The sequence below is a fragment of the Petaurus breviceps genome, unplaced genomic scaffold (genome assembly GCF_028583685.1).
Source record: "Petaurus breviceps papuanus isolate PSGF00001 unplaced genomic scaffold, PetGlider_PUasm1.0 90865, whole genome shotgun sequence".
NCBI classification, from domain to species: Eukaryota; Metazoa; Chordata; class Mammalia; order Diprotodontia; family Petauridae; genus Petaurus; species Petaurus breviceps.
The window spans coordinates 9,044,625-9,105,572 of NW_027187367.1; the positions used below are offsets into that span (position 1 = coordinate 9,044,625).

At 39.0% G+C, this 60,948-nt stretch overlaps 1 protein-coding gene and 2 long non-coding RNA genes across 3 annotated transcripts; 1 reads left to right on the plus strand and 2 right to left on the minus strand.

Annotated features, from left to right (window-relative positions):
* Positions 1-14,860: 14,860 nt before the first annotated feature.
* Positions 14,861-15,412, minus strand: LOC138150103 (uncharacterized). The gene is made up of 2 exons (XR_011165511.1): positions 15,306-15,412; positions 14,861-15,198 (listed from the first exon to the last, which is right to left on the minus strand). It is a non-coding gene; the product is annotated as an uncharacterized lncRNA (long non-coding RNA).
* An 84-nt stretch (positions 15,413-15,496) lies between these two features.
* Positions 15,497-47,589, plus strand: SNRPC (small nuclear ribonucleoprotein polypeptide C). Its single transcript, XM_069073490.1, has 6 exons — positions 15,497-15,572; positions 20,635-20,677; positions 22,606-22,714; positions 32,598-32,687; positions 44,348-44,452; positions 46,959-47,589. Exons 1-6 carry the CDS (start codon positions 15,565-15,567, stop codon positions 47,081-47,083), a joined length of 480 nt encoding a protein of 159 aa, XP_068929591.1. The 5' UTR covers positions 15,497-15,564; the 3' UTR covers positions 47,084-47,589.
* LOC138150104 (uncharacterized) lies at positions 44,994-60,304 on the minus strand. Its single transcript, XR_011165512.1, has 2 exons — positions 59,888-60,304; positions 44,994-45,302 (listed from the first exon to the last, which is right to left on the minus strand). It is a non-coding gene; the product is annotated as an uncharacterized lncRNA (long non-coding RNA).
* Between the last annotated feature and the right edge of the window lie 644 nt (positions 60,305-60,948).

Below are 60,948 nucleotides of genomic sequence, written 5' to 3' on the forward strand. Positions count from 1 at the left end.
CTACAGACAAAAAGTAATTTATCACTTAGCAGGCAACTGTGACTTTGGGTTGTTGTTCAGTCGTTTTTCAGTTGTGTCTGACTCTTTGTGACCCCATATGGGGTTCTCTTGGCAAAGATACTGAGTGGTTTGCCATTTCCTTCTCCAGTTCATTTTACAAATGAGGAAACTAAGGCAAATGGGGTTAAGTGACTTGCCCAGAGTCATACAGCTAGGAAGTGTCTGTGGTCAAATTTGAACTCAGGTACTCCTGACTCCAGGTTTAGCACTCTATCCACTGTGACACCTACCTGGGTTGGGGCAAGCCTTTATAAGTACCAAGATAGGGTGTGGGAACTCCATAGAACTTTGTGTGGGATATTTATGATTATATGTTTGGGAGTGATCAAAGCTCTAGGCATTCCCTGCTATTGGAAGTCTTCTCCTTCACAAAAAACTTAAATCTGGGAGTGTCTGAGAACTGTGCATCAAAGGCATTGTTGAGACTCTGTGTATGACCATGGGAGAGGCAATTAAGAACTCTTGTCTAATGGACTACTGTGTCCTTTCCCAGCCACAAGAAAGTTGTCCAGAATTAAGAACATGGACCAATGTGATCCAAAGCACCTTTGTTTGATTTGTTAAGAATATCAGAGGAATGGATCAGGAAAGTTCCTAGGCAAAGTGACAGGATAGAGGGAATTTCTCCTGACTGGTGGATTGAAGAACAGCTGCCTCCTTATGGCCTATAAAGACAAGCTGGTTGGACTTTGGTTGTCAAAGCTGGTTGTCAGTTCTTTCACATTTCTCTTGTGTGTTGCAACAAATAGATTGGTGAAGGAGATTTATCTCCCTTATTCCCAACCAAGTAGCAATAACAGGTTGCCTCAGGAGCACATGATCCTTCAGTGGAGCTCAGTATTATCTGCATCATCATCTGCAAAGAGCCCCCTTAATGCTAATGACTTTCCTCGAAAATCACCTGCATTTTATCATCTCTATATATTGTGTTTGTACTTAGTTGTTTGCATGTTCTATCTCCCATTAGACTGTGAGCTACTTGAGAGGAGCAGCTTGGTTTTTGGGGGGGTATTTTTTGCCTTCCTTTGTATCTCCAGCACCTGGCACATCATATGCCCTTAATAAATGTTTGTTGACTAGATTTGACCTTTAGGTGATGGAGTCTCTCCAAATTTAGCTAGCCTTGGAAGGCAATCCTTTATCAGGCACTTCAAGCTTAGTAGGATCAGACAGAGCTTGCACTCCATTGGCAGTACCCTTGGGATGATTTATATACTACAATAAAATATTATATTTTTGAGATATAAAATATCATAAGCTGAATCTATTTTCCCAGAGAATTGATTTTTATTCTTTGAGTTCCATTTTCAGTTTTTCTCATATTTAAAATGAAAGGATGGGATTGGATGATTCTAAGGTCCTTTTTAGCCCTAGAATTCTACAATTCTATAGATGACTGTTGTATGCTTTCTTTTCTTCTTTTATTTTCCCTTTTTTGGGACAGTTTAACTTTATTTTTACTCATTTAAAACAAAAACTTACCAAAAACTTCAACTTTTTAACTTTGCCATTTTTAATAGATATACAAATACAAAGTATTTGTAAATAGAAAGTATTCATTTTGTAATCAAAGTAATATAAATTAACACAAATAATACAGGTTTAAAGATTAGGATCATATAGGCATAAGTCCATTTGTATAAAGCCAAGTTTAACCTTATGTTGTGAATGTTAGCAAGGAACTGGCAATGGGAAAATCATGAAAGAAATCCTTTTGTAGGTTTTGGAGGGAAGAATGGGGAAGAAAGAATGAATATTTTTTCCATCCCTATAGTTTAGTGGTTCTGTGTACAGGCTTCTGACCACAAAGAAACATGGGCCTCATAAAAAAAAAATTGAGTGTTTGGCCTAGGGTACACAAAGAGAGTGGAGTGGATTAGCACCAGGGACATAGAACAATTTTGTCATGGCTTTCTTTGGCTCATCTTTTGTACTCGAGAGCAGGCCTTTTTAAAGTACTAATTTTCAGTGCAAATAAAAGAGTTTTTTTGGCTACTGGGAGTATGGCTGTGACTAAATGATTATCTGGGGGCAACCAAACATAAATCCAGCCACCTTGAAAAATTTGGGGAGTAGAGAAACACTTCTCTCTATGGCTAGAAGTACATTTTTATGTATATAGGGGAAACATGAGGGGATAGGAATCCCTCTGAGATTTAAACTCTTATCATTTAAAAAATGCTTATGTCAACATCAGAAAAAAAAATGCCAACATACTTTTTGTTAAAATAGAGATTTTTGGTATAGCTTTGCATTGTGTTACCATAGGATTTAAGCCAGGGCTGCACAATCCATGACCAGCTTACAGCCCTCAACTACTTGTAGCTGGTCAAAGAATTTCCTCTACATTCAAAGGATATTTTCCTCTATGTTTTTCAAGAGGGCCTCCTGAAATCCTTTGGCATGCCTCAAGCAGCCTCAGGCTACAGGTTGTAAAGGCCTGATTTAAGCTGGAAAAAAAAATTGCACTCAGTAGAAATCCACAGCACAAAACAAAGCACAGTAAGTTTAGTTGGTGTGGGCTATTTCTAAATCACCAAAATATTTTCCTCCCATTTTATATTCAAATTCACAAAAAAAAAGATATATCTTTCTGCATCAAAGTTTGGTTGTAAGAAGAACAATGGTATCAATTCTTCACATCCAGTTATTTATCATAGATAACAAATTCAAAGTATTTTGAAAATATTCTATATTGTTTACCTAAGGAAAAATAAATGTTAGAGATGTTAATGAATCTCTTGATAAACTATAGCTTTTGAAGGCTAGGGAGAAGTTTTATAAATAGACGTAATTTTCATCCAAGAGATTTCTGTTTTTAACTTCTTGAACATTTTAACAGAATTTGACACCTCAAATCTAAAAAAACAGGACTAAAAGGGTTTTGGTTTTGGTCCTAACTTTGAAAAATGACCACAACTGCAATACAACAGATATTTTTGCACTAGTTTGGACAGTCTCTGAAAAACTTCAAATCTAATTCTATTGTTTTAAGGTGTTATTTTCTTCAGTATTTTGGGGGGTCTCCTTTAGCAGACTATTGACTTGCTTTTCATGATTTTCTTGCATCATTCTCATTTCTCTTCCCAATTTTTCCTCCACTTCTTTTACTTGATTTTCAAAATCCTTCTTGAAGGGGAGGCCAGGTGGCTCAGTGAGTAAGAGCAATGGCCCCAGAGTCAGGATGACCTGGGATCAAATCCAGGCTCTGATACTTAGCACCACACCCAGAAATAACTGGCCATGTAACTTTGAGCAAGTTACTTAACCCCAATTGCTTTTTAAAAAAAAAGATATATTCTTGGGGTGGCCAGGTAGCACAGCGAGTAAGAGCACCAGCTCCAGTGTCGGGATGACCTGGGGATCAAATCCGGGCTCAGACACTTAGCACCCACCCAGAAAATAACTGGCCGTGTAACCTTGAGCAAGTTACTTAACCCCAATTGCTTTAAAAAAAAATCCTTCTTGAGCTCCTCCATGGCCCCAATTCATATTTTTCTTGGAAGCTTTTGATGCAGGAGTTTTGACTTTGTTGTCTTCCTCTGGTTCCATGTTTTGATTCTTTTTGTCCCCCCAAAAAGATTCTATGGTCTGATTGTGCTTCCTCTGCTTTCTCATCTTGCCAGCCAATTGCTTGACTTTTGAGCTCTTTACCATGGTAGAACTCTGCTTCCAGAGTGAAGAGAGCTGTGTCCCAAATTGCTGGGGCTTTCACAGTTGCCAGAGGTATGAGGAGGGTGCCCTCTCTTTAGCCACCATAAGCTCTGGCACACTGGCCACACACCCTAGGACCACCACCCAAGACTGTAACCCAGATGCAAGCAGGTCAAAGCAAGAGGGATTACCCTCTGAATGGTAGCTTGATCCCCCTACCATCTGCAGGCCAGGAACTCTGAAGGCAGGCACATGGCAGCAGGGGCCGGACCACATTTTTCTATCACTTGTTTCCAACAAAGTTCCCCACTGACCTTTTACTTTGTCTTTGGCATTTACAGGTTGAGAAGTCTGGGAACTGCCACAACTGCTGGTGATTCACTCTCCTGAAGTCTGCTCTGGATGGTCTGGGCTGCTGTTTGGGACTGCCCCGGGTCTGGGCCTGGATGGCTCATGCAGGACTGTGCTTGACTCCCAGTCTGGTGCGACAGACCCTTTCTGTGGGCCTGCCAAGCTGCCTTCAGCAGGAGATTTGTTTCTCTCTGTCACTTTGTAGGTTCTGTAGCTCTAAAATTTGTTCAGAGTCATTTTTTTTTTACCAGTATTAGAGGTGGTTGGAGCAGGAGCTGAAGCAAGTTCCTGGTTTTACTCCACCATTTTGGTTCTGCCCCCCTCAAATCTAATTCTAAATTTGCTTATTTTCAAACTAATTTCCAAAGAGGGTGCAATGATAAAAGTATTCACCAGTTGAAATATGACAAACTTATCAAGAGTTCTACCCTTGGGATTAATTTTGGGGAGAAAGGTCTTTTTTTGCTTATGACCAACAAACATTTTTAAAACCACCACAAAATATCTATTATAAAAATTAACTTAGCTGTATAACATTCTAGCTTCCTGACAGGGGGTAATGGACCAAAGATGCAGAATGAGAAACATATTTTTGGACAGGACATATATATGTATGTATTTATTTTGCTTGACTATGTTTATTTGTTAGTCAACAAACATTTATCAAGTACTTACTATATGCCAGGGGCAGCTAGGTGGCACGGTGGAGAGAGTACTAACCTGGCATCAGGGAGACATCATCCTGCATTCAAAATCTGACCTCAGAAACTTACTAGCTATGTGACCCTGAGCAAACCACTTAACCCTGTTTGCCTGAGTTTCCTCATTTATAAAATGAGCTGGAGAAGGAAATGGCAAACCATTCTTTTATCTTTGCCAAGAAAACCCCAAATCGGATTACAAAGAATTGGACACAACTGAAAAAGACTGAACAACAACAAATTGAAACATATAAGAGCAAAACCCATTCCCCAATAGAGAAATGGTCAATGGATATGAGCAATTCTCAAGAGAATTACAAATTTAAAAAAAAAAAGAGAGAATTACAAATTATTATAGCCATATGAAATAATGCATATGAAAGAGTGAAAAGCATCATCAAAAATAAGAAAAACAAGCCTGAGGTGTCATTTCGCATGAGGTAAACTGGCAAAGATGAGAAGAGTGAATGCTGGAGTGTTTGTGGAAAAAATAGGCATACTTGTGTATTTTTGGTAAAGCTGTGAGTCAGTACAATAATTTTTAAAAGCAATTCAGAATTATGCAAATAAAGTGGCTAAAATATTTATATCTTGTGGCCCAGAAATTCCACAGCTAGTCATCTACCCCAAGGAGGTCATTTATAAGAAGAAAGTCCATATATGCGCAGAAATACTTATAACAGCACTTTCTGTGGCACCATGGAACTAAAAAATCAAAGTAGATACCTATCAATTAAAGAAAGGCTAAACAAATTGAAGTAAATGAATGTAATGGAATATTACTGTGCCATAAGGAACAATGAATATGGTGATAGAGAGAAGCATGAAACCATATGAACTAATAAAGAGTAAAGCCAAGAAACCAACAATGTAAATGTAAGGAACCACTATACCACAATTGAAAGTTAATGTTGCAGAATTACAAGCATGACCCTAAAGAAGACATATGAAAAGACACTTTTTCCCATTCTGCAGAAGTAAGAGAGCCATTGCATATACTTCCAGACTTTTTCAATGTATTTACTTTGCTGCTTTTTTTCTCTTTTTCCTCTTTTTCTTTAATGTGTATTGTTTATTATATAGGATGGTTAGGGGAAGACATATTAGGAGAAACTTGGGCAATATAAAAACAAAATATGTCAATATATTTTTTAAAAAAGAAAGATGTAAGAAAGTTGAGAAGAGGGAAGTGTTTTGGAAGAAAGATAATGAGTTCAGCTTTGGATGTACTGAATTTAAAATTTCTATGGGATGGAGATGGAGGTGAATGGTGGAATGATACATAGTAGTATGGTAAGCTTCCTTCCACAAACTCCTCCAAACAGACCTAGAAAACTGATCAGACCAAAGCCTTAGAGGGAAATTCAGAAAAAAATCAGTTAGTAGGCAACTAGGTGGCGCAGTGAATAGAGCACCGGCCCTGGAGTCAGGAGGCCCTGAGTTCAAATCCGGCCTCAGACACTTGGCACACTTACTAGCCATGTGACCTTGGGCAAGTCACTTAACCTCAATTGCCCCCCCAAAAGCAAAAACCAAAACCAAAAAAAAAAGTCACAGTTAGCCATTTGTCTAGCCCAAACAAACAAACAGGGAGGTCTATAGACATGAGGAACTGGTCTATAGACACAAGAAAGCAGTAACAGGACTAGCCCAGACCTTTCCTCCAGAAGTGCCATAGATCCCAGTCCTAATATCAAGTCCAAAGTCAGGAAGTAGACTAGAAGAATGTGAAAACGAAAAAGAATCCTAACATAATGAGCTATTATGGTGGCAGAGATGCTTAAGATATAAACACATAAAAAGAAAACTGAAAAAAGGCCTTTAGATTTGGCAATTGAAACATCATTCATGGAAAGACATTAGTCCAGGGATAAGAGGTCTCCACTCTGACCTGCCAAGACCTTAAGAGTCTGGAAGCATGGGCTGATCACAGACATTCCTGCATGGAATCCCTCCAGAGTTCTAAGAACTTATGTAGACACCTGGTACAGCTCTCCTGGTGCAGCAAACCCATGGAACTCTGATCAGGGAGAAGTGTCACCCAGAGCATGGACCAGCTCCTTTTCCATTCATTCTCTGAACCCAGTCCTTTGATCAGTTGTGTCCAACTCTTTGTAATCCCATTTGGAGGTTTCTTGGCAAAGATACTGGGGTGGTCTCCATTTCCTTCTCCTGCTCATTTAAAGATGAAGAAACTGGGGCAGACCAAATGAAGTGGTTGACCAAGAGTCACACAGCTAGTAAATGTCTGAAGCCAGATTTGAATTTAGGAAAATGAATCTTCCTGACTCCAGGTGCAACATTTTATCTACTACACCACCTAGCTGTCTTCCCCACTCCTACACACAATCTATTGGTATACTAAAATGTGTGTGTACTTATGCATAGGCATATGTATGTATGTTTGTATACATACACAGGAGAATCAATAAATAAAGTCAATTCATATTTATCACAAAGATAACAGGTACTCATTACTATATATCTTGATTACCGTATGCTAAATACCTACTACTTTTTGACTTGGATCTAGAAAGAACAACAAGCCCTCAACAAATTATATGGAAGGACTAAGGGGGTGTCTCTTTGTTCTTAATAGGCTAGACTTCCTTAATTTCCATTTTGATTTATCTGTTTTAAAATGGTATCTACTGATCTTCAGGTCTGGTCCATATAGCTTGAACTAGGTTAGACTGAATGTACAATGTTTCTACTTCTCAAGACAGTAGAAGAGCTGGCATCAGAATGTGACGTATGATGTCATTTGATTGTAATAGTATGTGGGTTGGAAAGGCACATGTCTTTAGAAGATTAGTGAACTTGGGGAAGCATTGATATAGATGAGCCAAGGAGTGCTTCTTTGCTCACCAGGTCAGGAGGGTCAGAGCCAAAAGACTTCAAATTTCTCTTATCTCATTAAGTCGCGTAATCTGTAGTTTTGTTCTACTCTAGTCACACAAGGATGGTCACTCTATAAATGTCACCATTATCTATATGTTCTAATTTCTTACTCAAATACTCTGACATTCCTATTAGTTGCATGGAAGGCCCCATGATAGCTAGACTGGATAGGAATTTATATTCCGTTTTCCATAGTCTATGTATGTCATATATTTAGGGCTATTGTTAATTATATCATCAAATTATAGAACTTATTTTGATGGATCTATACTGAACTAGAAATTTCCTTGATTTATTAATATTTGATCATTCTCATAAAATACATCTTAGAGAGAAAGATAGGTAGACAAAAAGAGATCGTTGGTAACTTTAGAGATGGCAGTTTCAATAGAATAATGAGGTCAGAAGCCATACTAAAGATAGTTCAGAAAAAGAGCTTAGCTATGAAAGATAGAACTATAGAATAAGATAGTGAAGATGTTTGGACCACGTGAGGGTTGTTATTTTTTTAAAGGACGTGGAAAGATATGGGCATGTTTGTAGGCAAAGTAGGAAAAGAACCAGTAGATAGGGAGAGATTGAAGAATGTGGACAATAGGATACCGGAGAAGAGAAGCAAGGATGAAATGAGATGAAGGGTGATGTTGAAGGATTTGCCTTAGCAAGGAGAAGGGGCACCTCTTCGTGTGAGACTGGGATGAAAGAAGAGATAGTGGCAGAAAGCATCTGGGTATAAGATGAGGAGAAAAGAACAAATGGTTTCAATGTTGTCAATGAAATAGGAAACAAGGATCCCAGCTGAGAGGATCAAGGTAGAGGGAGTAATAGAAAATCTGAAGGAGAGCTAAAAAGGTTTGGGAATGGTGCTATGATAAGTGGGACAGTTTATCAGTTTGTTTTTCTTTTTTTCAGTCTGAGAAGGGAAGAAAGGGGAGCTAGCAATAGTATTGCCAAAAAAAGAAATAAAAGAAGGTCAATGAAACATCTTTTTAAATGCATAGAAAAGAACATAGATAAGTGGGACAGTTTTGGTACTTATATGCTGAATTTATCATAGAATTTTTAAAATATGCAAACTGTATTTAATAGAGATTCATGATTTAACATACATCCACAATCCTTTGTTCTGTTCTTTGTATATAGAACTATTCTCTTTTGGGGTATTTGGGGGGGGTTGTATTTTGGTATTTTATAATTCAGATTATAAAAAATTAAAATAAAAATCCCCTGCCATTTAAGAAAAATCACCTTGCTTTCCCATTTTTAGACCTATGGAGCTCAAGTTCAGATTCAGTGGGATTCAGGTGGAATTATTGAAGCCTCCCCTGCCCAATTCTATCTACTTTGCTTCTTGCCTAAACTGATTTTTTTCCTACCCTAACTCTCAGCTTCATGATTCCCTCCTCATCCCTACCTCTTAATATCTTCACAATGTGTCATCTTATACTCTAGGGAGGAGAGGGGGGTTGGGCTTACAGTTTAACTCAGTTCCTATATAGCACAGGCACAAGTTCCCAGACCAATCTCCTTAGGGCTTAAGTTCCAGGTCTCCTAGTTTCTCTGTACTTCACTCATGGGGTGGTTGGCTGGCTATAACATCTATTCTGGAATCCTGGTTCTGAGGCTGTTATAGCTCTATGATTCTCATAGAGAGAATTCTACAACCTATGCCTGAGATAGAGAAGATCAAAATTAATCAGAACAAACAAAAACCCCAGGCTCATTTCTTGAGGCCATGGGGGTCTAAAAGGTGAGAAGCAGAAGAAGTAGCCCTTCCCCCACCTCTCATTGGTTCAGTTCATGATGCCTGCATTGTGGATGAACTTTCACTCTCTCTGTGCCCCAAGCAAAGGGAAAAGAGAACAAGTATCCCTGTCTCAAAGTGTTGAAAGAGCCAGCCTGTTCCAGCTATTGCAGCCAATTGAAAGAGGGTACTCCCACCCATGTGTTAAGGAAATATAGAATGTCTTCTCACAAAAGCAGGGTGCCTCCAAGTTGGGCAATCTGGTTGTGCTTGGATAAACCAATCAGCCCAAATTCATTCATTCTGTATGACCCTATTAAATAGAAATAGTATTACATTTGAAGAACGAAAGGGTCTCTTGGATGTACTTCTTTAATTTCTAGAGCGGTTGTGTGTCAATCCCATTGCCATAGTCTCTAGACTCTAAGAATCTAAGGCCCTAAGAGTTCTAAAGAGGGAACTTAGTGGTACAGCCGATAGAGTATTGGGCCTGGACAGGAAGACCTCAGTTCAAATCCAGCCTTAGACACTTACTTTGTGACCCTGGGCAAATCACTTAACCTGTTTGCCTTAATCCACTTGTTGGAAACGCAAAACACAATTGATACCAAAAATTTGATACCAAAAAGTTTATTAAGAAGAAATCCAGAGGAATTGTACACCTCTGGCCAGAAGTGGACTCTACCCTTCTTTTGGAAGGAAGAGTGCCAGAGACAAAAGCAGAGCAAGTTTTATGCATTAGTTCTGTGCAGAAACTCCCTTCAGAGGATGGATTGGTTGGTTCTCTTTTGGGTACATCTCTCCCATTATCACATATTATCATAGTTATTGCTAAGGAGGTTCTAATTCTATACTGAGTATGTTGAATAATATACATAATATATAAGGTTCATTAAGCAAGTGTAGTTATAACCCTGGAATACTGACCCCTTACTGGTTTAACCTAGAGTAGTCCTTATCTGGGCCTGAGAGTCCCAAGGCTGTTTTATCTTTCTAAGTGGTTAAACCCACCTGCTGTTGCCAGCTTCTTTTTATTTTACTTTAGCCATTGTCTAGCAATTCTATGGAAATTGGGAGCCCAACATCTCCCAAGGCTATTGTCTAGTCTGCTAACCTTACTCTTATCAGTAGCCTTATTTCAGCAATTTTGCAGTCCTGTGGAAACTTAACCCTTTGCTACTTTTCACACACTGAAGAAGGAAATAGCAAACTAACCCAGTATCTTTACCAAGAAAACCCCATTGACTGTCTAGTCCTATGAGTTGGACATGACTGAACAACAATAACATCTCTAAATCTCTTATGATGAAAGGTCCCAGGGGCATTTAGAGTCTAAAGGACTACATCAAGTCAATATGCTCACTTTGGATGAGAGAGAATGGGGGATAGGTCATTGATGGAAGGCAAAACCTGAAACAAGCTGAAGATCATAAGAAGAAAAGCATTTTCTACCTACTACTTTCCTTCATCTTATCATCTAGAACTTTGCTTTCAAATAAAGAGCTGGGTAGTTTTACAATATACAGAAAATGGAAATGGGGGGCGGCCAGGTAGCACAGCGAGTAAGAGCACTGGCTCCAGTGTCGGGATGACCTGGGGATCGAATCCAGGCTCAGACACTTAGCACCCACCCAGAAACACCTGGCCGTGTAACCTTGAGCAAGTTACTTAACCCCAATTGCTTAGGGGCAGCCAGGTGGCTCAGTGAGTAAGAGCACCGGCCCCAGTGTTGGAATGACCTAGGGATCAAATCCGGGCTCAGATACTTAGCACCACACCCATAAATAACTGGCCATGTAACCTTGAGCAAGTTACTTAACCCCAATTGCTTAAAAAAAAAATGGAAATGGAATCATTTGAGACTCTGGAACTATCTTGAGCATCCTTTGCAGTTGGAATGGAGAAGACCAAGGAAGTGCAGAATGTGAAGTGAGGCTGATACCTACAAATGATATCTTTAGGTATTTGGCATAGGGCTGTAAGGACTAAATTTTAAACTACAATGATACCAGTGGGACAATAAACCTCTAAGCTCTTCATCCTTTAATGCCTCAATGTGAGGTCAACATTCCTTTATGTCCATAATATTCTATCACTTGCTCATACTTTCAAAGGGGCTGCTGCAACAGTAGCAGTAACCTGCTTTCTGAGTAACACTGAGCATCTTTACTCAGCTCTTTGAATCAGTGAGATCTGTTGCTAAGAGAATGCTCTGAATGGAAGGCCATTAGTCTGAATGGATGCTGAATGTTCCTTTCTACTTTAATTTTACCTTCTGCCTTGGGTGGTTTTTACTGCCATATTCATAGAAAGTTGGGGAAGCTAGGTGATGCAGTGAATAGAATACCAGCACCAGAGTTCAAATCTGAACTCAGACACTTAACACAAAACTAGCCTTGTGACCTTGTGCAAGTCACTTAACCCCAATTGTGCTACCTTACACCCTCCAAAAAAAAAAGCATATTCATAGAGAGCTTTCCACTGTTTTATATTAAATGCATGGCAACTTCTATAGTATATATAGCATGTAGCATTCTTTCTTTATTAAACCTCTTAAATTTGCAGACTTTTTTATGTATTTGAAAATGATCCTTGGGGTGGCTAGGTGGCAAAGTGAATAGAGCACCAGCCTTAAAGTTAGGAGGACCTGAGTTCAAATCTGGCCTCAGACACTTAACACTTACTAGCCATGTGACCTTGTGTCACTTAACCCCAATTTCCCTGTCCTCCCCCCTCCAAAAAGAAAAAAAAAGATTAAAAAAGAAAATTATCCTTTAAATAAAATCTCCTAAACCTTGACTGTTGTGTAGGTGTCCTAGCCAAGTGCTGCTATTTAGTACAAAATGCTACCTCCAGAGAGTAACATATGATTGGCACACACTGGAGGCTCTGGTTGTTTTTATCCTTGACATGACTTAGTGGAAAAAGCAATGAATTTAGAGTCATGAGGCTATGTTTGAATACTAGCTCTTTCATTTGCTAAATCATCATCTTGGACAGGTCATTCAACTTTCCTATGCCTCAATTTCCTCCACTGTAATAGTCCAAACTTCCTAGTTTACATATTTGTTTTTCTAAAAGACCTTGTTTAAAAGCATGAAGTGCTACATACAAGAAAAAGAAAAAAATTTGTGCCTAAACTTCCACCTTTTGGCCTTTGTTCTCTCTCCTGGCATCACACACAACATAGCTAATCCTGCTTCCACGTGATAGCCTTTTTCATAGTTGAATATTCTCAGGAAACCCCTAAGTCTTTTACTCCATGTATGACATGGATTTGAGTTCCCTCACCAATCTAATTTTTTCCTGTTTTCAAGCTTAATATTTAATATGACTTTGTAACATTTAATACTTAATATAGCTTTATAAGTATGTCATCATTGTTACAGTATGTGTAGCATGAGCTAGACATATTCCTGCCCTCATGGAGCTTATACTTTAGCAAAGAGGGATTTCAACAGAACAAAAGCATCAATGAAGTACATACAAAATGTTATTTAAGGTATATATGTGGAGGGTAGGAGTGGGGAAGAATGTTACTGATAGGGACAATCAAGGAAAAGAGGCAATGGTAGCTAGAGGGAATCATATAGAAGATGAACCTCAAATTGAGATTTGAAGGAAATTAGATTCTAGGAGGCAAAAGTGAGGAGGGAATGCATGCCATGAAAGGGGGACAATTCAAAGGCACAGAGAAGGAAGATGGAATGCTGATGTGTTGTGAGTAGCAAGAAAGTCAGTTTTCCTAGACTGAAGATTGTGAGGAGAGTAATATATAATAAGGTTGAAAAGGTAGGTTGGGACCAGGTTGTAAAGAGTTTGAATTTAAAACAAAGGATTTTGTATTTGATTCAGGGAGCCACTGGAGTTTATTGAGTGAGGGCAGAGTGGAATGACATAGACAGATCTATGCTTTAGGAAAACCACTTTGGCAGTGTGTGGAGGATGAACTGGAGATGGGAGAGGGTATCATTGTAGGAATAATCTACTGAATGGAGTTGGAAGAAACAATTCAATTGTGTCCACAATTTATTTATGTTATTAATCTCAATTGGGCTCTCAAAGCCCAAGGCAATCTTTTTACTCTTTTCTAACTGATGACATCACACTCCCCACAAAGGCTATTACAATCCTTTTCTTTTCTCCACAAGCTTTCCACAAAACCCCCTCCTTCTACTTTCTTAGTTGAGGACCTCACAGTTTATTGAAACAATAGAGGCTATTTGCCAGGAACTCCCTCTTTTATCTTTCTCTACTTCTCAAAAACCCTTTAACACTGTCCCCCATTCTTTCCTTTTTTACTCCAGTTTCTGATGAAGAGGTGATCCTTCTCATCACCAAAGTGAACCACTCTACATGTACCTATCATCCTGTCCATTCTTATCTTTCCCTGCATACTGCCCCAACAATTATCTCCTCCCCTTTATTCTTCAATCTCTCTCAAACTATTGGTTCTTTCAGTGTTGCTTATAAAGACCTATGTGTCCACCATCCCAGAAAAATCCATTTGAACTTCTCATCCCCTTGAACTTTCATCCTATATCTCTTCTCCTTTTTTCCTGCAAAATTCCCAGAAAAGGCTGGCTACACTCTTTGCTTCCACCTCCTCTCTTCTAACTCACTTCTCAACCCTTTGCAACTTGGCTTCTGATCTCATAATTCAACTGAAACTACTCTCTCCATAATTACCAATGATCCATTAATTATCAAATCTGATAGCCTTGTTTTAATCTTCATTCTTAATGTCTCTGCAGCATTTGACAACATTGACTTGTTCAATATTCTCTTCATTCTGTGTTTTCATGATACTACTCTCTCTCTTGGTTCTCTTCTTACCTGTCTGACTTCTACTTCTCATTCTCTTCTGGGGATCATCATCAATCACAATCTCCCACCAAAAAAAAAACCCTATGGGGCTTCTCTAAGTTGAGGAGTCAGTGCTGTCTAGGTTTAGGAAATTCCTCACTTGCAGTTTCATACAGCAATGAAAAATAGGGCCTATTCAAATGTGTACATGTTGTCTCTTCCAAAATTATATAAGCTCCTTGATAGCAAGGATTCTCTTGCTTTTCTATTTTCATGTCCAGGTTTAGCACTGTGCTTTGTTGCTAGTAAACGTTTAATTTTTTCCCATTCATCCATTCCTTCATTAACTCACTCCTTTTCTCATTAATCCCCCCTTTCCTTCCTTCCTAAGATGTTGCATTTGTTCTAGCCTCTGAAGTTCTCTTCTCATTAAACTTGACTAGAATATGGAATGCGTTCCTTGGAAGTTCCATCTTTTCTCAAAGCTCTGACACCACTGCCCATTCTCTCCTTCTTTACTCCAGTCTTTCAAATACAGGAACTTCTTTCCCAACGCCCACCCTCTCTATTTGCAACTTTGATTGATTCCCATTCCCTCTGATTTCTTCCGTCAATAAATCAACAAACAAGCATTTCTCGAGTGTTCTCCTGTGTGACAAGCACTGTTAAATATCAGGGATAGAGATAAAGATGAAATTCCTTTTCTTCCAGGAACTTACATTCTATCAGAAGAGACAACACGCAGGTATACAAGGATAAACAAAATAGAAACAAAAAGTAATCTTTTTACGCTAATAGTTAAGAGAAATCAAGAAAGGTTTTTCATAGATGATGAAGCTTGAGCTGAGCTTGGAAAGGAACTTAGAAGGGGAGGGAGCGCATTCCAGGCACTTGGGACAGCCGGTGCAAAGGCTCCGAGTTCCAGCTCTAATATTCTGGGGTGATGGTAGTGGGTGTATGATGTTTTTCCAAGAAATTCGCCTAAATATTAAATAAAAATAAATAATCAATTTAAATAAATAATGAAAAAGTTTTAAACAGGGGCGGTCAAAGTTCTAGAACGAAGCCATTTTGAACTCTTCACGTACCCGTAGCCCAAGATTGGGATAGAGAGGAGTCATTGGAGTCTCCATCTCTCTTCTTCTTTCTCTCTCTCCCTCCTCTCGGGACAGAAAAGACAACAACCAATGGAAAGGCAGCTCCAGCCGCGTCGGCCAGCGATTGGATGGCGGCACGGAGAGAGGTGGGGAGAAGACGCAGCCTTAGAGCATCACTTTCGGCGCTATCCCAGACGTCACTTCCGGTGGCTAGGCGCGGATCGGTACGACCAACGGACCGCGGAGCACCATGCCCAAGTGAGGGGGAGGCTGAGAGGAGGGCGCGCCGGGGCTCCGTGCCGGGGCGGGGGTGGGCTTGGGCGGGGGTGGGGCTCCCGGGTCTGTTCGGGAGACGGTGGGGGAAAGGGAGAGGTAAGGCTTGCTCCAAAGAAAGGCCCTCCACCCTCCTTCATTCCCTCTTCCCTCCCCTCCCCTTTTCCTCCTTCCATCTCTCCCGCATCCCTCTCTTCCCCTCCCCCTGCTTGTCACCGGGCGCTCCACCCCCTCCCCCGGCTTGTCTCCGACCAGTCTGAGAATTGGCAGGAAACCTCCGGCCCAATCGTGACCAGAAATCCCAGTTACATCGGACTCACAACCTGCGGACGTTCTTGCTTTGAAGACCAAATGCAAAAGAACTCACTACTCCTGAGGCGGTCCATTCAGTTTCTTTGGCCAGCTCTATAATTGTTAGGAAGATTTTATTTTATTTTATTCCCAATCTAGGGTAAATAAATTTCTTTGAAAATTCTACCCATCCATCCTATTTCTGACCGCTGGGGCCAAGGACAGCAAATCTATCTCTTGACAGTCCTTCATGGACTTGAAGATGGCCGTCACGTACCTTGTTAAGTAATTCCCCGGTTCCTTGAACTGAACCTCATAGGTCTCAAACTATCACCATCCTGGTTGCCCTTTTTCACCCGATGAACTTAGCTTTCCCAAAATGTGGTGCTAGAGACTGAATACATGTGTATTCTAAACAAGTGCTGTGAAAAAGAGCACCACTGTAGACTTGGACACTGCCTCTTAATGTGGGCTCAGATTTCATTTATTGGCTGACCATTAAGTCTCCCCCAAACCCAGGTCTTTTTCAGAGGAACTCCTGATCCAATTATGCCTCTCCCATCTTCTACTTGTGAAGCTGGATTTTTCAGTCCATCAGTGAACATTTTAAGTGCCTGCTACATGCCAGGTACTATGCTAGGCATTTGGGGATCTAAAGACAAAAGTAAAACTTTCCCTGACTTCAAGGAGTTTACATTCTATTGAGCAGACATATGTACATATATGGTATATACAAAGTAGATAGAAGGTGTTTTTTGGGGGGAAGGCACTAGAAACAAAGTTAAGTACTTGAGCTGAGTCTTGAAGGAATGTAGGGGTTCTAAGAGGCAGAGGTGACTAGGGAGTATAAGACTACATTTTTTCACTACTAAATTTAATTTTGTTTGATTTGGTTTCACCTTCTAGACAAAAATATTTGTATCATAACTTGGCCATCCGTTGCTTTAAACTATCCTTCCTCCCTTTGTATCATCTGCAAAATTTATAAGCATGCCGTTTATACTTTTGTCCAAGTCACTGGTTTAAATAGCACAGGACCAAGGATACTGGCATACCCCTCTGGAGACCTCAGTTTGCATGATCTGAATGAAGTACATGGGGAAAGTTATTGATGTCATCATCACTCACAAGTGTTCCACTGCCAACTGTGTATAATGCTGGTATTTATCTCACCATAACCTCATTCTATCTCTCCCCCTACTTACCTCCCATTAAATCTTTTTTTGTCTTCCCTTCAACCACCTGTCACTCCATCCCTCTCTGCAATCCTATACCATCAATCTTAGCTTCCTTCAAAATCTTAACTCTTAAGTTAACCAGTTCAACTTTATATTGTATTCTACCCTTATTTTACTGCTGCTCATCCTTTTCCAAATGCCAACTCTGGATTACGGCCACCATCCATCTTTGCTTCTGTGTATGAGTTCTTGAACTTCAACAGAGGAAATTACATGGCTATTCTGAATGGGTCTGTTATGAATATATATATAGTCTCAGCTGAGCCCTCAAACTCCACTTCTCCTTTAGAAGTTTGCACTTTAATCATTCTGCCCTCTCCATAATTTCTTTATCCATTGACTCCTTTCCTGTTGACTTCAAAGATGGTCAGATCTTCTCCCATCCTTAAAAAAACTTCACTGAGGGATGGCTAGGTAGCACAGTAAATAGAGCACCCGCCCCGGAGTCAGGACGACCTGAGTTCAAATATGACCTCAGACACTTAACACTTACCAGCCGTGTGACCTTGGGCAAATCCCTTAACCCTAATTGCCCTGCCTCCACCCTCCAAAAAAGAAAAAAAAACTTCACTGAATTCTACCATTCCCTCAAATTATAGCCTTATACATCTTTTGTTTTTCACAGCTAAGCTTCTAGTAAAAAGTTGCCTTACATTCATTACCTCTATTTTCTCATCTCAGATTCACTTTTGAACACTAGTGAAAATTTCTATTCCCAATGTTACCAGTGACCTATTAATTTCTATATGCAATGGCATTTTATTAGTACTTATCTTTGTTGACCTTACTTTGTCATTGCTGACCACATCTTCCCTCCCTTTCGTTTTTATAGCACTACTCTCTCCTGGTTCTTATCCTTTGACTGCTCCTTGATCTCCTTTGACAAATCATCATCCTCATCCTACCCACTATGAGTAGATGTATATGAGGGCTCTATCTTGGTTGTTTTTCCTTCTACATTCTTCTTTTGGTGGTCTTTTAGCTCTGCTGGATTAAACCACCTCTATGCAGATGATTCTGAAATTTATATATCCAGCCCCAGTCTTTTTTGAACTCCAGTCCCATACTACCTTCTGCCTACCCGACCTCTCTAATTGGCTATCTTACAAAGGTTTTTCAAAAGCAACATGTCCAGAAAGGGAGTCATGTCCCCCACCCCTACCCCCAAATCCCACATTTCTCTATAACTTCCCTCTTTATATTTAAAATAGCATCATTCTTCATACTAACCAGGTTTGAAACCCTGGTGCCATCCTTAACTGCCCCATGCCATTTACCCTTCATATCCAATCAGTTGCTAAATATTGTTTATTCTATCTCCACAATATATCAGTCCCCTTTTCTCTACTTACAAAGCCATTACCTCTTTCAGATCATATCATGTCCTCTAGATTGGTCCTTCTAATTGATCTCGCCATCCTGTAGTCTCTTTCCTCTCCAATCCATCCTCTATATGGCTGATAAATTGATGTTTTCAGTGCACAGACAAATCTAAACATGTCACTCCCTTGCTCAAAAACCTCCAGTTATTTCTTGCTTCTAGGACAGGGGTTTTTAACACAAATAAGTGTGTGGCTAGATTTGAGGGGGTTTGTAAAGTTGGACTGGAAAAAAATTACACTTTTGTTTTCATTAACCTCTAACCAAAATTTAACATTTCCTTCAATTGTGAATTTAAGCAACAGACATCATTCTGAGAATGGGTCCATATGTTTCACCAAACTGTCAAAGATATCCACAACATAAAAAAAGTTGAGAACACTTGGTTCTAAGACAAAATAAAGACTCCTTTGTTTGGCTTCTGTCCGTCTTTCCAGGCCTGTTGAACATTATTTTACATACCCTATATCAAGGTAAACTGACCCGCTTGCTGTTTCTGGTTCATGGCATTCCGTTTCTCACATATGTGCTTTTAAATGGACCATCACCCTTGCCTGAAAGCACTACCACCCTCCCTCACCTATGCCTCTCAGAGTTCTTCACTTGATTCAAAACTCAGCTCAGATGCCACCTCCTACAGGAAGACTATCCCAATGCTTTCCATTGCTAGTACTTTCCCAGGAAATTACTTTGTATATGTTTTGTATTTAATTTTTTTATATACATGTTATTTTCCCCCAATAGACTGTAAGCTCCTCAAGGGCAAGGGCTATGTTGTTTATGTCGTTGTATCCCAGAACCTTGCATATATTAGGCACTTAATAAATGCTTGTTGAATTTATGAATAAATAAAACCTCTTTCCAGGTTGATATTGAACCCTTCATTAATGACTGTTCTTTGGACATAAACATTCGGTTGTTTGGAATCTATTGTACTATTGTGTAGTCAAGTGGTCTCTAAAGTTTTTGATTGTGCACCCCTATCAGTAAAATTATTTTCTAAGTATGTGGGGGAGGGAGAGGGGGTAGTGAACCTGTGCTGGGAGAGATGGGACTTCCGCAACCTCAGCTGCAGTTGTGGGTGCCCAGGTCTGAGTTAGGTTATAACTACCCTGAAAAGCTGATGATGGATTTGCAATGGAGAAGGTTGGGAGCTTGCGTAGCTGTGGAAGTCAGGGGAGAGAGGGAAGTATATTGGATTGCTATGGGTGACAGGTGTGGCTGTGTTGGACAGATGCCCATGTTGATTATATCTGGGAGGGTGGGATCCAACCTCATTTCCCACCCTCTAATTGATCCCATTCTCCTTGGTGGTCAAGCCATAACTCCCACTTTGGAGCATATTGGTCTAACCCACATCTCCAACTTTCCACAAGAACACTACAGGAGGTTTTGTCAAATGCTTTGCCAAACTTATCTACAATGTTTCCTGATCTGTCAGTTTAATAACCTTGTCAAAAAAAGAAATGAGGTTTCCTTCCCTTCCTGCCTCTCTTCCTCCTTCCTCCTCCTTCCTTCTTTCCTTCCTTCCTTTTCCCTCTTCATCTTCTATATCCTTCTCCCTTCCTCTTCTCATCCCCCTCCTCCTTGTCCTTTTTCTTCTTCCCCTTTGCTTCACAGAAGGCAAGAAGAAGAGTGCTACTTCTCAGGTAGGGAATTAAAGTCCTCTTCAGGGCTCAGGTCAGATTACACATCTGCCATGATCTCCCTCGGCTGGAAGTGTTCTTGTCCCCTGTAATTTTTTTTTTCTGAGATTCTTTGTATAGGTCTTTTCTTTGTCCCCATCACAATTTACCTTGTATAGTCTTTATTAGTGAACATTACATCTCCACAGGGCTCCCTTTCCCCCCCTCCCCGCTATACTATAAACTCCTCATAGGCAGGGACTGTCTTGTTGTTTCATCTTTGTATCTGTAACAGTTTACTCATAGGAGGTGCTTAATCAGTGTTTTCTTGAATTGAACTAGACAAAGGAAAAAAAACAAGTTTGTTTCAAAGGTTTTGCTTTCAGTCTGAATTGCTGAGCTGCCTGGCGTTACTGTTCAGGTGATTGTACCAGCTCTGACCCCTTTAGCTGAGTTAAAGCAACTTATTATTGTTAACATGGTGGTGGCCATCTCTCTCCTTCTCCCCCACAGATTTTACTGTGACTACTGCGATACGTACCTCACCCATGACTCTGTAAGTAGTGTTGCTCGTGTGCTGTAGTTTGTACACCATGGGATGATGCAAAGTAAATTCTTTTTGCACAAAGTGTGCTGTCCTCCCCACCATGTTGTATACTTCATATCCCTGCACTGTTCAGGCCTTTGAGTTAGAGTGTTGCTCAAGAAGTAGCACTGAACTTGGAGATAGGAGACCTAGATTCCTAAGTCCTAATTCATGCCAATTAGTAACTTTTGAGGCTGTGGGCAAAGCATTTTCCCCTTTTGGGGGCTGTTTCCTCATTCATTAAATTCACTTGCACTACTCACCTCACAGAGGTGTTGTGAGGAAAGTGCTTTGTAAACTGTAAAATGTTACATAGATGTAAACTGTGATTGTTGATTTGGAGGAAATAATTCTGGATTTTCCTTTAGTGATTTTATTTCCTATGAGCATTTACTTCAATGTTTGTGCAGCTAAAGTAGTCTATCTATAGCCTTTCAATAGGCAGAATTTTCTTATGTGAGAACAAAAGTTGGATTTAGCAAGTATGGTTTTTGTGACAAGGTAAAAATTAGGAGAAACTAAGAAGTTGTTTTGTGAATGGTATAGCAGTTGCTTTAAACTCTTAATCATGTTTTTGTTTGATTTCTACAAACTTAGAGCTTTAGCAGTTGCCTTGTAAGTTATCTGTTTCAGAAATAATGAAGCCAGGAACCCTAGTTTGTATATTACAAAACTCTCTAATCAAATCAGAGAAATCTTTATCTTCTGTCTTCCTCCCAGCTGAGATGTGATGTAAAATGAACACCTTTTTCAGTAAGACACCAGAACACATCTAACCATTTTTGTATTGTTGTTCTTCACTTGCTGTTCTAATCCTATGGTTTTGGGAATGCTTCTGGTCAAATATATTGTGGTATATTTCATTACTGATGGCATTGTGAAATATAGTGCAGTGGTTATTCCTGTAGAGACTCTGGTTGTATATATTCTTATAGTATATAAAGATACTATATATGTAGTATAGGGATCCCCACTGAGAAGATTAAGCTCTGCCAATAGATCTTAAACCATACCTGGTAGATCTTCAGACTGGCTGCAGCTGGCAGTATTCTTTCTTGCATGCTTTCATGATCTGCATTTCCAGAGGGTAGGAGAACTCAATAGTGACATTTTGTCCTGCCAGGCCTTTATTGTTGCACATATCTACCCACCTTCCAGTGATCCCAAGACTTCAGGGAAATAAAAAGTGGCTCTCCAGAAAAGGGCTAGAGACTTTTGTAATATTGTTATTTTAAGATGGTCCATTTGGGATGCTGAACAATTACTAAGGTGATTGGAAGAGCAGCTCCCTCAGGTGGGCTTAGAGCACCTTAAAGCAGTTTAGCACTGTAACATTATCTTCTGACTTTGGGAACATTTCCATAGGCTTGCTTTTCTTACTTAGAGTAATCTTTTCTATTACCTTGTGTCATCTAGGATAACTTGTATTTATGTGAACAGTGGTTTTAATGGCTTAGCATTACTGAAAAGACATTAGGGTCATTTTTTGCATTTTGAGATTCTGTGACAGCTTTTTCTGTTGTCTGTTGTGCTAACTTTGTATGAACTAGGAAGGCAAATTGGGGAGCAGTGCTTGTAGTATTTGAGTTTGTTCCATAAATGCAAAAGGACGGTGGGAATATTTGGTGCAGTGCATTCTTATAGGCTCTGTGACCTGTTGGGATTTCTGACAGATATTTAAGATAACAGACTTGGTCCTTAGAGAATATGTTGGGCACAGAAGCTTTTGGCAGTGGGCTGCTGTGCCACATTTACATGAGCTATGTAAGCAATCCCTTGGGAGAGGTGCTCCCAGGATAGGTGTCTTGCAATGGTCGGACTTTATATAATTTTTGGTTTTGTTTTTGTTAAAATCAGGGTGTGGCAAATTTCAACCTGGCATCTCTTTTATTTTGCAGCCATCTGTACGAAAGACACACTGCAGCGGTAGGAAACACAAAGAGAATGTGAAAGATTACTATCAAAAATGGATGGAAGAGCAAGCTCAGAGCCTGATCGATAAAACGAGTAAGGACCCATCCCTCGTTTCCTCTGGTCAGCTGGTACCTTCCTTCTGCCAGCTACACCTGGCTGCATCTGCGTTATTGGGGGTAGTTACATCTTGACTCAATTAGTAAGCATTTATTAAGCACCTACTATGTTCCAGGCACCATTCTAAGCCCTGGGGATGAAATAAAGTTCAAGGGGCTTGTTTTCTATTGAGGGAAGTAATATATACATATATAAATAAATACAAGGTAATTTTTGTAGAGAAGAGAACAGAACTAGCAATGGGGGCTAAGAGGTGCCAAAAGGCCTCATATCCAAAGTTGAGTTTAAGCTTTGAAGGAAGCTGAGAATTCTAAGGTATAGCGATGAGGAGGGAGAAAGACTTGTCGGGAAGCCTGTGCAGAGAATGGAGAGAGGAATAGGAAGAGTAAGAAACTTATTTTGACTGAGATAAAGGATAAGTGAGGGAAGTAATATGTAATAAACTTGCACAGGTAGGTTGAAGCCACTTTGTAAGGTCTTTAAATGCCAAGCTATGATACGGGTGTTAGTAGCGAGTTTTTTAAAGCAGGAAAGTCACATGTCTAGACTTTTGCTTTAGGAATATCAGTTTGGCAGCTCTGTAGAGGATGGGATTGGGAAAGGGAGATATTTGAGACATAGAGACCAATTAGGAAGTTATTGCAATAGTTAAAGCTAGAGGGCCAAAAGTAGTGTAACCATGTACATGGGAGGAAGGGGATGGTGGAAAAGATGTAGAGGTAGAATTGAAAAAATTATTGAACAGATCAAAAGGGTATCTCTCTGATTCTTAAGGTTTTGGAAGTAAATTGGATAGTTAGTTATTAACAATAAAACCTGCTGAGATCTTTCATAAATAAAACACAAAAGAGAAAAGAAATTTGTAATTTCATCCAAATAGAATAATTGAGAGATTTCATTTGGATTTACCCATTCCATTATCAAAGCTATAAGAAATTGATCAGAAGGGAAGTAACAGAAGCATCAAGTACTCCAAATTATGTTTTGAATGCTTGAAGATCTATATTTGTGAGTTTCTTGATTTTTGGACACATCTGATGACGTCAGGTTTGTCATATCAGAAACTAGTGGCCATTTCTAGTGCCAAAGCTTGGGTTCAAATCTGGGCTTCAACAGAAACTAACTTGTAATGATGATTGTTGCTTAATTTTTCTGAGCTTCAATTTTCTCATTGGTAAAATGAGGATAAGAGCAAATGCACAACTTCTTGGGAGAAAATGCTTGGTAAACCTTTAAGGGATAGGTGGATGGGTGGATAGATAGATAGATAGATATTGTGTATTGTGCGTATGTATTATATATGTATAGTATCTATAATATGTGTGTACATATACATGTGGATTATTATTATCATTAAAACATGAGAAGAGTTAGTAAGTTAGTACTTGGAAGCGCCATGGCTTTTTTTTTTTTTTAAAGCAATCAGGGTTAAGTAACTTGCTCAAGGTTACATGGCCAGCTATATCTGGGTGTAGTGCTAAGTATCTGAGTCCGGATTTGATCCCCAGGTCATCCTGACACTGGAGTCGGTGCTCTTACTTGCTGAGCCACCTGGCCGCCCCTATGCTCCATGGCTTTTGTTGAACAATCTCTCTATACACAGCTGATAACATTTTTCTGACTTGAATGTTAACTTTTCCTTCCTCATTCTCTTTCTCCTTGCACTTTGAATTGTTTGAAAATTGCAGTTTATCATAATAGGCATTATCAGTTTATCATCTTATATGAATTAAGAAAGAATTAAGTCTGAGCTAAAGGCAAACTAATAAAAGTTAAGAGTGATTTTGGAGGGAAAGAGAATCACAGGACACTTGCCTACTACCAGGTGATGCTCACACTCAAATGGACACTAACCTTTCTGACCTTGAGTCCTTATTTCTGCCTTCATCTAATATCATCCACCCTTCAATAAAAGTTGGTTGAGGTTTGTTGTGTGCAAGGCACTGTGGTAGCAATTGAAATTACAAAAATGGCTAAGGAATGATTCCTGTCCTCAAGGAGTTCACCCTTGTACATAAATGAATCTTGATTTGGAAACTCTTTTGGTTGCTCTTCCTCACCCCTCTTTGTAAGAGAACACAGTCAAGAGACTACTCCTTTAGGGATCATTTTTGTAGGTCCACCTCTTTGTGAATTTGTACTCCATCTTACTCTGCTTGGGATAAAATCTCCCAGTGATTTACAGTCAATTTTGGATCCACAAATGGGCCATTCCCTTTATGAATTATTCACAGAGCTGTTTCTTATGTACTGTATTGGTTACACTGGACAAAAGTGATCAGGCGCTATACTTAACCTTTGCCATGGTTAGTGCAGAATGATCTGTTAGTCTCCCACCTCTGAATTCTGTACTTCAGGGAAAAACACTGTGTTCCCCTTCATCTGGAAAAGAAGCATTCCACACACTTGGTTTACTTCTTGAAATACATGAAAGGTACACTCCCATAGCAACCAATTCCACTTCTTCCTGGTTATCTACAATCTTGCTTAGGGCTCATTTATTAGGTCTGTGTCATTCTTGGCAAAGGATCCCCATGGACAAATACGTGTATCGTGCCTGTATCGAGCATTGCTTGTATGGTTTTGCAGGAGTCTCAAAGAGGCTTCTCATAAAGCAACAGAATGCAGTTGGCAGACAGATGCATTTGTGTATATATGTGTATATAAATGTATATGTGCTAGTAAACATTAAACACACAAAAGTACATTTGTATACACACAAGTATATAAATGTACATCTATGTATATATGTAAATGTATATCTACAGATGTGGGTTGTGAATGTATGTGTGTGACATATACATGCACATGCTTTTGTCTGCTTGTTAAATGTTTACTAGCATATATCCACGTACATGCATGTATAGGTACATATGCATTTGTCTGCCTATTATTCAAATGCTTTATGAGAAGCCTCATTTAGATTCCCACAAGGGCTTATGAGCAATGCTCCAAATAGGCATGGTATTCAAATTTGTAAGATGTCTATATCCCTATATGTATGTGTATATATGTGTACATATGTATATACCCACATTTACACAATGTATACGTAAATACATATACAGGTATGGATTGTGAATGGATGTGTATATAATCACATATACATACATACATATATATATATATACACACACACCTATAAATGTAGGAGTGAATGCCCATATAAATACGCCCAAATAAAAAACATATGCCATATATTTATCTTTAGTTGAAATCCATACAGTAATTGTATAAAATATACATGATTAGAATTCATGCCTGACTTGATTAGGTGCTCATCATAGTACGTGTACAAGTCTGACCCTTGTGTAGCCCATTGCCCAAGAACTTTCTATAGCTCCATACTACTATTAGGATAATCATTAACTCCTCTGTGTGGCATTTAAAGTCATTCACTATATGTCTTCACTCTATCTTTCCAGTCTTATTTTTCTTCTCCCTTTCTAGTACTTCTTGTTGTAGACTGGACTATTAGCTAATACCTGATCTCATCTTATCCTAATTGACATCCATTTTGGCAGAGACTCCGCATCCACATCTCTCTCTGTTGAAATACTTTTCTTCCTTCAAACCTCAGCTTAAGCACCACCTTCTTCATGGAGTCAGTTCTTTTCAGCTAAAAGCAATCTCTTCCTCCTGATTTTCTTAGAGCTCTTGGGAACTCCCCTTTGTCTTCATTAACCCTTCCATGTATCATACTCATTTGTGTGCATATCATACTTCCTCTCTTAGAACTCTCTCACCCCATTGGATTGTAAGATTTTTGAGGACAGAACCTGTCATTTATTTACCCTTGTAACTTCTGCATGACATATGGACACTTGCCTTGATAAATGCTCATTTTAGCTGAATTGGAATGACCTCAATCATTTTCCATTGCACTGGTCAGATTGTCTTGGGCATTGACAGAGTAGAATTAGGATTTGGAATTTGGATTCAGGGACTGAGTTAGATGAATATGTATCTGAGCAAGACCATAGCTGACTATATTAAAAAAAAAATAGAAACATTTTCTAGTTTGTGTTCTTTCATCCTGTTTGTGTTTCATCTACTTTTGCTAAATTGTAGAAATGACTTCCCTGGAGCCATTCATGTCATGTGGTAGATTTTTCAGTAGGGAACTGTTAAGTAGGAAGGTTAGGGAAAACATAGGAGGGCTGATAAATTTGCTTCATGTAATACTATTTCTTGAAAATACATTAAAGTCTAAACCTGCTATAAACTGAGTATGTGTTTTAAAGAAGACTTCTTTCCAGTATCAAACAAAACCTTTTTCTTTAATCTACTTCCAACCCAGCAAAGTTATCTTAAAATATACAATTATTTTATAACAGACTGTTTTCACCATCAAAAACAATAGAGACACTACACTTGGACTGCTAACATCACAATCCCAGATATGTTTAGAGATGGTGGGTTATAGTTAATGGATACTTTTGGATCTGGTATCCTGAAGCTATGATGTCCTCTAGTACATTGGGTGAAACCCCTGTAGTGAACTTAAGAGACCATGGACAAGAATAGAACATCATCATTGAAGGGAATAGCTAACTTGATGAGATTGCAGATCAATTTGACTATTGGATATATAATATAATTCAACTATTGAAGTGACAAATGAGTCAGAAGCTTGATAGATGTTTTTGCTGGTAAAGATGAACCAGCAAACCAGTTGAAGATCAACTAGGAAAAACCTTCTGCAGAAGGTAGAGTCTGAGCTGAGTCTTGAAGGAAGGGAAGAGGTGAGGAGGGAAAGCACTCAAGGTGTGGGACAGCCAACAGAGTGAGATGGCATATGGTTTTCAAAAAGCTTGTAAGTTGGTCAGTAAAATTAGATAAAAGAGGGTAGGGAGGAGAGCAGGGTATTAAGTAGGAAAGGTAGGGAGGTGCTAGGCTATGTAAAGCTTTGAATGCCAAATATAAGAGTTTAAATTTGATTGTGATTTTGCTGGTAAAATTGAACCAGTTGAGCCCTAGAAAGCCTGATGTGTGTTAAATGAGTATCCTTCAAGTTTGAACTGGAGAGTTCCCCTCAAACTTCTCAGCCTCATCTCACATCACTCAAATACCTTCCATCATTTTCTCCTACTTCACTCATCTCAGATGAAGAGATGGTCCTTCTCTCAGCCAAGGCAAACCTTCCAACATTACTCTTTTTCTCATTTCATCCTTGCTTCTCTAGCATCTTATCATTCACACTGTCACTAATCATCTCTCTCCCTATCTAATGGCTTCTTCCCTACATTTCCTTCAAACATGTCAGTGTTTCCTCCACTCTTAAAAAACTCTTTACTTGACCCATTGATCATCCCTTTATCTCTCCTCCCTTTTGTGGCTAAACCCCTTGAGAAATCAATCGACAATAGATACCTCTACATCCCCCCCCACACACACACACACATATATACACATTCACACACATTCTTTTTTTAACTCTGCAATCTGGCTTCCAACCTCTTCATTCAACTGAAACTACTCTCTTCAAAGTTACCAGTGATCTTTTCATTGCCTAATCTAATGACCCATTCTCAGTCCTAATCCTCCTTGCCCTCTCTACAACATTTGACACAGCTGATCACCTCCTTCTGAATATACCCTTTTCTCTAGGTTTTTGTGACAGTGTTCTTTCTTATTTTTCTTCCTGTCTGTCCAGCTGTTACTACGCAGTCTCCTTTGCTGCTTTGTCTTCTAAGTCATACTCACTAGCCATGGGTGTCTCCCATAGCTCTGTCCTGGGCTCCCTATTCTTTCTTGCTTGGTACTCTCATTAGCTCCCTGTGCATCATCTCTTTATTTTTTTAACTAAATTGTATGTTTAGTTTTAGTTTACATCATTCATTTCCACAAGAATTTGAGTTACAAGTTTTCTCCCCGTCTTTCCCCCACCCACCACCCCAAAAGAGTGATCCTACTGTATACCCCCTCCCCCAATCCATTCTCTCCTATATCCTCCCCCCTACCCCCTCCAACTTTCCAGTAGGGCAAGATGGATCTCTATACTCCAGTGCCTGTATATCTTATTTCCCAGTTGCATGTAAAAAAAATTTAATTTTTTTTTTAACATTTGATTTTAAAACTTTGAATTCTAGATTCTTTCCCTTCCTCCCTCATCACCCACCCTTACTGGGAAGATAGGCAGTTCAGTATAGGTTGTACGTGTGTAGCTACACAAAACATTTCCATAGTGGATATATTGTGAAAGACTGACTTTCCCTCCATCCTATCCCGCCCCCCACTTGTTTTATTCTCTACTTTGACCCTGTCCCTTTTGAAAGTGTATGCTTCTAACTTCCCTCCTCATCCCCAATCTGCCCTCCCCTCCATAATCCCCTCTCTCATTCCCTTCCCCCCTACTCTCTTGTAGGGTGAGATACCCTATTTAGTGTGTATGTCATTCCCTACCTAAGCCAAATTCAGTGAGAATAAGGTTGACCCATTCTCTTTTGCCTTCCTGTTCTTCCCCTCCATTGTAATAGTTTTCCCTTACCTCTTCTATATGAGACAATTTATCCCATTCTGTCTCTCCCCATCTCCTCTTATTATATTCCTCTCTCACCTCTCAATTTCACCTTGTAAGTATCATCCCTTCCTATTCAATTGGTCCTGTGCCCTCTGTGTATGTATACCTGTATACATATATACACACACTCACATTAGTATTCATATGCCCATATACCCTCCTATATAGACATATATATGTATGTATACATATATGTGTGTGTGTGTGTGTGTGTGTGTGTGGAGATATATATACTCCACACACACACGTTTATATTCCCTTCAACTATTCTCATACTGGGAAAAGTTTCATAAGTTACATTTATCGTTTTTCCATGTAGGAATGTAAATAGTTCAACTTTGATAAGTTCCTTATGATTTCTTTTCTCTGTTTACCTTCTTACGCTTCTCTTGCTTCTTGTATCTAAATGTCAGATTTTCTATTCAACTCTGTTTTGTTCATCAAGAGTGCTTGAAAGTCCTCTATTTCATTGAATGACCATATTTTCCCCTGAAACATGATACTCAGTTTTGCTGGGTAGGTGATTCTTGGTTTTAATCCCAGCTCCTTTGACCTCTGGAATATCATATTCCAATCCCTTTGATCCCTCAATGTAGATGCTGCCAGATCCTGTGTTATCCTGATTGTGTTTCCATGTTACTCAAATTGTTTCTTCTTGGCTGCTTGTAATATTTTCTCCTTGATCTGGGAACTCCGGAACCTGGCTATAATATTCCTAGGAGTTTTCTTTTTGGGATCTTTTTCAAGAGGTGATCAGTGGATTCTTTCAATTTCTATTTTGCCCTCTGGTTCTAAGACATCAGGGCAATTTTCCTTGAGAATTTCTTTTTTTTTTTTTTTGCCTTTTGGAGGTCAATTGGGGTTAAGTAACTTGCCCAAGGTTACACAGCTAATTTTTTTTTTGTGTGGGTGTTAAGTGTCTGAGGCTGGAACCGAACTCTGGTCCTCCTGACTATGGGGACGGCACTTTACTCACTGCACCACTTAGCTGCCCCTGAGAATTTCTTGAAGGATGATTTCTAAGTTCCTTTTTTGATCATGGCTTTCAGGTAGTCCAATAATTTTTAAATTATCTCCCCTGGATCTGTTTTCCAGGTCAGTGGTCTTTCCAATGAGATTTCACATTGACTTCTATTTTTTCTTTGTTTGGATCTGTTTAATAGTATCTTGATTTCTCATAAAGTCACTAGCTTCCATTTGCTCCAATCTAATTCTGAAGGAATTATTCTCTTCAGTGAGCTTTTCAGATTCTTTTTCCATCTGGCAAATTCGGCTTTTTAAGATATTCTTCATTGGCTTTCTGAGCCTCTTTTGCCATTTGAGTTAGTCTATTTTTTAAGGTGTTATTTTCTTTAGTCAGGTTATTGATTCTCTTTTCATGATTTTCTTGCATCATTCTCATTTCTCTTCCCACTTTTTCCTACACTTCTCTCATTTGGTTTTCAAAATCCTTCTTAAGCTCCTCTGTGGCCTGCAACCAGTTCATATTTTTCTCGGAAGCTTTTGGTACAGGAGTTCTGACTTCACTGTTTTCCTCCTGTTCCATGCTTTGATCTTTTTTGCCCCCAAATAGAAATCTAAAGTCGGATTGCTGTGCTTGCTTTGCTCGCTCATGTTGCCACTCAATTACTTGACTTGTGAGCTTTTTGCCACAGTAGAATTCTGCTTCCAGAGAAGAGAGCTTTGTCCCAAATTGCTGGGGTTTTCTCAGCTGCCAAAGCTATTAGTTGGGTGCCCTCTTAAAAGCCTTCACCAGCTCTGGCACCTGGTCAGAAACCCCAGGACCTCCATAATAGACCACAATCCAGATCCTCTGAATGGTCGCTTGGTCCCCCTACCATCTGCAGGCCAGGAGCTTTGAAGCAGCCCCGTGGTGGTGGCTGCTTCGCCTCAGCTGCTTCTCCCTCCAGGAGCAGAGACTGGACTGCACTCCCGGACCCCCTGTTCCCAAAGTCCACACTGACCTCTCACTTTGTATTTAGCATTTATGGATTGGTAATTCTGGAAACCGCCACAGCTGCTGGTGATCCACTCTCTTGAAGTCTCTCCAGCCATGCTGGTTGGGCTGCCCTGAAGCTAAAACCCCGGGCTCACGCAGGACTGGGTTCTGCTCCCAGTGGGCTGCTTTAAATCCTTCCTGTCCACCAGCCAGGCTATCTTCAGAGGGAGATTTGTTTCTGTCTGTCACTTTGTGGGTTCTGTAGCCCTACACTTTGTTTAGAATCATTTTTTATAGGTATTTGAGGTGGTTATGGGGGGAGTGCATGGAGTTTTCCTGTTTCTATACCACCATCTTGGCTCCGCCCCCCTCCCCCCCATGCATCATCTCTTTATTGATCATTCCCAGATCTATATATCCAATCTTCATTGGATTCTGTACTGAGCTACAGTCATGCATCTGCTGCTGCCTTTGGGACTTCTCAAAGTGGATTGCCACAGGTATCTCAAGTTCAGCATTTTCAAAATAGAACTCATCTCACTGCCAAGATCCTTCCAAATTTCCCTGTAACAGTTAAGGATGCTATCATCCTCTCAGTCACCTCAGCCTGTGACCTTGCTGTCTTTTCTACCTTCACAGCATCTGTACATCTAGTAGGATCAGCCACAACTCTAGTTCACGCCCTCACCAAGTGTATCACCCCTCAAGGAGACTGTTGAATTAACCTTCTAACTGGTCTCCCTGCATCAAGTCTCTCCTGGCTCCAGGTCATCCTTCACTTAGCTTATAAGGTGGTTTCCTTAAAGAGTAGGTCTGGCCATGTCACCCCTCTGCTCAAGAATTTCCAGTGTCTCCTTTATACCTTCAGAATCAAGTATAAATTCCTCTCTTTGGCATTCAAAGCTTTATAGCCTGTCCCCTCCCTACCTTTTCCACTTAATACACTGCTCCCCTCTCCACCCTCTGCTATCCAGCTTCACTGACCAACTTAGAAGCTTCTCGAAAACAGTATACCATCTCACTCCTTTGGCTGTCTCACACCTTGAGTGCTTTCCCTTCTCGCTTCTTCCCTGGCTTCCTTTAAGGCTCAGTTCAAACTGTACTTTCAGCAGGTGGCTTTTCCTGGTTGATCTCCCCAACCACTAATGCCTTTCCTACTTCACATTAGCTGTAGTCAGTCATCATAAATCTTGTATGTACCTAAGGTTAGAATGTACACTCCTTGAGAACAGGACTATCTTTTGCCTTTCTTTATATCTCCAGGGTTGAGAACTATGTAAACACTTAATAAATGATTGTTTACTGAAATATTTTTAATGTATTTATTTAAAAATAGTATAAAAATTATGATCAGCTAAGATTCTTATTTGTGTTTTCGTTTTTTTTTCCTTTCAAAGCGGCTGCATTTCAGCAAGGAAAAATCCCTCCCACTCCGTTCTCTGCTCCTCCACCGGGAGGGGCTATGATCCCACCTCCTCCTACTCTCCGTAAGTTTAAAATTTTTTATTTTGCGCTTTTTTGTTTGGAATTTTGGGCATTATTCTCTTAGATTTTATAAAAAAATGACCCTTAACTTAAAATTTAGTGTTCAATAAATGCTTGGTGTATGGATGGATAATAATAGAAAATGGCTTTGATAGGGTAATGTTTTTTGTGACTGGTTTTTTTTTTTTTGCTTTTTGGAGGGGGAAGGTAGGGCAACTGGGGTTAAGTGACTTGCCCAAGGTCACACGGCTAGTTTTTTTGTATTAAGTGTCTGAGGCCAGATTTGAACGCAGGTCGTCGTGACTCCAGGGCCGGTGCTCTATTCACTGCGCCACCTAGCTGCCCCTTTTGTGACTATTTCAACAGTTAGCTTTTGATTACTGGGCTAACAACATGTACCACCAGGGGTTCTGTCTTTAGGCTGATTCAAAGGCTGATTCAAAGACAAAAGGCAGCAACACTTAGTTACATGGGCAGATATCAGACCTGCTTTCCCTACCACACCTAGAGTAGATCAAAGAAGAAATTTTATTTTCCCTCATCACCACCCCACTATGCTCACACAGTGGTAAGCCAGAATACATGGTTTTTAGGGTCTTTGGCCTTACCAATATAGTATGTGAATAAAAATTTAAGAACTTAAATCAGGGGTTCTTAACTTGGGGGTCTATGAACTTTTTTTTTTTTTAATATTTTGATAACTTTCAATATAATTGGTCTCCTTTGTATTTCTATATATTTTATTGTATGTATTTAAAAACATCTGAGAAGGTGTCCATGACACAAAAAAGGTTAAGAATCCAAGTAATGAAATGATAAGATTATTCAGTACTCTCAATAATTCATACAGAATTTCATAGTGGTAAAGGACTTAAGAGGTCATCTAAGCCAATCCACATCTGAAACAGATCATTAATAGGTGACTTAACCTAGCATATGCTTGTCATTTTTTAAAAAAAATTTTCTTGTCCTTTTCTTTGCCAATTAACAAGCATTATTTTTCTCTCCCTCTCTCTTCCCTTATAACAAATATGCGTAGTCAACTGAAAACAAACCTCATATTAACTATGTCCAGAAATGTTTGACTCATTATGTATCTTGAGTTTATCACTTCTCCATCATGAGATGGGTACCATGCTTCATCACTGATCCTCTGAAATTGTGGTTGGTTATTTCAGTGATCTATGTTCTTAATTCTTTCAAAGTTATGTCTTTATGTTTGTTATTGTATACTTTATTCTTCTGGTTCTGCTTACTGTACTCTGAAAACATTCAAACAAATCCAGATTTCTCAGATATTTGCTCAGCCGTTCCTGAATTGATGGGCACCCCTTTGATTTCCATTTCTTTTTAAAAATTAATTAATTTATTATTAGTTTTCAACATTTACTTTTATAAGATTTTGAGTTCTAAAATTTTCCTCCTTCCTTCCCCTTCTCCCTCCCCAAGAAAGCATGCAATCTGATATGGGCTATGCATGTACAATCAAACATATTTCCACATTAGTCATGTTGTTAAAGAAGAAACAGAGCAAAAGGAAAAAAACATGAGAAAGGAAAAATTTTTTACAAAGAGAAAATGATATGCTTTGATCTGTATTCAGACCCCATAGTTCTTTCTCTGGATGTGGATAATATTTTCTCACGTGAGTCTTTTGAAATTGCCTTAGATCATTGCATTGCTGAGAAGAGCTAAGTCTATCCAAGTCAGTCATTGCACACTGTGGCTGTTACTGTGTATGTTTTCCTGGTTCTGCTCATTTCACTCAGCATCAGTTCATATAAGTCTTTCTAGGTTTTTGTCAAGTCTGCCTGCTCATCATTTCTTATAGTATTCCATTACATTCATATACCACAACTTGTTCAGCCATTCCCCAAATGATGGACATCCTCCCAATTTCCAATTCTTTGCCACCACAAAAAGAGTTTATATAAATAATTTTGTACATGTGGGTCTTTTTCCCTTTTTTAAGATCATTGATTTCTATTTCTTATATTTTTTTGGGATAGAGCTGTATAAGTGCTATCATTGAATCAAAGGGTATAAACAGTTTTGTTAAGTGAACAAACATTTATTAAGAGCCAGGTATTCTAGACTGCTTGGACTGATTCACAACTCTACCAGTTATGCAACCAAGTGGCTCAATGGATAAAGCGCTGGGTCTAGAGTCAGGAAGACCTGAGTTCAGATTTGGCCTTTAGACGCTAATTATGTGTCTGCTTCTCCTTCAGCATCTATCTCTCAGAGTTATGAGGATCAAATGAGATAATATTTGTAAAGCACTTGAATAAATACTTGTTTCCTTCCTTCCCTTCTTAATGTATCTTTTTTCCACAGCCACTCCAACATTTGTAATTTTTTTTGTTATAGTCACAGTCAGCATTTAAATAATGTTTTATAAATATTATCTCATTTTATCCTTACAACAAACCTAGAAGGTGGATGCTATTATTATTCCCATTTTACAGATGAAGAAACTGAGGCAGGGAGGAAACTTGTTCTGTGCTTGAAGATTTCCAGTGATGGGGAATCTACTACCTCCTAAAGTGGGCTTTTCTGCAACTAATTATTGGGAAGCTTTTCCTTTTGTTGATCCTGTCAACAGATCTTAAACAGTTCCATCTCTGAAGTTTCTACCCTTCACTCTTCTTCTGCCTTCTAGGGCTAATCAGAATCAGTTTAATTCCTCTTCCACTTGATAGCCTTTTAAAAAAAGTACATAAACATATAGTTTATTTTTTTTAACATTTTTTTCTTTTCAAATTTTGAGTTCCAAATTCTCTCCCTCCCTCCTACCACACCTACCCACTGAGAAGACAAGCAAAATATCAAGTATACATGTGAAATCATGAAAAACATTTCCATATTATCCATATCACAAAAAAAGTGAGAAGATTATACTTCAGTTTGGACTCAGAGTTCATCAATTCTCTCTTTGGAGGTGGATAGGATTTTTTCATCATATGAACCCTTTGGAATTATCTTGGTTCACTATATTGATCAGAGTAGCCAAGTCTTTTCACAGTTGATCATCATTAGAACATTGCTGTTACTATGTACAATGATCTCACTTCACTTTACATCAGCTTATATAAGTCTTGTATGTTTTTTTTTTCTGAAACCACCCCCCTCATCATTTCTTATAGCACAGTAGTACTTCATCACAATCATATGACATAGCTTTTTTAGCTATTCCCCAACTGATCATCATAGTCTTTCAAATACTTGAAGATAAGCTGTGTACCTTGGCTGAATCTTCTCTTCTTCAGTTAAACATTTCCAGTTCCTTCAATAGATTTCTATAGGGCGTGGTTTCTGATAATTTGCATCTGGACACCTTTCCTGCCTGCCCATGCCTCTGACCCTCTCAAGTAATATGACTAGGGCCCAGGGCAGTAGAATGTTAGATTTCCTCATTCTGGACACAGAGCTTCTGTTAATGAAGCCTAAAATTAAATTAAGTTTTTCTCATTATGTCATAAACTTCCGCTTACTACTGTTAATTTATTTGGAGTTTGCAGGACACTAAAAAACTTAGAAATAATTTTTTGTAGGGATTGTTGTTTAGCCGTGGTTCCCCATTCTCTATTTGTATAGTTGATATTTTTTAGCTCACATGTAAGACTTTACATTTATACCTATTGAGTTTTATCTTGTTAGGTTGAGCTAATAATTTGTCAGGGTATTTTGAGTTCCAGCATATTAATTAGCTCTCAGCTTTGTTTCAGCCATATCTTGATGCAAATCACTGATATAATTATATCGCTTTATCAAGCAGTTCTATTTGGCATCACTCTAGAGACATTCCTCAAGGTTGATTTTGCTCCTGTAATCACTACTCCTTGTATCTGGCTGTTCAACTAGTTCTTAATTCAAATTACTGTACTTTTAGTTAGCCCCCATCTCTTCATCTTATCTAATAGGACATCAGGGTAAACGCCTTCCTGAGATCCAGGTATACTCTATCTAAAATATTCCTGATCCAGCAGTCTAGGAGCATTGTCAAAAAATGTAATTAATTCCAGATTCTTTCCTTAAGATAAATTTTATTGAAGTTTTCTATTATTACAGTAGTCATTTCTAGAATTACACCACCTTCAAATTGAAATCTCTTTTATAACAAAGAAAAATAAACAAAAGTACTCAACTCTCTGAACAAGACTAACAGTGTTTACAGCATTACACCCTTATAATTTCCCTACTATCTTTTTATGGTAAAGGTGAAGTTTATGCTCATTATCTCTAGTACCATCACTGGTCTTTCAGTTTCTCTGAGGTTAACTTTTTGCTTATTTATGTTATTTTGGACATTTTATATATTGTTCTTTGGTTCTGCATATTTCATTTTGCCCCAGTTCATACAAATCCTTATATTTTTCTCTGAATCCCTCATTCATCATTTTATTATACCATATATTCTTCCATTTTTTCAGTCTTTCTCCAATGAGTAGGCACCTAACCCTGTATCAAAAAGTAGTTCAGTCACTTTTCTTGCATAACTTTAAATTCATGATCATACTGGGGATAAGAGGATCACAGAAGATAAAATTGGCAATTTTGATTACATAAAATTGAAAAGTTTTTGCAAAAAGGGACCTCTGGAGCAGCTAGATGGCACAATGGATAAAGTGCTGGGACTTGATTCAGGAAGACTTATGTTTTTGAGTCCAAATTTGATCTCATACACTTAACTAGCTATGTGACCCAAGGCAAGTCACTTAATCCTATTTGCTTCATTTCCTCATCTGTAAAATGAATTGGAGAAGAAGTAGGAAACCACTTCTAGTACCTTTGCCAAGAAAACCCCTGGGTCTTTTGGCTTGAACCCATTGAGAACAGCTGAATGTTCTTACCTCGTTTTTAGTATCAACTCTCTGTTGACCTTTTTCAAATCTGTTAACCTTATATTGCCTTATGTTTGAAGATTGTTCTCCTTGTTAGGAAAAAACAGAAGCTATTATCATCGTATAGAGAGGCAGTGTGGCAGAATGAAAAGAACATGAGACTTGGAGTTTAGAAAGACTTGGATTCAAATTTTACCTTTAAGACTGACATTTGATGAACTGAAATACCTTTTCTACTGGGTGTAATGCCATGCACAGAAGCTTTCCAGAAGAACTGCTAATGTGAACAGCTTTTTTAAGCTTCTGATTACTCAGTATAGTGATCACTCTATTCCATAACAAAAGCAAAACATCCATGGAAAATCAAGGTACAGCATTCAAAATACAGTATTCACCATATTACAACTTATCACAGAAAATCACAATATAATATTCACAACATAGTCTCAAAGTAAAATAGTCACTCGTAAGTTAACTCAATCAGTCACTTATCAGTTGTCTCAAAGTCTTCTACTCATGGGGCAAAGTCTTGATTAACTCAATCAGTCACTTATCAGTAATAATATCTCAAAGTACTCAAAGTACAATCAGTCACTGATTCAGTAAAGTATTACTAAGTATCATACACAAAACCCCTCCACCCCTTAGGTCACTAGTAAACTATAATTCCATAATTACTCAGTACCCAAGGAGAGGTCTTTTCATCTTGACTTGGGGCCTGTTCTCAGATTCCCTGGATCCCCTTCCACAGTCCCAGATTCTCCCTGGATTCACCAGACTATAACCTGGGTTCAATGGTAGGCAGCTCCCAGTTCCTTGACCAGCTCTCTGGGCAGGTGCTGCTCCGCACTGGCGTTCATAGGGTCTGGTCCATGTCAGCTCCTTCACCATTTCTGCTCCAGGGAATTCAAGGCTCAACCAGGCTGCAAACAACCAAAGTCTCAGCAGACCAGTCATGCTTCAGTCACCTGGGCTCCTGGCTCCGGATTCCAGGCTCCTGGGCTCCTGGATCCTGGCTCTGGGTTCCTGGGATCCTGTTCAGAAGAAGCTCCACCACCACAAGTTCTCAGGACTCAGTTCTCCATTCTTCTGTAGCTGCTCTGCCACCAGATCTCGGTCTCAAAGAAGTTCTGACTGTGCCTCTCTGGGGCTTTTCTTATATGCACAGTATTATCTACTTACTTCGGCCAACCTGTTACATCAGTTAACAGGATATAGGAGTTCATACCTTCTGTTCCCCCAATCAGAGGCTTGATCAGTTACTAAGCGTTAAGTACCTGCTACTTTTGCCAACACAAAGGGATCTTCAAATTCAAATTACATTACCATTACACTGGGTTAAGGATTCATTGTTCGACAAAAACAACTGAGAAACCTGGAAAGTATTCCAGTAGAAATTAGGTTTAAACTAACAGTTCATGTCCCATACCACAATAAGCTCCAAATGGATATGTGCCCTAGATATAACAGTCACATCATAAGCAAATTAGAGCATCAAAGAAGAAAACATCTTTTGCAGTTATGTTAGGAAAAGTTAGTGACCATACTGGGGATACAGAGGATCACAGAAGATAAAATGGGCAATTTTGACTATGTAAAATTGAAAAGTTTCTGCAAAAAGAGGAAAAGGACCCATCAGTACAGAAATATTTATAACTCTTTTTATTGTAGTAAAGAACAATAAACAGAGGGGGTCCCATCAGTTGGCAAATGGCTAAACAAATGATAGAATAGAGATAGGTATTGGACCTTTGATTTCATTGGTATAATGAACTCCTGTGAAAGCAAAGTCCCTCTATCAATATAGATACATTGCCTTCTCATCTTAGAAAATTGCTGGTTTAAGTGACTTGCCCAAGGTCACAATATGTGGTAGAGGTGGTGCTTGAACCACCTGGGCTTCCTGGTTCTGAGAAAAGCTATCCTACAAGTTAGGATAATAATCTTTTAATATCTACCTTATAGAATTATTGTGAAGATCAAATGAGATAGTGTATATAAAATGCTTCATAAACATTAATGTGCAGTATAAAGGTCAACTATTATTATCTACACAGAATTGGGAGTATTTTTTAAAATTAATTTTTTGTCAAATATTTCCCAATTATATGTAAAAAAAAAACCCTCATTCATTTTTAAAATTTTTGAGTTCCAAATTCTCTCCTTCACTCCTTCTTTGAGAAGGCAAACAATTTAACATCAATTACACATGTGACATTCTGCAAAAATTTCCATATTAGCCATGTTGCAAAAGAAAACACAAACAAAATAAAGTAGTACAAATAAAGTAGAAAAAAGTGTGCTTCAGTCTGCATTCAGAGTTCATCAGTTCTCTCTCCAAAGATGGGTAGCATCTTTCATCATTGGAATTGTTTTGGATAATTGTCTTGATCAAAGTAGCTAAGTCTTTCACAGTCAGTCATCCTTACAATATTGCTGCTAACATGTACACTATTCGTCTGGTTCTTCTCACTTCACTTTGCATCAGTTCATATAAGTCTTCTCAGGTTTTTCTAAATCATCCTGCTTGTCATTTATTATAATTAATAGTATTCCATCACAATCACATACCACAACTTGTTTAGCCATTCCTCAGTTGATGGACATCCTCTTGATTTCCAATTCTTTACCACCACAAAAAGAGTTGCTATAAATATTTTTGTACAAAAAGGTTCTTTTTCCAATTCTTTTATCTCTTTGGGACCCATACCTAGTAGTTCTGTTAATGGCTGGGTCGAAGAGTAATCAAAGATTTTTGGCCCTTTGGTCATAGTTCCAATTTTTCTCCAAACTGGTTGGACTAGTTTCCAACTCCATCAGCAGTGAATTAGTGTCCCAATTTTTCTACATCACCTCCAGCATATGTCATTTTCTTTTTGTGTCATGTTAGCCAATCTGATATGGGGGGAAGTAGTATCTCATAGTTTTAATTTGCATTTCTCTAATCAGTAGTGATTTGAAGCATTTTTATGTGATTATTGATAGCAGAACCAGAAGATTTATTCTTTTAAAAACTGCCTCTTTATGTCCTTTGACCATTTGTCAACTGAGGAAGAGCTCTTATTTTTATAAATTTGGCTCAGTTCCCTATATATTTGAAAAATGAGGCCTTTATCAGAAAATCTCGCTGAAAAATTTCCCCAGTTTACTGCTTTCCTTCTAATTTTGGTTGCATTAGTTTTGTTTGTGCAAAAGCTTTTTAATTTCATGTAACCAAAGTTATCTATTTTACTTCCTGTAATCCTCAATATCTCTTCTTTAGTCATAAACTCTTCCCTTATCCACAGAACTGAAAGATATATTTTTCCACATCCCCCTAATTTACTTATGATATCATCCTTTATGTATAAATCATATACCCATTTTTGTTTTATCTTGGTATATAGTGTGAGATATTGGTCTGTGCCTAGTTTTTGCCAAACTGCTTTCCAAGTTTTCCCAGAAATTTTTGTCAGATGATTAATTCTTATTCCAAAAGCTTGGATCTTTGGATGTATCAAAAACTAGATTAGTATTGGTCATTTATTGGTATTATGGTACTAGGTATTGTGTACCTCCTAGTCTTTTCTACTGATCCACTACTCTATTTCTTGGCCAGTACCATATTGTTTTGATGATTACCACTTTATAATATAGTTTGAAATCTAGAACTGCTAGGTCATCTTGGGAGTGCTTTTTTTTTTTAAAGCAATCAGGGTTAAGTAACTTGCTCAAGGTTACACGACCAGTTATTTCTGGGTGTGGTGCTAAGTATCTGAGCCCGGATTTGATCCCCAGGTCATCCCAACACTGGGGCTGGTGCTCTTACTTGCTGAGCCACCTGACCGCCCCTAAGCAATTGGGGTTAAGTAACTTGCTCAAGATTACACGGCCAGGTGTTTCTGGGTGGATGCTAAGTGTCTGAGCCCGTATTCGATCCACATGTCATCCCGACACTGGAGCCGGTGCTCTTACTCGCTGTGCTACCTGGCCACCCCAATATTTGTTCTCTCTTTTTTGCCTTTTGGAGGGCAGTTGGGGTTAAGTAACTTGCCCAAGGTTACACGGCTAGTTTTTTTGTGTGTGGGTGTTAAGTGTCTGAGGCCGGAACCGAACTCGGGTCCTCCTGACTCCGGGGTGGTGCTTTACTCACTGCACCACCTAGCTGCCCAGGGAATGCTTTCTGATAGGCTTTCTATATACAGTTGCTGCAAACACAGTACGCTTGGGTAAGTCAGTCTATCAACAAGCATTTATTAAGTGCTTATTATGTGTACACGCTCTACTAAGCATTGGGAATACAAAAAAAAAAAGGCAAAAAAAGACCCCTAAAAAAAACCTTAACCGACCAAAGCAAAACTCACTGCTTACAAAGAGGTAACTATGGAAAGTAAGTGACAATGTGCAAAGAACACAGAACAAATGGGAATTAATCCCAGGGAAACAGCATTAACTTAAGGTATTGAGGAAAGTAGGGGAAAGCAATGTGATATAGCTGGTCCTGACTTTTATATCTGGAAATTATATATCAAATTGGTCTAAGCATGTGTCCATGTGCCATTTCATCTATTTGACCATGTTCAGTATCATTGATTGATAAAAGCTATAGAATGAGCAGAGGAGGTTGTCAAGAAATACAATATAAGAATTTGTTAGGCTATGTTGGATGGATGGTATAGTAAGATTTTAAAGAGTCTAAACCTGCCTAAAGTAGAATTCTTCATACAGTTTTTAATGTTTAGGGGATTTTTTTTTTGCTTTTTGGAGGGGGGAAGGCAGGGCAATTGGGGTTAAGTGACTTGCCCAAGGTCACATGGCTAGTTTTTTGGGCTGTGTATTAAGTGTCTGAGGCCAGATTTGAACTGAGGTCCTCCTGACTTTAGGGCTGGCACTCTATTCATTGTGCCACCTAGCCACCCCAGTTTTTAATGTATTTTTTAAAATTAAAAAATACTGCCTTTATTGCAAATCAAGACAACTGTTAGGTACCACTTCATACCTGTCAGATTGGCTAACATGACAAAACAGGAAAATTATAAATGTTGGAGAAAATGTGGGAAAATTGGAACACTAATGCATTATTGGTGGAACTGTGAACTGATCCAACCATTTTGGAGGGCAATTTGGAACTATGCCCAAAGGGCTATAAAAATGTGCATACCCTTTGACCCTGAAATATTACTTCTAGGACTATATCCCAAAGACATCATACAAATGGGAAAAGGATCCACCTGTACAAAAATATTTATAGCAACTCTTTTTGTGGTGGCAAAGAATTGGAAATTGAGGGAATGCCCATCAATTGGGGAATGACTAAAGAAGTTGTGGTATATGAATGTAATGAAATACTATTGGGGCGGCTAGGTTGCGCAGTGAATGGAGCACCGGCCCTGGAGTCAGGAGGACCTGGGTTCAGATCCCGCCTCAGACACTTAACACAAAAACTAGCTGTGTGACCTTGGACAAGTCGCTTAACCCCAACTGCCTTTCAAAAGGCAAAAAACAAACAAAAAGAAATACTATTGTGCTATAAGAAATGATGAACAGGCACACTTCAGAAAAACCTGCAAAGACTTATATGAATTGATGCTGAATGAAGTGAGTAGAACCAGGACATTGTACACAGTAACAGACACAGTGTTTGATGACTGACTTTGATAGGCTTAGCCCTTCTCAGCAATGCAAGGACCTAAAACTCTTCCAAAGGACTCATGATGGAAAATGCCATCCACATCCAGAGAAAGAACTATAGAGTCCAAATGCAGAGTGAGACAGACTATTTTCTTTTTGTTTTCTTTTCTTTCTCATGGCTCCTCCCATTCATTCTAATTCTTCTACACAACATGAAAATATGTTTAATAGGAATGTATATGTAGAACCTATATCAGATTGCTTGCCATCTTAGGGAGGGGAGGGAGGTGGAGAAAATTTAAAACTTATGGAAGTGAATGTTGAAAACCAAAAATAAATATATTAACTAAAAAAAAATGATAAGCAGGTAGAATTCAGAAAAACCTGGAAACACTTATATGAACTGATGCTGAGTGAGGGGAGCAGAACCAGGAGAACATTGTACATAGTTACAGCCACATTGTGTGATGACAGTCTTGGCTCTTCTCAGTAATGCAAGGTCCTAAGACAACTCCAAAAGGCTCATGATGGAAAATGCTATCCACATCCAGAGAAAGAATTACAGAGTCTTAATGCAAATTGAAGTATACTATTTGCTCCCTTTCTTTTTTGTTTTATTTTGTTCCTTCTTTCTCATGGTTCATTCCATTGTTTATAATAATTCTTTACAACATGACTAATGTGAAAATATGTTTAATATGAATGTATACGTAGAGCCTATATCAAATTGCATACTGTCTTAGGGAGGTGGGAACACTTAAAACTCAAAAGCTTGTAGAACTGAATGTTGTAAACTAAAAGATAAATAAATTTTAAAAAATACTGCCTTTCAAAAAACATCTTAAAATGATTTTTCTGAACTAAGGAATATTATTCACTTTAGTCCCTATTCAGCTCTTTACCTTGAATTCTGTAAAAACCACTATTGCTTTCTCTAAATAAACTTCCTTGGAGATTGTGGATTTGAAGGGATTTAACTAGGGTTAGACTCTCGTGTGCAAACTGTCCATTTCATGTGTTTAGCTACATAACCATGAATTTTATAACATACTGCTGTGAAACCAAAGGTGGAGAAAAACTGTAATAGGCCTTTTGTTGAAGAATATTAAAATGTTAATAAGAACCTATTTTACTTGCCCTTCTGTCTTGGAAGTTCATATTTTTTAAATGTTAGCATCCCTAATCCCAAGATGGATGCTTTCTTTCAGCGGGACCTCCTCGTCCTGGTATGATGCCAGCACCCCATATGGGAGGGCCCCCTATGATGCCAATGATGGGCCCCCCTCCTCCTGGAATGATGCCTGTGGGACCTGGTAAGTTTGAACCTCTTTTTCTCCCCCAAGGAAATTAAATAGTCCCTTTAGTTTGTTTTCTTAATTTTCTTTCTAGTGAAATAATTTTTAATAAATCCTGTTTACAAAGAAGTAATGAAATCTGTTGCTTGTTGATTCTCAGTGTAGGTAGGAAGATGCCAAATGACATTATGTTACCATTGCAAATAAACAACACCATACCATGGTTCTGGCTTCTTTTTTAGATTCTTCAACACACCCTCTGTAAAGCCAATCATGAGCAGCTCTTCTGAGGACTGCAGTTGTGAATAACTTTAAGGGTCTAATCGCATAGTATAATGAACTCTCTATTTATTCAGCAATAAACTAAACGTTGTTTAATTAAAGCAAAGCATAATATTCACAACAATGTAACATAACTTATTACTAAGGTGGTCACTTAGTCTTAAACAAAACATCTTTTAGTATATCTTATAGTCATCTTTAAGGGGTAGCAGAAAATACAAACACCATCCACCCCTAGGTCACAATAAGTTATAATCTCCTCAGTCAATACAGAGTATCCAAGTAAAGTCCTCTTTTATCTTGACTAGAGCCTGGCTTCCAATCATCCTTAAGCCAGTCATCCTTAACAGGTAGCAGAAAGTACAAACACCATCCACCCCTAGGTCACAGTAAGTTATAAATCTCATCAGTCAATACAGAGTATCCAAAGTAAAGTCCTCTTTCATCTTGACTCTAAGCTGGCTTCCAAACCCCACGGCTCCTCCTCCATGGCCAGACTGCTCTCATCTCTTGACTAGATTCACACATAGGCGCATCTCAGCTCATGGAGACTGCTCCACTCCAAGGTCTTCACAGTTTTCTGTTTCTAGGAAAACAAAGCTTAACAGGGCTACAACAGTATTTACACACATTACCAGTGCTATCACCTCAATTCACTTTCTGTCTGAGAAATCAAGATGGAACAACAGATGGGGCTTTTGTCTGAGGAAGTAACACAGATCAACAGACAAAGCACCAACATCACAAACATTCTTTCACTTTGCCTGCTCTGAGCTCTGCTCATGCTCTTATCTGCTCCTTTCTGCGTTCCACCCTTTCTGTGAACTCCTCCTACCATAGGTTCCCATGTGATTACATTCGGCCTATTAAGAGGCAGGGGAGATCTTCAAACTCCCTTAGGCCTATTAAGGGCAATAAAATGTATGCTGTTTCCAAAGATCCTTGATAAAATCAAAGGCACTTGATTAGCTAAAACTCAATCCAGAAAAACAGCAAAAAAATCCTATTTTGCTTGCCATTACACCCTCCTGCTCCCCCTTCCCCTATTGCTTCTCAATTTTTGACCTCATTTGCAATGAGTGTGTGGATATATTTCATGGAAAATAGGTAGATAGATAGTTGCACAACCAATTTAGTTACTGAACTTTGGAGCAGAGTTTTTCACTGTAGCTCATCAGTTCCCATCACTTAAAGAGGCAAGGTCATTTTCTGATTAAGAATCAAATCATTTATAGACAATGACACTGAAGGGTCATTTTTTATCTAGTTCGCATACTTACCATAGGTGCAATATGGAATTAATCCATTGTGTCAATAAAATAACTTACATTTTTCTAGTGCTTTAATGTACAAAAAACACTTTTTATTATAACTGTCTTGTCAAGTAGGTTTTCTGGGCACATGTTGTTGGTGAGGAACCTGAGGTATAGACACATTGCCTTATTCTGGATTACATAGCCAATTGTGGCCAACTTGTCACCTGAATGTGGGTCTTTGGACTCTTAAGTCCAATGTGCTTCCACTTATACCATACTGACCTTCTAATATCATGACTTTTATCAGCTGTAGTACAACACCTTTGGGTAGATTATAGGTACTTGCTTACTACCCATTTCTTGTGATTTTTTTCAATTTTATAGTCAAACCTTAAGATAGTAAATGCATGCTAATTTGCTTAGTTTGCATAATGATAGAACATTTTATAAACCTTACTGGTTGCCAGAGGGCCCTAGAAGTCACCTTTTTTCCTTCCAGTTTTCATTAATTATTGTCATGTTCTCTTGTATGGCCATGGTTATTAACAGATTCTTATCATGACTCCTACTCACTGTTCCCACTAAATTGCACACTGACTTTTGGTGGCAGAATTGCCCACTGTGTGCTGCTCACATTCATGATAGTGAAATAGCCTCTGGCTATGTGACAGACTTCAAGGGCTGATTTTACATGACTCAACTGTGCATTTCTTCAGTGTAAGGGAAATGAAGACAATTTAGGGAACTCATCACTGGTGCTTTCTGAAAAGGAGCCAGTTTTTTTTTTTCAAAGTAATCTATTAATACTTTGCCCTGACTATAGGGTCATCCATGATTTATAGACAGGATGATTTTGTAACATTTCCTCTAGTATGCTTTTTAAGCATATTACAGCTGGAGAATGGGAAAGGAGAGGGTAAAAGGCAATCTAGAAGGTCTCTCATGACTGACTTGTAATGTACTTTGTTTTTTGTACAACCCTGTAGCTCCTGGGATGAGGCCACCCATGGGAGGCCACATGCCTATGATGCCTGGACCTCCAATGATGAGACCTCCTGCCCGTCCCATGATGGTGCCTACTCGGCCAGGAATGACTCGCCCAGACAGATAAGAATAAAAGGAAATCCATTCGTGTCATTTTTTTTATTCCTTGTTCTGATCTACCCAAACACCATGGTGCTGCACCTTCTGGGGTGTTTTCCAACAGCATGGCAAGGAAGATTTGCTCCCACTTCTGTCAAAGAAGAAACCGTTTGGAAGGGAGCAATGGGACAGAAATGCAGCTTACATTTATATTGTGATGTGTAAAAATAAAAGTATTGACTGTTTTAGCTATAGAAGGGTTTTTTTTTTCACTGATTTTTGTTGTTGCAAGATGAAGAATTCTAAATGTGACTTTCCAGCCTTGATGTCTAGTTTATATTCTCTCATTTCATTGTATCTTTTCCCTCTTAGATTCTTGGCCCTCAGCGATTCTTGTCCCTCAGCTATAGAACATTTTCCTAGGGGCCAGCCCCCTAGACAGAGGTTCCTTATGTATTATATGCTTTGTAAATCTAGCACTTGTAGGCTTTTATTGACTCAAAGAATAAATAAAAACACACTTTCTTCATCAGGTCCCAGTGAAATCACTTCGTGTGTAGAATTAGTGTGTAATACTGTTGCTCTTCAACCTGGAATAGGGACAAATGCTACATGGTATGTAGTAAAAAGTATCAGAATTTTACAGCTTTTTTATTCATGTTTCTGGGAATTAAAATTGAGAGAAAAATGATGCATCTAGGCAGAACCAAGAAGACAAAATACACAATGACTTTAAACGACATAAACAGAAAGAACAAAAATGAACACTATGTAATTATAAAGATCAAGCTCATACTCAGAGAGAATTTAATTTGCCTCCTTCCCTTCTTTGTCCGGAAAGGGGATTATGGCTGTGGAATGTTGCATATCCTGTAAGAAACCCTTGGAGTGCTGGTTGCTCTTGCTGAGGTTCCTTTTTACCCTGTTTTTATTCTGTTATAAGAAACAGCTCAAACTGTTCCCTGGGTAAGGGAGGAGGGTGCGTCATGGTTGGAAATGAAGGTGATGTAAAAACAAAAGATAAAGATAAAAATATTTTTAAGAAAAGAAATTGGTACATTGATGCCAGTTGGTATGGCATCCTCTTCTTTATAATGCTGCCCACCACATTTCTGTCCTGGAAAGGCAGTATGCTTGCAGGAAAAAAGCCTGAAATCAAGCCAGAGGCACAGCAGGCAAGGAGCTATGTTTGTATTCTTAGCAGTGAGAATCAGAACCCTCAACAACTGCCATCTGAAATTGCCATTGAAATTGTTGTTATAGAATGATGACTGCTTGCTGTAGAACAGTATTTTAACAGTCTTTAAAAAGAAAACCAAACATTTATTGCTGCATTTTGTTTTTACACAACAATCACTTTCCAGTGGAACCCCTTGCCTAATGTACCTTCCTTTAGAAAAAAGCAAGTAAAACTTTTGACAAAGCAATTGGGGAGGATAGAACATGTAACATTCCACCCTTGTACCTTACCATTTCTTAACACAATTGCTAAAAAAAGTGTTTTAATTGTCATTGGGAAGAAACATTGATCACTCTATTCCATCCAATTTTTCTTGTTATTAAGTATTTTCTTCATTTACATTATTTTAGTTATTGTGTGTATTATTCTCTTTGTTCTGCTTTCTTGATCTGAATCCTTTTTTAATTTTTTCACTGATTTTTTCATAAAAATCTAAGATCACTATGCTATTTATGAAAATATGCAATATACATTTTCTTTTAAACTCAACTATTAGTATTTTGAAGAGGAACTAATTGAGGCAAAGAAAATAATTTTTAAAAGAATAGTAAGAACTTGGTAGCTTTCCTTGTTAAACTTTATGGTGAATTATTTCTTGCTTCCTAGTCTCACCTACATCCTTTATGGGAGAAATATTTGCTTTTCACTTTTGTCAAGTTTTTTCTTATTCTTGACACAACTAATCATAGAAGTCTATTGAGCATATCAGCTGAATTTTTTTTTAGAATGAAAATAATTGGGAAAATGAATTAAATTTCTTAAATTGGCATTTTGGTAGTCTCATGTTTACTGAAGAATTATTTATTTTCTGGAAAAAGTTGAGTCCGCTGTCTCAGTGAATCTTGGTATAAATATTTGCTCTCTCAACAGACATTCCCTGATCCTTCTCAGCAGAGGACCTTGCCTTGCTTTCTACTTTTTTTTGGGGGGGGGGGAGGTGGGGAGAAACTAGAGGCTATATTCTGGAGCCCTTCTCTTCTTTCCCTCAAAACTCCTACATAATCCCTCACTCTCCTTTGCTTTTCTGTCTCTGAGGAAAAACTAGATCTACTCTTTGCCAAGGCTACTCCCTATTCGGTCTTTGGTCCTAACTCCTCCCATCTCTCCCAGGATCCTGCCTCTAAGATCACTTCCCACTTCCCATCCCTTCACATTTTCAATCTCTACTTATCTACTACATAAACATCCAAGTCTCTCCAGTTCTTTAAAAATCTTTTCACCTTCCAGTACCTTGCATTTTCATGCTGCATCTTTCTTCTCTTTCACAGCTAAACTCCTACAAAAAGCCATTTAAAGGTATTGCCTCTACTTCTTCACCTCCCACTCTCCAGCCCCTTGCAATCTGGCTTCTGATTCTACCACTTCACTGAAATTGCTTCCTCCAAGGTTACCAGTGATCTACTAAGTCTACTAAAATCACTACCAATGATTGCTAAATCTGATAGCCTTTTTTTTCTGAATCCTTATCCCTCTTAGCCTCTTTGTAGCTTTGACACTATTGATCGTACTCCTGGATATTCTCACCCTTGGTTTGTCTTTAAAAAGTTAAATTTACTTTTTACTATGAAATTTAACACAAATACAATTATTTTAATATATAAAGAAGTATAACAAAGAAGATTGTCTATGAAACTATGAATTGTTATGTCCTTGACTTTTGGTGGGGGTTCATATATCTTGAAGTAGTATTGCTCTTATGTCAGGTTAGTGACTGTTGCCTTTTTTCTAGAGTGGATGTATCAATTAAGGTCTCCAACAACAATATGCTAGTGTGTCTACTATCCCAGGGACTCTCTGACATTGACCATTTTGTGTGTGTGACCTTTGGGAATTTGATGGGTGCAAAATGAAACCACAAAGTTGTTTAAAATGTGTTTTTCTTACTAGTGATTTGGAGCCTTTGTTCATATAGCAGTTGATAGTGTGCATTTCTTCTTTTGAACCTGCCTGTTCATATCTTTTAATTAATTATTTTTGGAGGCACTTATTGTTACATATTTGTATATACACACAATCAGACCTTTATTGGAGATATGCTATGAAGCTTTTTCCCAGATAACTTTTTTTCTAATTTTAGCCACACTGATTTTGTTCATGCAAAAGCATTTCAGTTTTATGCGATAAGATTGCTATTATCTTCAGCTCTTCAGTCGCCTGCAGGCCTAGCCCACTCTACAAGTCTTGTCAGTCATCCCTCCACCACACCGAAGAGAGCAGCCACCTCCGACAGTAGCCTCCTAATTGGTCTCTCTGGTTCTAGTCTCTTCCCTCGCCATTCCAACCTCTACACGTTTGCCCTATTAATGTATGTGCTGTTCCCAATACCTAGGGTCATTGGTCCGCTCAAGAACGTTCCCTGCTGTTCCAACCGAGAGCCATCTCTGTGGCGACCGCTCCAGACCCTTCTCCAGACGAAGGCTACTACCTAGGGTCACACCATATTCTCGGAGGAAGGCGATTAGGGCCGTAAACAGAGCGGTCCTTCCTCCCTGTCCCACAAGGAGGCATTACGATGGGGGCGGAGAGAGCTCTGGGACCTCTGAGTCGCCTGAGTATCCTCCTGCCACTTGAGGCCACCTCCCCTCGGGCCCTTGACCTTGTCGACACCGCTCCCCATCCCTGGCCCCGTCCCCCGACTGCTCTTCGAGGATCTGCCCTGCTTTGTCCAAGTGTCTGACCACCGGCCAGAGCAGCGCCGGGCCATCCCCAGAATTGCCCTCTGCTCTATTCCCTTTCTCCCTCTCCCCCGGCGCTGTCTGTCCCGGGCGGCTCTGGACACCAACCTCCCCATTACTCGTTCTTGGCCCTCGACCGACCTACCCCTAGGGCCTTACACAGTGTCCCAGGTCCGGGGAAGGTCCCGAGTCCTGGTTGGGCAGCCTTCTGCGGAAGGAGGACGCCGTGAGCACCGGCGCCTTGCTGAGCAGCCTTCCCAAGATGGTCTGTGATGTAGCTCTGATGTTTGTGGCTGGGGATAAACCCGCCTCCATTGAGTAACAGTAACATGAAGCCCCACGTCCTGTTCCATGAGCTACGACAGTTAGACAAGTCCTGACCTTTCTCATCTTGGGAACCCCAGTACTGATCTGACTGCCTCGGCTGGAATGGAGAATTAATGGACTCAAATGGAAAACCTCAGTTTGTTTCCTCATCTGTAAAATGGGAATAATAACCCCTTCCTCTCTGGGTTGTGAGGATACGATTAGATAATCATTGTAAAGTACTTAACACAGTGCCTGGCACATAGATTAAATTCAAAAAGGGGAAACAACATAAATGTTGTTCAACACTGTCCAACTCTTTGTGACCTCCTTTGGGGTTTTTTTTGGCAAAGATACTGGAGTGGTTTTGTTATTTTCTCTCTAGCTCATTTTATAGATAAGGAAACTGAGGCAAACAGGGCTAAGTGACTTGCCCCCAGTCACACAACTAGTGAATGTCTGAGGTTGGATTTTAACTCAGATCTTCCTTACTCTAAGATGGGTGCTCTATTCACTGTGCCACCCAGCTACTTTCCATAAATGTTAGCTATTATTATTTAGACCCTCACCCAAAGGTTCAGTCTGGTCAATCACTTCTAACCCAGAGTCACTGGAAAGCTGGTTCACCACATGCAACCCAGATCCTGGCTCCAAGCAACTACTTCTTATGTGGCTATTGTATAAGCAGGAACTAGAGGGCTATTGGGTTGCCATGTACTGGTCCCTCCATCTAGCACTTTGACTCTCTAGGTCTTCAATCTGTTGGGTGGCAGCTTTAAACGACAAGCTGAATTTATATTTTAACACAGAGGTAAAAGGCAGCAACTGTGAATTCCAAAAGGTTTGAAGGTCCCCTAAGGCCTGTGAGTGGCCAGCTTCGTTTCCCCCAAAACAACAGTGGTTTATCTCAAAAGAAGTTTCTTCATTGAACAAAATGCCAGGAGTGGTTGGATAATGCAGTGCTAAGATGAAATATAAAACATTTTAGTAGTCTTGCAAAACTAGTTTATGTTCTGATACAAGTTTTATATCAGTCTTCCAACTTATTGTAACTATAGTTAAATATTAGCCTCCCACATTTGCTGTAACTACAGTTACTGACTCCTCTAAATCCTGTCAATGAGTGCATCAATTCTTCCATATTTAGCATTTCTTCCTGTGTAGGAATAAACTTCCATGTCAAAAAAAGAAAGAAACAATCTTTTTTCATTCCCTTTTACCTCTGTGTTAAAATATAAATTCAGCTCATCATTTAAAGCTTGTCACCATCTGGTTCCAGCCTACCTTTCCAGATTTATCCCACATTACTTCTTTTCATGCATTCTACATTTCAGTCAAACTGGCCTTGTTCCCCAGATTTGGCATGCCATCCCCCTCCTCCATGCCTTTTCACAAGCTGTCTTCCTTGTCTGGAATTCACTCCCTCCTTACCATCACTTCTTAGAATCCATTGTTGCACTTACAACACAACTTGGGGGCCAGGTGCTGTCTAGTTGAAGAATCCTTTTATAGTCCCCTCCCCCTCAAATTATCTTCCACTTCTCTGAGTAAATATTTGCCTCCAGTAGCACATAAGCTCCCTGAGGGTAGAGATGGCTTTCCTTTTTTTAAATTATTGTTTCCTCAGTTCCTTAGCATCTTCAGTAAAAGATACATTTAAGTATCTTATATACATGGCTCCTGCCTTCATGGAGCTTGTCAGTTACTAATAGGACAAGACATCAACACAGATATAACCATTATACACAATTATATTATCATGCATTAGAGCTGTATTGGCTGGCTGCATTTGTGACTTGTGGGAGTATGATTAAAATTTTGCCCATGCTTTGATAGTAAATGCAATAGCAAGTGAAGACATTTTCTGGAGCATTTTTCCCTGTCCTGATGTTCCATTTCAGAAGCAATAGTTAAGTGAATCTGTGATCTCATCAAGGATGTAAGTCACAGTCCATTCATGCCTGCCCATCCTGTGCCACTCTTGTCCATGTCCTCCAATAAATCCATCCTAGAAATTCTACCTGACATGCTAGGGTCCTTCTTTCTTGTAGATCTCTTGACACATTGTTACTGATCTTGACCTTATTTTTTTTAAGTTTTATCTTTTTTTACTGCAAGACATTTCCTGATATAACAGCAGCCTAATTGAACCCTCCCTTATGACAAAAACATTTAGGTGATATAACCCAGTCCATCTGACCACGAATGCAATGTTCCACACCCACAGCCCCCAACCTCTCTTCAAAGGACCATAGATCTAGAACCAGAAGGGGCTTCAGAGTCTGTAAAACTCTTTTTTTAACAAGTGAGAAAATGGAGGCACAGAGAATTTAAATAAGTTGTTCATGGTTACAGAAGTAGCAAGTATCCAGGGCAGAATTTAAAGCCACATCCTCTAGGCTCAGAATCTAGTGCGTTTACTACTAAACCATTGAGATATTATCTGTGATCATTTCTTTTTTTTCTGGTTGCACATTTCTCTAAAAGGCAGCTTTTATGCCACATCTTCATCATTACTAATTGTTAACACATGACAGCCTGCTTCCAGTCACCATATGCCTCTCCCTTGTCCTTTGGATGATCTTCAACTTCAGTTCTTTGGAGACTGGTGTTCCACTACATAGGTCTACAACATCACTGAAAGAATAATGATACTTTTTTTAAACAAGTATTTATTTCAGTTAGAAACAGGGAGTCATTAAAAGAACTTCATGATGTCCTAAATGCAAACCAGTTCACTCTCCTTTTAGATTCTGAGCTTTTTTCATTGTCTATTTGCAGTCTTCATTCATAATACATGTACTGATATATGATCTCTATTCAACTGCATAGTATACTTTGTACAAAATAGCAATGATAGAAATTGACAAAAACAGGAAGCATCCTGAAAAAAATTTACATTCTTTTGCAAGATCACAAATAGGAGTCACAATGACCCAGAGCAAGGAAATATGGGAAATGATATGTGGGTCCAAGGAGGTAGTGCAGTAGATAGAGTACTGAACATGAAGTCAGGAAGACCTGAGTTCAAATCCAACCTCAGGCACTAGCTGTGTGACCCTGGGTAAGGCATTCTACCTTTGTCTTCTTCAGTTTCCTCAACTATAAAATGGTAATAGTAGTACTACCTACTTCCCATGGTTGTGAAGTTCAAATGAGATGTTTGTAAAGCACTTAGCACAGGGCTTCGTACATAGCAGGTGCTTAATAAATGCTTATTCCCTTCCCTTTTTGAACTTAAGTTGTTTCTATGAGTATGTATTAACTGTGATAAATTGGAGTTGTAACTGTTAACAAAAAATTTTATTTTTAACCCTTCGTTATGAAGTACAGGACTGATTTATTGCCATTGAATTATGTTTGTAAGTATGGTTTTTGAATAAGACAGTTGATTGTAGTGTATGAAAAGAGAACAGTGATGTTCAGTTTTATGTATTTTAATAAAGATGTGGTTTAGTCTTAAGTATTTTAATGAGGTGGCAGGAATTTAGAGAAAGTTGTCTGCTTCCTTCTTTGTGAATAAATAGCTTTAGACACTAGCATACAGAGTATAAATAACCATTAAACTATCATTGCAGTTGCCAGTGTTTTTATAATCCTTCAGGATCACTTCTGAGCTGCCCGAGAAACAGGATGCCAGGCATGCAAGCTTGACCTGATTTAGTGATCTTGTATGGAAAAAGTTTAGTGGTAATTAAACGTTTGACCTAGTTAATTGTGCTTCTAAACACTACTTTAAGAGTTGTATCTCCTGTTCATGGAGAAATATCATAACATCTAACAGGAAAGAGTGGTGGATTTGTAGGGAAAGGAAATGGGTTCAAATTGACTGTGGACAAGTCACCTCATTTCTCTGTATCTTGGCTTTTTCATCTGTAAAATTAGAGAGTTGACCTAGCTGACCCCTCAAGTCTTTTCCGTTCTAAGTCTTTGATCTTAGATATGCTATCTTTGGTGAGGATGAGGGAACAAGACTGGTTTGTATTTTTATTCAAGGTACTTTTTATAAAATTTATGAAAATTCAACTCAAAAATTTATTAACACTAGAAGGACTATATGTGTCAGTTAATGCAAAAATATAATTTCACTTTGAAGTAAAAATTTTCATACTATAATTTCTATTTTCTTTGCCTTATGGATTAAAAAAAGCACTTTGAGGGTGGCTAGATGGCTCAGTGAATAGAGCACTGGCCCTGGAGTCAGGAGGTCCTGAGTTCAAATCTGGCCTCAGACACTTAACACAAAAACTAGCTGTGTGACCTTGCGCAAGTCACTTAACCCCAATTGCCTTCCAAAAAAAATAAAAAGTCATTTGGGGTGACTAGGTGGCACCGTGAGTAAGAGCACCAGCCCCTGAGTCAGGAGGACCCAGGATCGGTTCTGGCCTCAGATACTTAACACCCACACAAAAAAACTGGCCGTGTAACCTTGGGCAAGTTACTTAACCCCAATTGCTTAAAAAAAAAAAAAAGAAAGCACTTTGTCAATTGACATAGCTTGGTCCTTTAATGTTTTTTTTTTTTGAGGAGGGAAAGCAGGGCAATTGGAGTTAAATAACTTGCCCAAGGTCGCACAGCTAGTTAAGTGTCAAGTGTCTGAGGTTGAATTTGAACTCAGGTCTTTTTGACTCCAGGGCCAGTGTTCTATTCACTGTGTCACCTAGCTGCCCACTTTAATGTCAAATTTCAGTTCTTTCAGTGTAAACTTTTACTATTCATAGGGCACTAGCACAGTGCTAAATGCTGGGAGAACAAAGACCAAAAGTGTCCCTGAGCTTGAGGAACTTACAATCTACTTGTAGGATATGACCAATATACAGAAAAGTATGATACAAAGTAATTTGAGAAGAAAGGACAAGCAAATGGTGGGGAATGGGGAATAAGTCAAAGGGGAGAGAGGATTTTAAAAGTTGTACTTTAGCTGAACCTTGAGAAAAGGTAAGGGTTCTGACAGGATTCTGAAGAAGTACGTTTCCAGGAACCTGCCTTGATAGAATACATTCCATTGATAACCTTTTTCACCCTATGTTCCTTTCACACTTAGACAATTAGCTTTTTTATAGTAAGTTACAGATATACAAGATGTTCCAAAAGTCTTACTGCAACTCTAAGCTTTAATCGATTAGAACTGCAATGAAACTTTCAGGACACCATATATTAACAAATTATTTTCTAATTGTTTCCAAGAGGCATCATGGTGTAGTGGATACAGTCCTGGGCTTCAAGCCAGAAGATCTGGCTCTGAACTCTGCCTCTGATATTTCATAGCTGTGTAATCATGTCAAGACTCAATTTCCTCATCAGTAAAATAGGCATAACAATGCACTTACCTATTTCTCACAGGTGGTTATGAGGAAAGCACAACATAAATGTGACCTATTTTGCTTCACAGTCAAAGGTCACCAGCAAAGGAAAATAGTGTTTGTGGAGCTCTTTGACAGATTAGAGCACAAGAGAAGGAAAGAACTAAGAGTGAAAAGAAAAAAAAGAAAAAAATGATGCATAGGATAGGGAGTTGTAGAGATGGAAGCAGTGCTAGAAAAATTCACTTGTGGCCTTTCCTTCCTGAGCAATGCATCAAGGAAAGTCTGAGCCTTATTTTCCTTTTTCAGAAAGCCAGCAGAATCATAACCTCCACAGATTCTGGAATCAGGATAGTGAGTTCTGTTCTCTACCTCCCTGTCAATCATGCAGCTTCTATAAAACACAACTATTTGACCTAATTTTTTATCAGTACTGTTAAGCAATTGAATAATGATTAATAAATCAATATCAAACTGGAGGACTCTCTAGCACCCTATTCCTGTCTCTCCTACTCCCCCACCTTTTTTTTAAGCAATTGGGGGTAAGTAACTTGCTCAAGGTTACACAGCTAGTTATTTCTGGGTGTGGTGCTAAGTATCTGAGCCCAGATTCGACCCAGGTCATCCTGACACTGGAGCCAGTGCTCTTACCCGCCAAGCCACCTGGCCGCCCCTAAGCAATTGGGGTTAAGTAACTTGCTCAAGGTTACATGGCCAGGTGTTCCTACTCCCTTTTTAATCATTCACTTGAAGTTATAAGTACCCTGCTTATAAAGTATGTGAATGACATGCCACTAAAAAGAATAATTAATATAGATTTTAGAATTAAGCTACCTTAAAAAAAATCCCAGTAAGCTAGAATTATGGGCTGACTCTAATAAGACATTTAACATTAATGGATTTAAAGTCTATGTAATTAAAACAGCACTAATCCATATCATATCCTCACACAAGCTATTGATGCCAAAAAATTGAAAATGGAAAAGGTAAAGACAGTGACTTTGGTTATTACCATGTCTCACAAAAGTTTAGCCAATTTGAAGCAGATACCATAACAAGGAGGCTAACAGAGCCCAGAAACGATCCTAGCCAGCCAATACTTTAACTGTTAATCAAGCAGAATGACAGGCAACCAAAGGCAAAACCAGATTAGTGTGTAAACTCACTGGTAAAATATTGTGGGGGAGGATAGCAGAAAACCAGGAGTAGTACTCCTAAATAAAATAATGAAGAGCTGTAGAGGAGAAAATAGAAATATGATCACAGTAGTGTAAAATCCTCCTAAGTTAGAATATACAAGACCATTTTTACAGGAAAAATCCTGGACTCCTCACTATCTCTCTCACTCCCCATGTCCAATTTGTTGCCAAGACTTGTCAATTTCACCTTTTCAACATCTCTTGAATATGGCCCCCTCTCTCCTCTGACCCTGTTACTACTCTGGTGCAGGCCTTCATCACCTCCCTCCTGTACTACTGCAATAGCCTGTTGGTAGGTCGGCCTACCTCAAGTCTCTCCCTACTCTAGTCTACCCTCCATTCAACCACTTTAGTGATTTTCCTAAAGCTGAAGTCTGATATGTCACTACTACCCCTTATCAGTAAACCCCAGTGGCTTAGTATTACCTGCAGTAACAAATACAAAATGCTCTGTTTAGCATTTAAAGCCCTTTATAACCTTGCCCCCTCCTACTTCTCCAGTTTTCTTATGCCTTACTCTCTGACATGTTTTCTTAAATGTAGTGACACTGGCTTCCTGGCTGTTGCACAAACAAGACACCCAATCTCTTGGCTCCCATAATTTTTTCTGGCTGTCTTCCATGCCCAGAATGCTTTTCCTCCTCTTCAACTATTAACCTTCCTGGCTTCCTTTAAATCCCATCTAAAATCCCACCTTCAGGGACGGCCAGGTAGCTCAGTGAGTAAGAGCACCGGCCCCAGAGTCGGGATGACCTGGGGATCGAATCCTGGCTCAGACACTTAGCACCCACCCAGAAACACCTGGTCGTGTAACCTTGAGCAAGTTACTTAACCCCAATTGCTTAAAAAAAAAAAAATAAAATCCCACCTTCTTCAGGAAGCCTTCCCTAACTCCTCTTAATTCCAGTGCCTTCCCTCTATTAATCATATTTTTATCATATCTATATCTATATATATCTTGCTTTTTATACATTTGTTTGCATGTTGTCTCCCCTATTAGACTGTAAGTTCCTTGTGGGCAGGGGCTGTCTTTTGCTTCTTTTTGTTTCTCCAGCACTTAGCACAGTGCCTGGACGTAGTAAGTTGTTTATTAAATGTTAATTGATTGATTGAATCTAGGGGGACAACAAATAAAAAATGGAACAGATTTATTAGTTCTAATAATCTATTCTAGTCATCAGTGTGGCTGATCATCATCAAATGCCACGTTTGACCTCTATTTAGGATTTTAAACTGGTATCTATGATGATGTGGAAATCTCAGGAAATGAAATTGGGGAAAAAAATTGCCTGGCCCAAACTAAATACACACAGAATAAATTCATGCTAGAAGCCATCACAATTCTGAAATTAGTGAAATATCAGTTTTCATGATATCTCAAAAAGGGGAAGATACCAAACAATTGGAAAAATGAATGATAGTATTACCAAAATAAAGTTCTCAAAGTGGTATCAACTACTAATCTATGTGTTTACTTTCTCAAGTACACTTAATCTTTTATATCAAGGATTTTTTATGAAAATTAGAAGGGAATAGGAAGTGGTTCACAGATCATCTTCTACAGCAGAGCATAACTTCATATTTTATTTTGTTTAGTCATTTCAGGCACATCCAACTCTTTCTGAACTTATTTGGGGTTTTCTTGGCAAAGAGACTGCATGGGTTGCCATTTCATTCTCCAGCTCATTTTGCAGATGAGGAAACTGAAGCAAACAGGGTTAAATAACTTGCCCAGGGTCACAGCTAGTAAGTGTCTGAGGTCTGATTTGAACTCAAGAAGATAAATCTTCCTGACTCCAGGCCCAGCACTCTATTTACTTAGCTGCCTTATCTTCACATATACACAGCTTAAAAGATATAGTCATAACAGGATCCCAGCACGTTCAACATTTGTTGATTACTATCACCCCACCCAAATAAAAAAGGCTCTTTAATGCAAAATATAGCCTTAAAGTCTCTCCTCCAATAAGCAGTTTTCTATGTATGTTTTAAGATCATACAAGATCCCTTAATAGATTAACATAACATAGCATAGCATAACATCAGCACAGAGAAAACTTTGTTCAGGGAATCAATACCAAATGAGGCATAAAACAGGAACTTTCTCACCTCTGTATCTGTTCCTAAATGTCCACTTCACTTTCTGGATTACAGTCCTTGAGATCATGTCAACAAGAATCAACAAGTATTTACTAAGCACTTACTACGTACCAGGAACTATGCTAAGCTCTGGGAATAAATAGGAGGGGGAGGAAGGAGGGAAAGAAAGGGAAAGGGAGAGGGGAAGAAGTGTACAGGGGGAGGGAAAAAGAGAATCCGCCTTCAAGGAGCTCACATGCTAACAGGGAAAGACAAATAAAAGAGAGCTGAAAAAACTGGGGAAAAGGGGGAAGGAAACTGAATGGGTTCATGTTAGAAAAAGTTCCATGGAGATGCGTCATAGTACAGCCTTGAGGGCATGTGCAGATATTCTCTGCTTACTTCCAATCCAATCATGCATGTAGGCTTGGTGATCCTACTTCTAGCTGTGAGTGCCTGAAGAGCTGGTACTGGGTGGTGGTGATGAGTCTTTTACTTGACTAAAGAGCCAGAAAGACTGGTGACTCTCTAGTTGCTGAGCCAAAACTGAGTATACATACAAAATGAGTAGTTCTTTTGGTGCACCATTTTTGCCCTTTTCCCCCCTTTCTGGCTGAGAGTGAACTGCCAGATGGGGTGGGGGACCAGGGCCTGTCTCCACAAGTGTGCTGGTAAAATTTAATAATTAGTCCTCTAGAAAACACACGTAATTTTGGGTATAGCTTCAAATTGCTTTCCAGAATGCCTGGACCAGTTCATAGCTTTACCAATAAAGCCCTACCAATATATTAAAGTTTAGTCTGCAGTATTAACATTTTCTCCATCACCTTTTCAAGTCTAGACAAGCAACAAAACAATAAATGAAGTGCTGAATTGTTTGTTACAAATTAATTTCCCAGGTGTAAATGGTCACATAGAATTTTTTTCATTTTTCTAATGCTTTATTAACTTCTGATTTACATCACTGATTTCCACCAGATATTGAGTTAAAATTTTCTCCCCGTTTTTCCCCTACCCATTAGCCCAGAATAGCAGTCCCGCAGGATATCCCCTCCTCCAATCTGCTCTCTCCCATATCTTCTCCTATACCC

Excerpts from the sequence above, each read along its gene's own strand:
- SNRPC (XM_069073490.1), top strand. Across the intron at positions 20,678-22,605 it reads CGTACCTCACCCATGACTCT|CCATCTGTACGAAAGACACA; the intron begins GTAAGTAGTGTT and ends TTTATTTTGCAG. Across the intron at positions 22,715-32,597 it reads GAGCCTGATCGATAAAACGA|CGGCTGCATTTCAGCAAGGA; the intron begins GTAAGGACCCAT and ends TTCCTTTCAAAG.